The 72089-nt window shown below is 39.6% G+C and overlaps 1 protein-coding gene and 3 long non-coding RNA genes across 4 annotated transcripts; 3 read left to right on the top strand and 1 right to left on the bottom strand.

Moving 5' to 3' along the window:
- Positions 1 to 19812: 19812 nt before the first annotated feature.
- On the top strand, positions 19813 to 25445 carry LOC121655220. Its single transcript, XR_006013103.1, has 4 exons — positions 19813 to 20003; positions 22269 to 22307; positions 23286 to 23324; positions 24892 to 25445. It is a non-coding gene; the product is annotated as an uncharacterized LOC121655220 (long non-coding RNA).
- Positions 25446 to 31533: 6088 nt separating this feature from the next.
- Positions 31534 to 32833, top strand: LOC121654530 (ATP-dependent DNA helicase PIF1-like). The gene is made up of 2 exons (XM_042008724.1): positions 31534 to 32635; positions 32770 to 32833. Exons 1-2 carry the CDS (start codon positions 31868 to 31870, stop codon positions 32809 to 32811), a joined length of 810 nt encoding a protein of 269 aa, XP_041864658.1. The 5' UTR covers positions 31534 to 31867; the 3' UTR covers positions 32812 to 32833.
- Positions 32834 to 33669: 836 nt separating this feature from the next.
- On the top strand, positions 33670 to 35245 carry LOC121655244. The gene is made up of 3 exons (XR_006013112.1): positions 33670 to 34795; positions 34888 to 35017; positions 35113 to 35245. It is a non-coding gene; the product is annotated as an uncharacterized LOC121655244 (long non-coding RNA).
- A 4161-nt stretch (positions 35246 to 39406) lies between these two features.
- On the bottom strand, positions 39407 to 48815 carry LOC121655495. The gene is made up of 3 exons (XR_006013222.1): positions 48622 to 48815; positions 46776 to 46782; positions 39407 to 39445 (listed from the first exon to the last, which is right to left on the bottom strand). It is a non-coding gene; the product is annotated as an uncharacterized LOC121655495 (long non-coding RNA).
- Between the last annotated feature and the right edge of the window lie 23274 nt (positions 48816 to 72089).

Raw genomic sequence — 72089 nt, 5'->3', positions numbered from 1 at the left:
AGAAAACAGAATCAATCCGATTGTAGAGCAGAACCAGAGTGAGCCAGAAAACAGTTTAATCAATGAAGCAATATCTGTCTTCAGATCAAACATAAAGGCAGGCCCCACCTTTGTTTGTTCTTCATGTGAGAAAGCGTCTTTTCCCAACCAAGTCAAACTTTGCAAAAGATCAAATTATAAAAAAAATCCAGATGTAGTCGCACAGTGCCTGACAGGAAAGTACATTCATGTTTGTGATGAATCCTGTATAAATGAGCAGTGCTCTGTGCCCGATGAGAGAAAGAAAGAGTGGGTTTGTCACACATGCCATGAACATCTTAAAAAGGGGAACATGCCAAGACTTTCTGCAGCAAATAACCTTCAACTCCGTAAGATTCCACCTGAACTGTGTGATCTAAACATCTTGGAGAGACATCTGATAGCAAAGTGCATACCGTTTGCTAAGATCATTCCCCTACCTAAAGGCAGACAAAGACTCATACGTGGAAATATGGTGTGTGTTCCATCAGAAGTTAATGAGACAATTAACATGCTGCCTAGACTTCGGTCTGAGTCTCAAGTTTTACGAGTAAAGCTGAAAAGACGTCTGTCTTATAAAGGTCACCAGCTGTTTCAGTCTGTCACCTGGTCCAAACTTGTTCAAGCACTTATCAAACTGAAGCAGGTCCATCCCCAGTATCAGGATATTACTATCCGAGATGAAGCTGAACTCTGTGATCCAACACTTCCTGATGCAGACGATGATGATGATGATGATGATGTAAGCATGGCAGAGGATGACTATGATGAAGCTGATTTAATGGAGATTGACATGATTGAGAAAGATGCACTGTGTGATGCAGAAAATGAGCCTGAACGTGATAAGGACATGCAGAGTGACACTGAACAAGAACACAGAGATGATGCAGAACCAGATGATCTACCAAATGGAGGTTTTGCTATAGAATCATGTCTTCAGCCTGTTGACATATCAGATGAGATTCTCTGTTACACCGATAGCATCTACTGTGTTGCTCCAGCAGAAAGAAATGATCCAGTCAGCTTTTTTAAAACACCAAAGCTTGAAGCCATAGCGTTTCCCTGCCAATTTCCTACTGGTCAGAACACCATAGATGAAGCTCGAGAAAAAATTGTCACACCTAGTGGATATTTCAAGTCCAGACTTTTCCACATTGATGAGCGGTTTGCTAGAGATCCTAATTATCTGTTCTTTGCACAATTTGTCACTGAAATTAACTTGGCCAATTCCAGCATGATGGTACAGTTAAGAAAAGGAAAGACTAAAACCAGAGATGGAAGACAAATAACCTCAGCCATGTTACAGAACAGAACAGAAGTTCAGAAGCTGGTGAGAAATAAAGATGCAGTCAGATTCATGATCCCACTAAGAGGAACTCCTGCATACTGGCAGAAAACCTCCAAAGACCTTTTTGCTATGATCAGACAGTTGGGAACTCCTACGTTCTTTCTGACTTTTTCTGCTGCTGAATTCAGGTGGCCTGAAGTGATAACAGCTATAAAGAGACAGCAAGGTGAACAAGTAGATTTTGAAGCTCTAAACTGGTCAGAAAAAAGTGAAATTCTCAGATCAAACCCTGTCACATCCATGCGTATGTTTGATAAGCGTGTTGAAGCCCTGTTCAGAGACCTGCTTCTCTCTCCTTCACAACCTCTGGGAGAAATTATCGATTTTTTCTACAGACTGGAGTTCCAACACAGAGGAAGTCCACACATACATGGTCTCGTTTGGGTAAAAAATGCTGTAGAACTTGATGTGAATGACGATCAGACTATCTGTGATTTCATTGACAAATACATCTCAGCCCAGTTGCCTGACCCAGACACACAACCTGAACTGTACAGGAAAGTGAGTGAGCTCCAGAAACACAGTAGGAACCACACAAGAACCTGTTTCAAGAGTGTAAACTCTGGTTGTCGGTTTGGTTTTCCAAAGCCGCCCTGCAGAAAAACCATGATTGTGAGACCTGAAGAAGAAGGAGACATTAACGCTGCCAAAGAGAAACTGAAACCTTTCATGGACCTGCTTAATGAACCTGAAATTGCTTCCTTGACTTTACAACAGATCCTGGTTCGTTGCAACCTGACGCTGCAAGAATATGAAGGATGTCTTCATTTGATGAACAAAAAGATTGCCGTCCACCTGAAACGTGATCCCAAAGACTGCTGGATTAATGGTTACAACCCACATCTGCTGAAAGCCTGGGATGCTAACATTGATGTTTCATATATTGTGAATGCTTATTCCTGTGTGGAGTATCTCTGTAAATACATTACAAAACAGGAGACAAATCTTTCAAACTACTTAACAGATATGTTACAGAACGCAGACAGAGATCATGTCAATGAGTGTGATGAGATGCGAGCCGTCATGCAAGCTTACTCAAAGAAAAGAGAAGTCAGTGCTCAGGAGTGTGTGACTCGTGCATGTGGAATAAAAATGAAAAAATCTTCACGAAGCACAATTTTCGTTCCCACGGAAGAAAACTGCTGTAAAATGAGTCGTTCTATAGCATTCTTGGAGGAACTGCCACCAGAATCTTGTGACGTCTGGATGACAAGTTTGAATGACAAGTATAAAGCCAGACCAGAGAGACCAGAGTATGAGGAGATGTGTTTGGCTGATTTTGCTGCTAACTGCAGGTTTGTCAAGAGTGAAAATGCTAAAAAGGACGATGTCTTTCCACTGCTCAATGGACTAGGATATGTTCAACAGCGTAAAAATGATAAACCTGCTATTATCAGATATTACCACTGTTCAAAAGAAAAGCATCCTGAAGAATTTCATGAGAGATTACTGAGACTGTACCTTCCTCACAGATCAGAGCAGGAACTAAAGAGAAACTTTCCTACATATCAGTCTTTCTACTCTTCTGGATGGGTCGTGCTACCCGGATCAAACCATTCTGTCTATGTGAAGAACATTGTCAAACACAACAGAGACAAGTACGAGAAACACAGTGAGGCCATTGAAGAAGCACTGGAGGAGTTTGAGGAGAACAGAAACGTTGTGATCGATGAATGGTGTAATCTTGCTCCAGAATCTGAAGTTGTGAGGTTGGATTGTGATGAGGACCTGCTGGTAAGAGAGCTAATCAATGAAAACGAGCAGGAAAATGTTCCTGACCTTTGTCCTCAGTCTGATGCTGCAACAGAACTCAGTGCAATCAGACAAGCCCCTGCCATTGATCCAACTGTTCTCAGACAAATGTATCAGAACCTGAACCAGAAGCAGGCCTGTGTGTTCTATGCAATCAGAGACTGGTGCATCAAACATGTCTGTTCTGTCAATCAAGAGCCATTTTTCTTCTATGTAAACGGTGGTGCAGGAACAGGAAAGTCACATCTGATTAAATGCATTCACTCAGAAGCATCAAAGATACTGAGCAGACTGCCAAGACATGCAGAGGAAGCCGACATATCGAGCCCTACTGTTTTTCTCACTGCATTTACGGGAACTGCAGCTTTCGGGATTGGTGGAACAACGTTGCATTCTCTCCTCCACTTGCCTCGCAGTTTAAAACCTCCCATTCAAGGACTTGGCAATAAACTGGATGAAGTCAGAGCTGAACTGTACAATGCTGAGATCATTATCATTGATGAGATTTCTATGGTTTCCAAGCAGCTTTTCGCCTATGTGGATGCCAGACTGAAACAGATCAAGGGTAATAACAGACCTTTTGGAGGAATGTCAGTCCTAGCTGTTGGAGATTTTTATCAGCTGCCACCAGTACGACAGTCTAAACCTCTCTGTGTGCACGACCCATCTCAGATTGACCTATGGCAGGAACATTTTCAGATGATCACCCTGACTGAGATCATGCGTCAGAAAGATGATGTTGCCTTTGCAGAAATGCTGAACAGGATTCGAGTGAAGGAGAAAGATGAGGAACTGTCTGACTCTGACAGAGAATTGCTGACACATACCATCACTCAACCAGAACTTTGTTCCACCGATGTTCTGCATATTTTCCCCACAAATAAGTTGGTTGAAGATCACAACTCAGCAACGCTGTCTCGGTTATTTTCTGACATCATCACTATTGATGCAGACGACTTCCAGAAAGATTCTCGATCACAAAGAATGACACGGCAAGACAAACCCAGCAAAGGAGGACGCAATGATTTACCTGACACCTTGAAACTTGCGGAAGGAGCTCGTGTCATGCTCACCAGAAACATTGACATACAGAAAGGATTGGTGAATGGTGCCTTTGGTACTCTGATGAAGGTGATTACTTCTGAGACGGATCAACGCATCACAAAGCTTGGGCTGAGAATGGACAGTCAAACAGCTGGAAGACGTAGTGGACCTGCAGGATCTGACGATCTGGTTTACGTGGAGAGAGCAGAGGATACTGTGAAACAGAAAGGAGTGGTACGTAGACAGTTCCCTGTAAAGCTGGCCTTTTCTTGTACCGTGCATAAAACTCAAGGCTTAACAACACATGCAGCTGTAGTTTCCTTGAAGAAGATCTTTGAAGCAGGCATGGCTTATGTGGCTCTAAGCAGGGTGACTTCTCTCAGCGGACTGTATCTGTTGGACTTGGATGAGAAGAAAATCTACGCCAACCCTGAAGTTACTACAGCCATCCAGACCATGAGACAAGCCAGTGTGGATGACATGATGCCTCTTCTTCCTCTGAGAGAAACCGTAAGCAGGCCTGACACTCTGACCGTCGTCCATCACAACACAGAGGGACTGCCTTCTCACATCGATGACATCAAGAGACATCATGAACTGTGTCTGGCCGATGTACTGTGTCTAACCGAATCTCACCTGCAGGGCTCCTTTGTTGCAGACAGTCTTCAGCTGGATGGATTCACCTTGTACAAGCGTAACAGACACGTGTCGTACACAAATGTTCCTCAGATGGCCAGCAGATGTGGCGGTGGAGTTGCTGTTTATGTGCGATACCACATTCAGGTGCATGAAAAACAGTATTTGCATAATGTTACTGATCTTGAATTTGTAGTTCTGAAGGTTGAGGCTCCAGTCCAGGCACTGATCGCAGCTGTGTACAGACCCCCGAGCTACAGTTTGAGGCGCTTCCTGGAAAACATGGTAAGCCTTCTGGATGCACTGGAGACGATGGACTGTCACCCTGTAATTGTTTGCGGCGACTTTAACGAGAATCAGGTACCCACTTCTCCCAAGCCCATTTTGGAGCTGTTCCAGTCTAAAGGTTATACACAGCTGATCACATCTGCCACCACAGACAAGAACACACTACTAGATCTTGTATTTATATCCCAGCGTCAGCAGTGTCTCCATTCTGGTGTGATGAGGACGTACTGGAGCTACCATAACCCGGTGTTCTGCATCGTTTCCACCAGTGAACCATGAACATGTCTGGTGAGTTTTAAAGAGGACGTTCATTTGAAAAACACTTTACTTTGTATTTTGGTGTACAGATCAGTGAAAAGTGTGCAAAAATTTAATAAATCATGAAGAAATCATGGTACAGAGAAATTATGGGAACAGAAATAATGATACAGAATATTTATGGAAACAGAAATAATGATACAGAAATTTTATGGATAGAGAATTAATGGTACAGAACCTTTATGGATAGAGAATTAATGGTAGAAAATAATTATGGAAATAGATTTTTGGCCTGTGCATTTACCTGGGTGGGTGGGTTTGGGTTGGTAAATGCACAGGCCAAACATGGTAAGCCTTCTGGATGCAGAAGAATTCCCATGAAGTGCAGCGGCTGGTTTTGTACAAACCAGCCGCTGCACGTCATGGTAAGCAGCTGTACTGCAGCAACTGCAGCACAGTTGCTGGTTTTGGACATACCAGCAACTGTTTGCAGCATCCAGAAGGCTTACCATGCAGTACAGCTGCTGGTTTGTATACATCCAGCAGCTGTACTAAAGCTGTTCAAAATAACTACATCAATACACCAGAAAGCATGAGCTTTCTGGTGTATTGATATACCAGCTGATACCCACAGGGTGCAGGGCATGGTGGGTTGGGGGTGGGGTGGGCAGTCAAAGGAACCATCACTGATTTATTCAGCTATTCACAGTTTCATTGCACTATCTGTGTGTACTTAGAGCTGAATGGCCAAATCTTTGACACGAGGATGTTTTTACCGGCAGAAAAGATGTTTTTGTTTAGAAATTCCTTTTTTAGACGTGTGTACTCCAGACAGGACACATGTTCTCCTGTGTCCTCTGTGACAACTTCATCCAGCACAACCATTTGCAGCAGATCTACACCATCACACTTCTACATCATCTTCATGAACTATTGGTGCAAACAAGAGACACCACTGCTGGACCACACAGAGAAGTCTTCTACATGCTGCCATCCCAGTCTTTCTTCAAGTAGGTGATGAAATGTCACCTGTGAAGCTTCACCTGACCGCCTGACTGGGCCTAAGAAAGATTATTGCCATAATGCTGCCATGCTGCACACCAACAACAGAGGAAGCAAGACTTCACGGGACTAAGAGACTCCTCCTCCTCCTGCCAGTGACCTGGGTTCCTCACAGTAGAAGAAAAGGTAATGAAATTATTCATTATTATTGTAATTAATATATATTCATCCATGTTGCAGATTACAGCATCTAAAGAACATTTGCTTTCTGTTTATCAGCTCTTCCTCTGCTGTGAGTCTTTCTTTTCACCATCGATCCTCATCAGAATACTGTCATCAACACTCCCAAAGCATCTGGGTGTGAAACTGCACTGGCCAGGAGAAGACTGGACCCGCAGCACATTTAAGGTATTTCGTTATCATGTGTTATGCAGGCTTTCAGCTGGTGGTCTTAGAAAAATTGAGTTAATAACAAAATGTGTTTATCCATTTCTTTTCCTCAGGACCAGTTCCATGTTCATGCCTGCACGACACCATCAAAGAGTAACCTGTGCTGACTCTTGAGTCAGAGACCAGCCATGTTGCTGCAGGGAAACGTTGCTGAGGACCAGTCAACATTTCTGGACTAACTTCCTCTTATCTGTGTAGCAAAAGGCCTTCTCAGTAAGACTCAACCTTCCTGTGTGCAGCAGAGACTGAACTGGTCCATGGAGGCAGCAGATGATCAGCCTCTGGAAAAGGAAACCATCCCATGGTGATCACACCGTACATCTTCACTGTGACAACATGTTCTCAGACTCTCTGGTCTGCACCAACACACAATAGAACTGAACTCAGCTTACACCATCCATCTTTGTAAAGACTATATTTTATAGTACAGTTTCATATTATTTATAGTTAAATAATTAGTTTTGCAGTGATAACAGTAATGAAAGAATCACAATAACTGACAATTATAATAAAAAAATTATTTGAAAAAACAAATTTTTAATATAAATTATAGGTTCATAATTGCCAAGTGAATTCTATTAAATTAAAAATAGATTATTTCCCTGATAATAAATTATAATGTTGTAAAGGTTTTAGTTTTCTTTGTTCTGTTAGCCTTCTCTTTGGTTCCTTTGACTGCCCACCCACCCGAAGACACTCTGTTTATCTTCAGAGTGTGTTGGGGTGTGAACAATTGTCCATATTCCATATAATCATATGGAATATATAATATGTATATATTTACATGAATGTGTCTGTATGGGTATGTGTATATACATATTTACAGTATTTTGTGTCAGTTGCTATTATTGTATATTATAAGAATAACAGATATGTTTATAATTATCATTAGAAATGATTATTACAGTACAGTAATTATACTGATTATTTATAGACAGCATCCAGCGGGACTCACACATACATATGTTAATCTTTGGATGCTGACTGTGCCTAATATTTAGGCCTTAACAATAATAAATTGCCTAAGTGAAATAGGACATTGCAATGCCATTTCAAAACTTGGCATTTTCCACCATAAAGACTGCAAATGCAGCTAATAGCAGGTCCACAATTCAGTTAACAACCACAGCATCACAGTGTTGAAGCTGAAGAGACGGCCAAGCTAGCAAAGCCTGGAACATGTTTGTGTGAGTCCTGCTCAAGTGTGGGGTATCTGCTGGTATGTAGGTAGAAAACACATATATACACTTAACCTGGACTAATATAGACCCCAGTTAGAGACAAACATCATATAAAGAATATAATGTGACCAAATATATTGACAATGATCCTCAGGGTGTTCAAAGTGCTTCTGAAATGCCCACAACTAATGAGGAGGTCACACAGGCCACATCCAGAGATGTGAGTCTTCCTGTAGTTTTACGTTCAACCTGGGGTAATTCTGGTTATATGTACATAAATTACGCTTTTAATATGATTATCTGGAGTGGGGCTGGGTCTATGAAAGACTGTGTACCCACATCGAAGCACAAAAGAAAAGTCTGATGGGATGTGGCTCCACATATCCATTTAAACTGTGATATGTATTTTTTTAATTACTATTAATGCCCAACAAAGGGTGATGTTTGTTTGAGTGTGTGCTATTAATAGCTTTTTGATTTTCAAATGTATTATTCCATATAACTGCTGGCATTTAATATGATTACGTTTATCAAACAAAGCCAGTGCTTTCTGTAGGGTGGAGAATTCTCTTTTTTTTGTTGTTGTTTTTTTGTTTGTTTGTTTTGTTTAGTTAGATTCTCCTAATATTTTATTTACATTTTTTAATATATCTGTTAAACTGTATTGTACTTGTGAATGTTTCAGTCATAATGTTAATATAAATTATATTTGCTTTGGATATTGCCACATTTTCTTGGAGAAAATGTTTTAAATCTGTGCTGTCATTGCAGATGTTCTGCTTTCTTTGTTAAAATGGCTATTTTTTTCTAATAGTGATATCACTTTTATGTGTCATATTTATTCAATCTGAAATGTTATCAAACTCTGGTTAATCTATTTCTCTAATTTGTTCCATAGTTATAAAATTAATTGCTGCCACATTTATTTTTTAAATTGTCATTCATGTTACTACATTTACAGATTATTAAGTTTCAATGTAATCTATGGCTTCCTAGATTAAAAATGTCTAACTTCTACTTATACAAACACCACAGATCTGCTTTGTAGAAAGAATAATAAAAATGCACATTTTGAATATTGTCAGACTGAGTTTGAGATTATTCTCCTATTGAATTAAACTTAATTACTATTTATGCTAAGACTTCAGCAGAAGGTTTCAAGTTTTGAACTTTAAAGACTAATAGTGTTAACTTCAGCTGCATAAATACTTTGTCAACCAGCAGATTTCACCTGTCTTCAAACCTCTTCAACTATATTAAGCACATTTAAGTTAAACTTTCCATCATTTCATCACATTTTCTCACCAGTGTCAGCTTTTCTTTTGCTTTTTAAAATCATTTATTCCACTTTTCACCACTTCAGACCCTTAAAACTGAGAATCATATAGTTGAAGTATAACTTCATTTGAAATATATCAAAACAATCTTTAACAACCACATTTCAAGCACTCTGTCTGTCCGATCTGTTGTTTCCTTCAGCACCATTGACAGGAAAATTATTAGTCTGTTGTGGGTGTCCACACACCTCCTGACAGCACCACGGACAGCAGCACAGTTTGCACTTCAACCTTTCACCCTTTCAGCACCTTTAAAGTCCAGTTTGAGCTTTACATCCTTCAACTTCTCACTTCAGCTTAATAAATATTTCTTCAACAAAGACATTTCAGCCTTTTTTAACCATCTTCAGCCATTTTTCAGCATTTTATTTCAATCATTCAGCATGACAGCATTCACACATGCTGTTATGCAATAACAGCTTTTTCTAGTTGTGTGAATGCTTTCAAGCATTCACACTATAGTTTTCCTGTTTTTATTTATTATTCTTATTATTCTTCCGCCGTTTTTTCGGCACGTTATAACTTGAGCTAGCTTCAGCCGATTTCAACAATTTTGGTATCAAAACGTTCAGCTCGTTGAGGAGAGGGGTGCTTCTATTCAAATTTTTGATATATGTTCAACTTTTTAAGTTATTGATCATTTATTGATTTTCAGCTCCCATTGAAATGAATGGCATTTCAGCTCTTCAGCCTTCAACTGCTTCAAAACTTTCACCTCTTTCAGCTCTTATAACTTCAGCATACTTTCAGCTAGAAACACCATTCAAACTTTAAACAACTCACAAGGGATTGGGCTATTAAACTTCTATTCAACTTTTTGATATCTTTTAGCGTTATTGATTTATGGCAGTTTAAAAATCAATAACTTTTAGAATGTTCATTCCACTCTCTCCCACTCTAGCCCTCACTCTAACCATTCAGCCTGTTCCACTACTCCAAACAAATTCTCATAACTCCTACAACTTTCGTCGTAGAGACATAAATTATACATCAAAACGGAGGAATTTAAGTTGGCTTCGAAGAGAACCAAGAATGACAGAGCTGGGATTTACAGATCTCGAGCTATGCCTCTCCAAGCGAGGAAAAGTCTATTTTTGCTCCCATAGACTTCCATTCAAATCTGGATTCTAAGAGGAAAATGCATTTCTCATGTGTTTTTAACTTGTCACCATTTAAATTCTGTTCACATTACAGTAAAATAAACCACATCCCTGCGTTCCCCAGACCCTCCTGGCACTCACGGTGAAAAAATTATTTGGATAACTCTTAGAGTTTTCTTTTAATGAACAGTTGTTCGGGAGGTGCACAAAGTGATTGGAACAGTGCAGCTCTGCTCTCTGCTTGTCAGCTAAGTGAGGGGCCGTTGTCATGACGACTCACTGACTGCTCTCAGCTGTGAGCAGCCAGCTGACCTTTCACCTAATTCATTCAGTTTTATTGATCCAGATCATGGACTTCTCACCTGGTTTTGGCCTCCTATTTAGTCCAGGCATGTCCCTCTGTCCTCTTCTCCTGTCTCCTCCTTGTCCTTCACATTACAACAGGCCGCATGTCCTCCTCTATCTCTCCTCCTCTGTCTGTCCTCTCATCATGTCCTTTGCTGCTCACTTACATGATGGACTGTGTTTCAGCTGCCAATTCAACTCTGTTTCAGCTCTTTCTGCCTTTTACAATCATTTCTTCTACATTCAACCAGTTCAGCACCTTTAATATTCAGTTTCAGCTTTAAATACTTTAACTATAGACTTCAGCTTCATGATTACTTCAGCTGAGGCTTCAACAAGCAGACTTCAGCCATTTTCAGCCATGTTGAACTATCTTAAGCACATTTCACTTCAACTTTCCACCATTTGAACTACATTTAAACACCAGTTTGAGCTTTAAATCCTTCCAACTATCTAAGCTTCATATATACTTCTTCAGCAACCACATTTTAGCATTTTTCAACCATCTTCAGCAATCTTAAGCACATTTCAGTTCAACATTTCAGCCTTTCAGCACCTTTTAACTCCAGTTTGAGCTTTAAATCCTTCAACTTTTCATTTCAGCTTAATAAATATTTCTTCAACACAGACATTTCAGCCTTTTTTAACCATCTTCAGCCATTTTTCAGCATTTTATTTCAATCATTCAGCATGACAGCATTCACACATGCTGTTATGCAATAACAGCTTTTTCTAGTTGTGTGAATGCTGTTAAGCATTCACACTATAGTTTTCCTGTTTTTCTTTATTATTATTATTATTATTATTCTTCCGCCGTTTTTGGGCACCTTCCTCCTTCCGCATTTTTTGTGCTATTTCAACAATTTTGGTATCAAAACGTTCAGCTCGTTCAGGACATTCCTGCTCTGACTTTTGGTATTTATAACTTTTATACTTTTTAAAATATTTAACTTTAAACAAAAATATTTTGCCATTGAAATCAATGGAAAACGTTTCAGCTCATTCAAAAACTTCCGCTTCTTTCAACTCCTACTACTTTTACATACTTTCAGCTAGAAACACCATTCAAACTTTAAACAACTCACAATGGATTGGGCTATTTAAAAATGACTTTTTTTGCCGATATGTTTTACGGTTTTGGATTTATGGAAGTTTAAAAATCATCAAAATCTTGATTTTCAACAAAATCTCTTGTCACTCTAGCGCCCTCTAGCTTTTCAGCCTGTTCCGCCACTCAAACAAATTCTCATAACTCCTACAATTTTCATCGTAGAGACATACATTATACATCAAAACGGAGGAATTTAAGTTGGCTTCGAATAGAACCAAGCACGACAGAGCTGGGACTTATAGATTTTGAGTTACGCCTCTCCAAGCGAGAAAAAGTCAACTTTTGCTCCTATACCCTTCCATTCAAATCAGAGGCAGGATTCTGGGTCAAAGTGCATTTCTCCTCTGTTTTTAACTCGCCACCATTTAAATTCTGTTCAAAGTAGGGATGAATAAATTACATCCCTGCCTTCCTCAGACCCTCCTGGCGCTCACGGTGAAAGAATTATTTGGATATCTCCTAAAGTTTTCTGTCAGGAGCGAGGAGTTCGAGAGGTGCGCAGAGTGATTCGGCAGTTCTGCTCTGCTCTTTTCCCAGTCTGTGCCTGTCAGTTAAGTGAGGGGCTGTTGTCATGACAACTCACTGAGTGCTCTCAGCTGTTAGGAGCCAGCTGACCTTTGACCTCATACATTCAGTCTTATTGATCCAGATTATGGATTTCTCACCTGGTTTTGTCCTCCTAATGAGTCCACATATGTCTCTGTCCTCTTCTCCTGTCTCCTCCTTGTCCTTGAGGCCACATGTCCTCCTCTATCTCTCCTCCTCTATCTGTCCTCCCATCATGTCCTTTGCTGCTCACTTATATGATTGACTGTGTTTCAGCTGCCAATTCACCTCTTTTTCAGCTCTTTCTGCCTTTTACAATCATTTGCTCTACATTCAACCAGTTCAGCACCTTTAATATTCACTTTCAGCTGTAAATCCTTTAACTATTGACTTCAGCTTCATGATTACTTCAGCTGGTGCTTCAGCAAGCAGACTTCAGCCATTTTCAGCCATGTTTCACTATCTTAAGCACATTTCAGTTCAACTTTCCACCATTTTAACTACATTTAAACACCAATTTGTGCTTTAAATGGTTGAACTCTTCATTTCAGCTTCATATATACTTCTTCAACAACCATTTTTCAGCCATCTTCAGCAATCTTTCAGCACCTTTTATCTCCACTTTGAGCTTTCAATCCTTCAACTTTTCACTTCAGCTTAATAAATACTTTTTCAAAAGTCACATTTCAGCTATCTTTCACTATCTTCAGCCATCTTTTCAGCATTTCAGTACAATCATTCAACTTTAAATACTTTAACTATTTAGCTTCAGCTTCATGATTACTTCAGCTGAGGCTTCAACACCCAGACTTCAGCCATTTTCAGCCATGTTGAACTATCTTAAGCACATTTCAGTTCAGCTTTCCACCATTTTAACTACATTTAAACACCAGTTTGACTTTAAAATCTTTCTACTATTGACTTAAGCTTCATATATTCTTCATCCACACCACATTTCAGCCCTTTTCAGCCATCTTCAGCAATCTTAAGCACATTTCACTTCAACCTTTCAGCCTTTCACCACCTTTTAACTCCAGTTTGGGCTTTAAAGTCCTTCAACTTTTCACTTCAGCTTAATAAATACTTCTTCAAAAAAGACATTTTAGCCTTTTTTAACCATCTTCAGCCATCTTTTAAGCATTTTATTCCAATCATTCAGCGTGACAGCATTCACACTTGCTGTTATGCTAATAACAGCTTTTTCTAGTTGTGTGAATGCTTTCAAGCATTCACACTATAGTTTTCCTGTTTCTCTTTATTATTATTATTCTTCCGCCGTTTTTCGGCACGTTATAACTTGAGCTAGCTTCAGCCGATTTCAACAATTTTGGTATCAAAATGTTCAGCTCGTTCAGGAGATTCCTGCTTCTATTCAAATTTTTGATATCTGTTCAACTTTTCAAGTTATTGATCATTTATTGATCTTCAGCTCCCATTGAAATGAATGGCACTTCAGCTGTTCAGCCTTCAACTGCTTCAAAACTTTCAGCTCTTTCAGCTCTTATAACTTCAGCATACTTTCAGCTAGAAACACCATTCAAACTTTAAACAACTCACAAGGGATTGGGCTATTAAACTTGTATTCAACTTATTGATATCTTTTAGCGTTATTGATTTATGGCTGTTTAAAAATCAATAACTTTTAGAATGTTCACTCCACTCTCTCCCACTCTAGGTCTCACTCTAACCTTTCAGCCTGTTCCACTACTCCAAACAAATTCTCATAACTCCTACAACTTTTGTCGTAGAGACATAAATTATACATCAAAACGGAGGAATTTAAGTTGGCTTCGAGCAGAACCAAGAATGACAGAGCTGGGATTTACAGATCTCGAGTTATGCTTCTCCAAACGAGGAAAAGTCTACTTTTGCTCCCATAGACTTCCATTCAAATGAGGATTCTAAGAGGAGAGTGCATTTCTCATGTGTTTTTAACTTGTCACCATTTAAATTCTGTTTACATTACAGTAAAATAAACCACATCCCTGCGTTCCCCAGACCCTCCTGGCACTCAGGGTGAAAAAATTATCTGTATAACTCTTATAGTTTTCTTTTAATGAACAGTTGTTCGGGAGGTGCGCAGAGTGATGAGAACAGTGCAGCTCTGCTCTCTGCTTGTCAGTTAAGTGAGGGGCCGTTGTCATGACGACTCACTGACTGCTCTCAGCTGTGAGCAGCCAGCTGACCTTTCACCTAATTCATTCAGTCTTATTGATCCAGATCATGGACTTCTCACTTGGTTTTGGCCTCCTATTGAGTCCAGGCATGTCCCTCTGTCCTCTTCTCCTGTCTCCTCCTTGTCCTTCACATTACAACAGGCCACATGTCCTCCTCTATCTCTCCTCCTCTGTCTGTCCTCTCATCATGTCCTTTGCTGCTCACTTACATGATGGACTGTGTTTCAGCTGCCAATTCAACTCTGTCTCAGCTCTTTCTGCCTTTTACAATCATTTCTTCTACATTCAACCAGTTCAGCACCTTTGACATTCACTTTCAGCTTTAAATCCTTTAACTGTTGACTTCAGCTTCATGATTACTTCAGCTGGTGCTTCAGCAAGCAGACTTCAGCCATTTACAGCTATGTTTGACTATCTTAAGCACATTTCAGTTCAACTTTCCACCATTTTAACTACATTTAAACAGCAATTTGTGCTTTAAATTGTTGAACTCTTCATTTCAACTTCATATATACTGCGTCATCAACCATATCTCAGCTCTTTTCAGCCATCTTCAGCAATCTTAAGCACATTTCACTTTAACCTTTCACCCTTTCAGCACCTTTTAACTCCCCTTTGAGCTTTAAATACTTAAACTTTTCACTTCAGCTTAATAAATACTTCTTCAAAAGTCACATTTCAGCTATCTTTCACTATCTTCAGCCATCTTTTCAGCATTTCAGTACAATCATTCAGCTTTAAATACTTTAACTATTGACTTCAGCTTCATGATTACTTCAACTGAGGCTTCAACACCCAGACTTCAGCCATTTTCAGCCATGTTGAACTGTCTTCAGCACATTTAAGTTCAGCTTTCCACCTTTTTAACTACATTTAAACACCAATTTGTGCTTTATATTGTTGAACTCTTCATTTCACCTTCATATACTTCTTCAACAACCATATTTTAGCCCTTTTCAGCCATCTTCAGCAATCTTAAGTGCATTTCACTTCAACCTTTCACCCTTTCACCACCTTTTACCTCACGTTTGAGCTTTAAATTCAGTCCAATTGATCCAGATTATGGACTTCTCATCCAGTTTTGTCCTCCTAATGATCCCACATATGTCTCTGTCCTCTTCTCCTGTCTTCTCCTTGTCCTTCTCATGACAACAGGCCATATGTCCTCCTCTATCTCTCCTCCTCTGTCTGTCCTCTCATCATGTCCTTTGCTGCTCACTTACATGATGGACTGTGTTTCAGCTGCCAATTCACCTCTGTTTCAGCTCTTTCTGCCTTTTACAATCATTTGTCCTACATTCAACCAGTTCAGCATCTTTAATATTCTGTTTTAACTTTAAATACTTTAACTATTGACTTCAGCTTCATGATTACTTCAGCTGGTGCTTCAACACCCAGACTTCAGCCATTTTCAGCCATGTTGAACTATCTTAAGCACATTTCAGTTCAGCTTTCCACCATTTTAACTACATTTAAACACCTGATTGTGCTTTAAATCCTTCCAACTATTGACTTCAGCTTCATATATACCTCTTCAACAACCATAATTCAGCCCTTTACAGCCATGTTGAACTATCTTAAGCACATTTCAGTTCAGCTTTCCACCTTTTTAAACTACATTTAAACACCTGCTTGTGCTTTAAATCCTTCCAACTATTGACTTCAGCTTCATATATACTGCTTCAACAACCATAATTCAGCCCTTTTCAGCCATGTTGAACTGTCTTAAGCACATTTCAGTTCAACTTTTCACCATTTTAACTACATTTAAACACCTGCTTGAGCTTTAAATCCTTCCAACTATTGACTTAAGCTTCATATATACCTCTTCAACAACCATAATTCAGCCCTTTACAGCCATGTTGAACTATCTTAAGCACATTTCAGTTCAGCTTTCCACCTTTTTAACTACATTTAAACACCTGCTTGTGCTTTAAATCCTTCCAACTATTGACTTAAGCTTCATATTTACTGCTTAAACAACCATAATTCAGCCCTTTTCAGCCATCTTTAGCAATCTTAAGCACATTTCAGTCCAGCTTTCCACCTTTTTAACTACATTTAAACACCTGCTTGTGCTTTAAATCCTTCCAACTATTGACTTAAGCTTCATATTTACTGCTTAAACAACCATAATTCAGCCCTTTTCAGCCATCTTTAGCAATCTTAAGCACATTTCAGTCCAGCTTTCCACCTTTTTAACTACATTTAAACACCTGCTTGTGCTTTAAATCCTTCCAACTATTGACTTAAGCTTCATATATACTTCTTCAACAACCATATTTCAGTCATTTTCAGCAATCTTAAGTACATATAAGTTCAACTTTCCACCATTTTAACTACATTTAAACACCAGTTTGAGCTTTAAATCCTTCCAACTATTGACTTAAGCTTCATACTTCTTCAACAACCATCCTTTTCAGCCATCTTCAGCAATCTTAAGCACATTTCACTTCAACATTTTACCCTTTCAGCACCTTTTAACTCCACGTTCAGCTTTAAATCCTTCAACTTTTCACTTCTGCTTAATAAATACTTTTTCAACAAAGACATTTCAGCCTTCTTCCCCTATCTCCGGCCATCTTTTCAGCATTTCAGTCTAATCATTCAGCCTGACAGTGTGAATGCTGTCAGGCTGAACTGACTTCAGTTTCATGATTACTTCAGCTGATGCTTCAACAAGCAGACTTCAGCCATTTTCAGCCATGTTTAACTATGTAAAGGACATTTAAGTTTTACTTTCCACCTTTTAAACTACATTTAAACACCAATTTGTGCTTTAAATTGTTAAACTCTTCATTTCAGCTTCATATATACTTCTTCAACAACCATATTTCAGCCCTTTTCAGCCATGTTGAACTATGTAAAGTACATTTCTGTTCACCGTTCCACCATTTCAGCAACTTTAAATTCCAGTTTAAGGTTTAAATGCGTCAGCTGTTTATTTATACTTCATAGATACCTCTTCAAGAATAACACTTCAACCATCTTTATCTGTCATTAATGCTTGACATACATCTCCAATCATCATACACCAGTTTGAGCTTCACAACCTTTAACTATATTAAGTTAATTTCAGTTCTGATTTAAACCATTTTACTCACATTAAAGACCAACTGCAACTTCTATTCCTTCAGCTAAACTTTTCAGTTACTTCTCTTCGGCCCTAACACACACATTTCACAAACTATAGACCAAAGTTCATATTCTTCTTCTTAGCTTTCAATAAGCCCATTCAGCACAGTCTCTGACCTAATCACCAATTATCTGTCTACTTTCTTACAGTGATTGATTTATAAAATTAATTTAGAGTGTTTTGGCACCTTCATCAGATTTCACTAGAACTTTAGAATTATTTAAGCCTGTTCTTTTCTTTAAAAAAAAAAGGTTTGGACATCTTACACAGTAATTTAGTTAAATTTAGTCTGATTCATGGAGTTCCTCTTTAGCTGCAAAGCTAAGCAAAGCCAGCTACCACTACCCAGTAGTTAACCAGCCCTCATCTTTCACGGCTTCAACTGATAAAATTAATTCATGGAATTCCTGAAAGGCAAAGCATTATCAGTTGTGATAGAGTTATGGCTGACTTATGTACCACAACAATATCCACACATGAATAATACACAGACGTTTTATGTGCAAAACCATTTAATGATTAACACCACAGTTGAAAAATTCATTATCTTATTCACTAATTCAACTATCAACATGTTTCTCTTCAGTTTTAAAGAGAAGTTCAAGGACTTAACAGTGTTCGAACACCTTACTGTAACTTTATTATCACATTGTAATCATCTGAATTACAGTAGTAATTGTATTAAATCTGTTTATATTTTTAGTTAGTGTTAGAGTTAGTTGTTAGTTAGTTGACTGATATGTTTAAGAACTTCATTTATTCATATTTTACACTGTTTTTAAACCAAGCACTGGAATTTCTGACTCCACCTAAACTAACCACGTCCCTTACTACGAGACCGTTGCATTCCCTCCCGCCCCTCCCCTTCTGCTGGCTTCGGCAAACGGTGAGTACGTGCTATTATTCTCTCCATTATATTATTAATATTTTTACTATAAACAGCTATAAACGTCCTCAAACATGTCCTGAGAGATTGATTAACTGTAAGCGAAGTAAAATCAGTCCAAGAACGACCGAAATTAATTACTATTTTAACAGTTTTAATCGAAACGGACCGGAAGTACATCCATTTTGCTTCGTCACGCTAGCGGAGATTAATATATAATGTCCCTCGGTTAAATGATTCATTTATGAACTATAAACACGTTTAAGCATCTTATAACATGTCCAAAGTTGTTTTTGAATGGTAAACGATGTAAAATCAGCCAAAGAATAAACGAAATTAGCCATATGAACAAGTATATTTTAAGAGTGTGAAGCTAGCTAACCGTTAGCGTCGCTAACGCTAACGGCTCATTTTTAACCATAAAAATGTCTTCAGCTCTTGTTAAACTTCAAACGAATTCAAACAAACCAATGAGCCACCAGTTTTATTTATCCTTTAACCACAGTGACGAAGTTAAATGACCTGGCTAATGGCAGCTAGGGAGAAAGCAAACAAACTCATTATTATCTCACTTATAGAAAGTAGGCTTGTACAGTAAGCTAGCAATTAGCATTATGCTAACTGCTAGCTGTCTGTTAAACCTGAGCTATAGATAATTAGGTGTGTTTTGTCTGAGGGATTCATATACAGCTAACTGCTAATGCTAGCCTGTCCGGATGGACTAATCAGTCAAAAAACTGTCATTCTCAGTTAAAAGGTTTAATATGCACAGCTTAAAAGTTTTTAATGTTGTAGCTGAGTTAACTGTTAAGCTGATAGGGACCAAAAGGAGAGATTAGTTTTTTTTCCCTCTGGTTCCATAGACAGGTATAAGGATTTTTACTGAAACCAGAATAAAGGTGAGACATACATCAGATTGACCTGGTGGAAAATTAATTCCTTGTATTTATCACTGATTTTATGTCCACATGACTTTTAACATACTACTCTACATAGAAATGAAATGACTGCTTGAGTGACTTTTTTTTAATTATTATTATTAATGGTCAGGTTATTATTCTGTAAGAACTTGTTTAAATGAAACTGGTACAGTTAAACTGGACTTTTCATACAGCAGACCTGTTTGAACTGGATAATATATTTAAACTGAACTGGACTGTATCATTAAAAATGTCCTGAGACGACCTGGTCATTATCTGGTGTTTTACAAATTAGCTGCATTGAGGATTTTACCGCAAAATAAAATGGAAATGTGGTATCATCAGTATTCTGTGTGTGTGTGTGTGCTGGAGTTCTGGCAGACTGACTTCTCTCCGCTCAGATAATAAACTGTTTCTCTGTTTTTCTCAGACTAGCGAGAGAAACTTTTGGTGTTAATCGACTGTTTGGTAAGTACAAACTGATTTAAAGCAATGGTTTTCACTGGGTGTTGTCACATGGTTTAGGAAAAAATTAAAATAAATTCAGACTGAGAAATGACTTTATAATCACCAGTAAATTATTTATTAATACATATTGTAATAGCTGCAGCTATAAAACCTTGATCAGAAGAGATTTAGTGTTTCTGAGGTTCCTGACTCTAAAACAACCAGAAGAAACCGCAGCTTTAAACATGTTCATGTCACGTTATCAGGATTTTACAGTCATGTAAAGCAGACAGTTCAGCCTCTTCCAGTTCACAGGTGTAATTTATCAGGACATAATGAGAAGTTATCTGGTCCTCACCAGCTCTGAAAATGAAGTTAATACACCATCAGATAAAAAAAAAAAATACACATCTATAGACATGCTGTTATTTAATGAACAGAAACATGAAATCTGTTGAAGACCAAGTCACATTGATGTTGTCCTGATATGTTAAACTTTCGAAATGAAAGAGTGAACTTTGTTTTATCAGGGCTGTTAAATCCACTAGGTCCTGATGGCCTGAATGGAGTTAAATGTGATGGAAGAAGTGTTCAGTTTCATGGAGTAAAGCTGGATGATGTCTTCAGAGAAAAATATGTTCTGATCAGTCAAACTGTTCATTTTGTATGTTAAGATAATTTTTTACATCCTGGTATCACAAGTAAAACTACAAACCAGTCTAGATGTGGAAAACTCAGGGTGTGTAGTGGTCGGGATGCCGGAAGCTGATCAGGTATTTTATAAAGCCAACCATCTCCAGAGAGCAGAAGATGATCTCACACAGAAAATCTCTTTTTTTATCCACGTATGTTCTCCTGAATTCATCTTTCTTCTGGGAGAAATTCCTGATCCTGGATTTTAATGCCTGTATTTGGTTTGCTGTGAAACAAACCTTCCAAAATCTCAGCCACTAGAAACAGACGTGATGCTGACATCACTACCAGCTCAGAGTAACTAGACCCAGTAACCAGTAATCAGAGTAACTAACACGTGTTGACTTTACAAACTGAGACATGAGTCAGTAAATCCACCATCATGTGATCAGCCAGACTGACTCAGGTCTAAACTGTAGATTCACTTCTAAACTTAAACATGAAGATTTATCCTCTGACTCTCTGAGCTGAGCTTGTCCAGGTGATCTGCTGAAGCCAGACTCTCCTCACCTGGAGGAAACTCTGTCAGTAACACAGACAGAACCACAATGAGACACCTGGATGAGCTTTGACTGACATTTCTGTTTCACAGCAAGCTGAAAACAAGCAGAGACAATCACAGATTACAGGTTTTTACTGAAGAAGGTTCAGTTTTAGGAGGAGAGCAGGATGTTTGTTCAGTCAGTCTGAGCAGGAACGAATCAGACGTGAAGCAGAATATACCTGGATGAAGGTGGAAGAGGAAGATAAATGGTTCAGTTTTACTTTATCATCACATCTGGTGTTTGTTTTAAAAGCTGCTTTAGATTTCTGACATGAGATTTAACTAGTGGTCATCCAGACGTCTTCCTCCTCCGTCCAGGTGATGTTAGAGCAGCAGATTTAAACATTTCTTCTTCTCTGGTTTCTACATGTTAACACACTGTGTGCTTCCTGAACTCAGACCTGATCAGACTGGTCCAGTTCTCTGCTGCTGGCTGGATTTAACAGATATGAGGTCTCCCTCTGAGACTCTTTCAGCCATAAACACTGAATCAAGGAGCTGGATGGAGCTCTACAGTAGAATGTTTCACTGCTTTGTTTACTTACAATCACACAGAAGAAATGTCTGACTTTACTGGACAGTAATGAAAGCATCTCAGGTCTTTTCTAGAAGATTACAAACAATACTGTCCTCATCATGTCCAGTAAATAACGTCTCTGTAATGCTGCTGTATTCTGCTTCAGTGGCTCCTAAAGACACTTTGTTCTCATTTAAAGATGATGAATCCTGTTTTATTTACCAGCAAACGTGATGTTATGGTTCTCAGGGACAAAATATAGAAAACATTCAGGTTAATTTAAGTGTAACTTCAGTTTTCTACTGTTTGTAGAAAAATATGATTATTGATTATTGTCATGGGTTTTTAGTTAAGTCATTGTTTCCCCAACAGTACACAGTATTAAAGCTTTAAACACAAACACACCAGCAGCTACAGACCAGCAAACACAGGTTATCTTAGTAACTGAAAAGCTGTTTTACCTCCACAGCTGGTTACTGACTTTAACCAGAAGAGATGGATCTGGTAACTAACCTGTTGTCTCTTTTCTCAGGCTGAGAGATTGTTTGCTGCATCCTGTGCTTCTGCTGCGGTACGTATGATCATGTATGAAACACGCAATGTTCCTGTATTCTTACAGAACTCGTATCAGACGCCTCAGAGGCCGAGTCTGTAAAGTTTAGATGAGTTCCTGTAAAGTGGAGGATTGAACATCTGTAGTGGAGCTGGACAGTTTTATCATCTTTCAGTGATTGTAGGAACACAGACATGTCGGACACCATCAGCTCATACAGTCTCATGTTTATCTGCTCATGTCTGTTCAGTTCAGTCACATTCATGTTTCTTCTTAAACTACAGGAATGAGCTATAAACATTTATAATTAGTCCAGCAGCTTGTAGAGAACCAAGCAGCTTCCACCACAGATGTTCATGTTTCACATGTAAACAGATGTTTCTCTGAGGATCCTGACATGTTCGTGGAAAGCTTTTAGTTTAGAAGCTGTAGAACATTTACAGCTGTTATTTTACATCTGGACCATAAACACTTGGAGCCTCTGAGATGATGATCAGAGCTCCAGCCTCCAGTAAAACCAGTCAGGTGTCCACACTCAGCCAGTGGGACAGGATTGTGGTTAAGTTGTACTCAGACCTGTTCCTGCTACTTCCTGTTTACCTGTAGTCCATCATTCTTTCAACGTGCAGCTGGTTAACATCCAGACCAGCAGACCTGGTCCTCTCAGACTGGATCCATGAACTGGAACATCCATCATCACACAAGATGTTTCACAGCTGATCTGCTGCTGCTCTGCTTTCCTTCTGACCTCTGATCACTTCTGTATCGATCAGCAGCTGGACTGATGTCACCTTGTAGAAAGAGGACATGATATTTTTATCTTTGATCATGACGCTTCCAGCCTCTGAATTCATCTTCTACCAGCAAGTTAAAGTCCAGAAAAGTCTGGATCAAAGCTCATCCTGTTCAGACCAGAGCAGAAGCAGTCAGCTGTGATATCAGATGATCTTTTGATGGTTTCTGGCAGTGAACTAACTCCTCTGTTTCTCCTCTCAGACTCCGAGAGAACGGGTTTCAGGATTCCTGCTTTGTCTGGTAAGTGTTTATAGTAGATGGAGGTTGAGTCCATCACATGACTCAATGTAGGAAATTTCACATTCAAACCTTTTCATCCTGCTTAAGTTCAGTAAATATTGTTATTGATCAGAGCTGCTGACCAGGTGAGTTCCTACATACGTGTTAATAAAAACACATCTAGAAACGTTAAACTGAAGTCAGACATGAGAGACGAGCTGTTCTACATGTACATGGATCAGACCTGGTCCAGCAGCAGTGGGCGGAGTTCACCAGTATAAAACTGACAGTTTCCAGTTGGAACTTCCTGTTAGGTCCCATTTAATGGATTTAACGACCACAGCCAGAAACCAGCATGTGTTCATGTAATTATGACACGTTATTATGATCCGTGTGTTCCAGCTTCATCCTGGTTCCTACATTTAATAAATGAATCAGACCAATAAGAAGCTGCTGACTCGTCCTCTCAGACCACATCCAGGAGCTGAAACATGGATCATCATGTTACAGAACACCTGCAGCTCTGATGTTTTCTCTCTGCTCATTTATGATGTGTGACGGTCAGTTTAAGCTCTGTCATCAGTAACATGTAAACATGATGTCTCCATCTGAGTTAATCAGCTGTTGGATCAGGAGAGAGCAGGTGAGTCCTGTCAGCCAGAGGTGTGACTAGACCAGAACAGCTGGATTGTTCTGGTCTAGAAACTGCAGTTGCTGTGTGGTGAACTTGTTTTCTGGTCTGCATGACATCAGAGAAAGTCCAGATCTACCTAGACTAGAATCTGCAGTGATCACCTGTGTTTGGTTCTGGACTGATCTGGTTTATGTAGACCAGCACTACACAGTTTGGTCCTGTGAGGGCAGCAGTCCTGCAGGTTTTATCAAGTCTCCCTGCTCCAACACACCTGACTGAGTTGTTGTGTTGGATCCATGTCAGTAGTCTGGTGTGTTGGAGCAGGAAACACTGAAAACCTGCAGGACTGCAGCCCTCGTAGGACTGAACCAGCAGCCCTGATGTAGAACAAGTCAGAGGGTCTGAGTGGGTTCTACGTTTCATGATGCCATTTATTTTCACACAAACCGCTGGAAATAGTGCTGCACAGAGATTTATTAAACTTGGTTTTTCTTTCAGCTTTCTCTTCATTTGAAGATCTTGGATGTAATTTTATATTTTATGTGTAAAGTGGATGATTGAACATCTGCAGCCTTCAGTCATTACAGACCTGTTACTACACCCACAGCTTAATAAACCCTGATGGAGTTAGTTTCATGTGGCCTTTCTCAAACTGAAACAAGGAATGAGAAATATGATTTTTCCAGATAATATATACAGAAAAAAGTGCAAAACATCTTTCAGAACATTTATATAAAGATGTTTGTCAGTGTCCTGATGATAGTGAACCAAAGCTGCCTTTAAAAAACTACCCATCCTGATCTTACTGCAAACGGTTTTAAAGGAAAATGAGTATTTTTAATAAGGAGACTTTGTTTTATATTTAAGATAGTTAAAGGGTCTCCAGATTAGATTGTGTTTCATTGAAGTGATAATATTAAACAATGTCTAATCAATGTTTTCTGTGTCTTCCAGGTGTCCTGGTGTCCTCCACCTCTCTACCCCTCCCCCCCTCTACCTCTATCATTTTTGGACATCTATCTTTCCTGTCACTCTAGTGTATATCTATCTAATTTTTGGACATTCTATCTTGTATCAATCTATCCTCATCTATCTTTAGCACTTAAGGTGGTGCGCCATATTGGGGTTGGACCTTCAGATACCAGAGTTTGGGCAACATTTTGGAAAAAGTTTTCTGGACAAAGTTTTATGGGAACCCGGTTTTGGACAAAGATTTTTGTGTGATCCTGTTAAGATCTACCTGTTCTGATCTGAGAGCGTCTCTGCCCTCGCACTCTGTCTCTCTGCTGTTTTGTCCTATCCTGCAAGTTCCTGGAGTGTGTTAATTTTCAGTAAATCAGCTGTTTCAGCTCCTGTGCTGCTGCCACTGGACTCACTGCAGGTTTGTTTATTAAAGTCTTGCTATAAAAGACCACATCCAGCATTGGAGAAGCAGTCTGCTGTCTGTCCTGAGCTGAACTGACGAGAGGAATCCAGAGACCAGAAACAATCTTCATCCCACTACCGTCACAGTTGCTGCTGCGTTCCAGATTTGCTCAAAAACTCGATATAAAGCAGTTGCACATACAGTTCTGTCTTGGCAAAGCTAAGAGTAGCATAAAACTAAATAAGTATTCTGAGGTAACTGATCACTATATATATTTCTGTGTATTGAATAATTGTAAAATCTAGTTATAAATTGGCTCCTGAGAAATACTGATTTTCAGTATCTGATATTTTCTGTCTCCTGGTAAGCGTTACTGGTTTAGTTTAACAGATTCTAGCTTATTCATCTCATTCAGAATAATTTTTGAAGATATAAGGACAGATATTGGTTAATTTACAGTTTGAACAGTAAATATTTTAGGTGCGTTCTTGCTTAACCACTTGCAGTGATTACATTTCCCTTTAAGAGTTGGTATCAGATTAATTTCACGTGAAAACCTAGTTGATTATTCACACCCATAAACTTTATACCACAACTGTTTTAATAGTTTTGGGTCAACTGATAAAATACTAGCTGACTGTGAAGCCTGAACATTATATTTACTGGTATAATTTTTGAATAAATACTGAGAGAAACCTTTCAGTATATTGCAAGTAGCACAAGTGGTTGAAAATAAAACCTGAATATTTACTTGTCTTAAATTTGTGGATTTAAAGAACATCAACAATGGGAAGACGTAACCAGAAGTCTCAAGCTCTGAAACGCAGATGGAAGGAGCAGAAAGAAGGAAAAGGTGAACAAGCAGGTATCACTTCTCAGAGCACCAACCAGGTAAACGTGTCTGTGCCATCCACTGAGAGAGCTTCACCTGCAGTTCTGGTTTCTGATGGAAATACAGGTATGAACGGATCACAAAGCAATGCTCCCAGTGTATCACACGTCATGGCTACACAGCAGATAAATCAGACACAGCCACAGGTTTCTTATGCTGACATGGTAAAGAGAGGAAATCCCAGAAATAATACGCCTGTTGTAGAGTCTTCTAGTGCTCAGCAAATAAACAGCAGACATCAGGCCAGTTCCTCCATTACACCACCAGCTTCTGATGGTAAAACTGTCACAAATACTCCCCAGACTGATGCTTCTAAACACCAGGTAAACCAGAGTGTACCACCGGTATCTTATGCTGACGTTCTGAAGAGAGGACTTGATGCAGCTGGACCATCTCATCAACGCAGAATAAATGTGGAACATCAACCATCTGTGACACGAGTGTGTGCTCCAAGGAGTCAGGATTCAGTCAGATATGGAGTTAAATCTAGAAACAAACAATGTGTAGCAAACAGTTTGATGTTTCTGTCGTTTCTCCATGAGGATGAAAACGTTACCAGAACAGATCTTCAACGTGTTTTGGATAAAGGTGATGCACTGTACCGACAGATCATACAGAGGTTTCCTGGTAATGCTTATCTTGCTACAGATGAATTACCTGAACAAGTAAAAGCACGAAAGACTAAATACCACGTGGACCTGACTCAGCCATCTTATTATGGGAACTTAGGAGGTGTATGTGGTCTTCAGAGTCTTGAGACAGGACTGAACCATTTGTCTTCCGATATACAGTATGCAGTGCTCATCATGGGCGGGTTATCGATTGCAGTCTTTCGAACTACTGATGGTCGTTTTGGCTTTTTTGACCCACATCGAAGAACCAAACATGGACTGCCAGTACCGCCAGGAATTTATAACATTGGGAGTGCTATAATGCTGATATTTACACGTCTGACTGACCTTATCAACCGGATCAAATTAATCTATAACAGATTTCACATGCCATTACATCGTGAATACGAGCTCAAGCCCCTGTCATTTTATATGGAAAACTCATCCAGCCTGGAAAATGCTGAACCAGACAGAGAAAACAGATCAACAGCTATTGCTACACCAACTCCGGTGCATGAATCAAACACATGTACAGCCACTGATCAGTCTGAGAACATTTATACAAACACTCACACTAAAGCTGTTGAACAACCCGACTCTGATGTGGGATCTTTTCCAACACAAGACTGTCTTTCAAAAGAATCAAACGTGACAGCTCAAGTATTGATCCCTATCACTGAGATTTCTGCTGATGTAGCGAATGGATCCAGTCAACCTGTGACACAATCTCCTGTTGTCAGTGTTGAACCAGAACAGAGTGGCATTACGTTATTTTCAGCTAGTGATACCAGTCATTGTAAAACAAACGTTTCTTCCAAAACCATAAACAGACCTGGTAAAGATTGTTCTGATGCTGCACTGCTACAAATTTCTTGTAAATTGTCAAAATTTTCTAAACAGGAAAGGAGAAAAATGAAAAGGAGACTATTAATGAAAGAAAAACTGAGACAACAAAAAGTTGATAAAAAACAGAAAGAGAGGCAGCTATATTCTTCAAATGAACTGTATAGAGAAAAGAAAAAATATTATTCTACCAAGCGATATCAAAACAAGACTAACATTAGACAGAAGAAAACTCAGTACATCAGAAATCAATACAAACATAATTCTGATTTTAGAGAGAAACAGAGATTATTTATCAGGAATTCTTACAAACATAATGAGGTGTTTCGACACAAACAAAAAGCGTATATCAGAAGTCATTACAGACAAAGTAAAGAATTTCGAGACAGTCAGAAAACCTATATGACCCAACGTTATGAAAATGACAGAGTATTCAGAGTCAGACACAAACAACTAATGAAACAAGTCATGAGGAACAGATATTATAGCAACTGTTCTTTCAGAATGATGCATAACATCAGATGTGCAACAAGCATTAAAAGAAAATACAGACGGATGAACAAACACATTCAGTATTTAGAGACTGAACCAGAGACCAGAATAAATCAGATCGTAGAGCAGAACCAAAGTGAACCAGAAAACAGTTTGATCAATGAAGCAATATCTGTTTTCAGATCAAACATTAAAGCAGGTCCCACCTTTGTTTGTTCTTCATGTGAAAAAGCATCTTTTCCCAACCAAGTTAAACTCTGCAAAAGATCAAATTATAAGAAAAATCCAGATGTAGTTGCACAGTGCCTGACAGGAAAGTATGTACATGTTTGTGATGAATCCTGTATAAATGAGCAGTGCTCTGTGCCCAATGAGAGAAAGAAAGAGTGGGTTTGTCACACATGCCATGAACATCTTAAAAAAGGAAACATGCCAAGACTTTCTGCAGCAAATAACCTTCAACTCCGTAAGATTCCACCTGAACTGTGTGATCTAAACATCTTGGAGAGACATCTGATAGCAAAGTGCATACCGTTTGCCAAGATCATTCCTCTACCTAAAGGCAGACAAAGACTCATACGTGGAAATGTGGTGTGTGTTCCATCAGAAGTTAATGAGACAATTAACATGCTACCTAGACTACGTTCTGAGTCTCAAGTTTTACGAGTAAAGCTGAAAAGACGTCTGTCTTATAAAGGTCACCAGCTGTTTCAGTCTGTCACCTGGTCCAAACTTGTTCAAGCACTTCTCAAGCTGAAGCAGGTCCATCCCCAGTATCAGGATATTACTATCCGAGACGAAGCTGAACTCTGTGATCCAACACTTCCTGATGCAGACGATGATGATGATGATGATGATGTAAGCATGGGAGAGGATGACTATGATGAAGCTGATTTAATGGAGATTGACATGATTGAGAAAGATGCACTGTGTGATGCAGAAAATGAGCCTCAAAGTGATCAGGACATGCAGAGTGACACTGAACAGGAACACAGAGATGATGCAGAACCAGATGATCTACCAAATGGAGGTTTTGCTATAGAATCATGTCTTCAGCCTGTTGACATATCAGATGAGATTCTCGGTTACACCGATAGCATCTACTGTGTTGCTCCAGCAGAAAGAAATGATCCGATCAGCTTTTTCAAAACACCTAAACTTGAAGCCATAGCGTTTCCCTGCCAATTTCCTACGGGTCAGAACACCATAGATGAAGCTCGAGAAACATATGTCACACCTAGTGGATATTTCAAGTCCAGACTTTTCCACATTGATGAGCGGTTTGCTAGAGATCCTAATTATCTGTTCTTTGCACAGTTTGTCACTGAAATTCATTTGGCCAATTCCAGCATGATGGTACAGTTAAGAAAAGGAAAGACAAAAACCAGAGATGGAAGAGAAATAAACTCAGCCATGTTACAGGACAGAACAGAAGTTCAGAAGCTGGTGAGAAATAAAGATGCAGTCAGATTCATGATCCCACTAAGAGGAACTCCTGCATACTGGGAAAGAACCTCCAAAGATCTTTTTGCCATGATCAGACAGTTGGGAACTCCTACGTTCTTTCTGACTTTTTCAGCTGCTGAATTCAGATGGCCTGAAGTGATAACAGCTATAAAGAGACAGCAAGGTGAACACGTAGATTTTGAAGCTCTAAACTGGTCAGAAAAAAGTGAAATTCTCAGATCCAACCCTGTCACGTCCATGCGTATGTTTGATAAGCGCATTGAAGCACTGTTCAGAGACCTGCTTCTCTCTCCTTCACAACCTCTGGGAGAAATTATCGATTTTTTCTACAGACTAGAGTTCCAACACAGAGGAAGTCCACACATACATGGTCTCGTTTGGGTAAAAAATGCTGTAGAACTTGATGTGAATGACGATCAGACTATCTGTGATTTCATTGACAAATACATCTCAGCCCAGTTGCCTGACCCAGACACACAACCTGAACTGTACAGGAAAGTGAGTGAGCTCCAGAAACACAGTAGGAACCACACAAGAACCTGTTTCAAGAGTGTAAACTCTGGTTGTCGGTTTGGTTTTCCAAAGCCGCCCTGCAGAAAAACCATGATTGTGAGACCTGATGAAGAAGGAGACATTAACGCTGCCAAAGAGAAACTGAAACCTCTCATGGACCTGCTTAATGAACCTGAAATTGCTTCCTTGACTTTACAACAGATCCTGGTTCGTTGCAACCTGACGCTGCAAGAATATGAAGGATGTCTTCATTTGATGAACAAAAAGATTGCCGTCCACCTGAAACGTGATCCCAAAGACTGCTGGATTAATGGTTACAACCCACATCTGCTGAAAGCCTGGGACGCTAACATCGATGTTTCATACATTGTCAATGCTTATTCCTGTGTGGAGTATCTCTGTAAATATATTACAAAACAGGAGACAAATCTTTCAAACTACTTGACAGATATGTTACAGAACGCAGACAGAGATCATGTCAATGAGTGTGATGAGATGCGAGCCGTCATGCAAGCTTACTCAAAGAAAAGAGAAGTCAGTGCTCAGGAGTGTGTGACTCGTGCATGTGGAATAAAAATGAAAAAATCTTCACGAAGCACAATTTTTGTTCCCACAGAAGAAAACTGCTGTAAAATGAGTCGTTCCATAGCATTCTTGGAGGAACTGCCACCAGAATCTTGTGACGTCTGGATGACAAGTTTGAATGACAAGTATAAAGCCAGACCAGAGAGACCAGAGTATGAGGAGATGTGTTTGGCTGATTTTGCTGCTAACTGCAGGTTTGTCAAGAGTGAAAATGCTAAAAAGGACGATGTCTTTCCTCTGCTCAATGGACTAGGATATGTTCAACAGCGTAAAAATGATAAACCTGCTATCATCAGATATTACCACTGTTCAAAGGAAAAGCATCCTGAAGAATTTCATGAGAGATTACTGAGACTGTACCTTCCCCACAGATCAGAGCAGGAACTAAAGAGAAACTTTCCTACATATCAGTCTTTTTACTCTTCTGGATGGGTCGTGCTACCCGGATCAAACCATTCTGTCTATGTGAAGAACATTGTCAAACACAACAGAGACAAGTACGAGAAACACAGTGAGGCCATTGAAGAAGCACTGGAGGAGTTTGAGGAGAACAGAAACGTTGTGATTGATGAATGGTGTAATCTTGCTCCAGAATCTGAAGTTGTGAGGTTGGATTGTGATGAGGACCTGCTGGTAAGAGAGCTAATCAATGAAAATGAGCAGGAAAATGTTCCTGACCTTTGTCCTCAGTCAGATGCTGCAACAGAACTCCGTGCAATCAGAGAAGCCCCTGCCATTGATCCAACTGTTCTCCGACAAATGTATCAGAACCTGAACCAGAAGCAGGCCTGTGTGTTCTATGCAATCAGGAACTGGTGCATCAAACGTGTCTGTTCTGTCAATCAAGAGCCATTTTTCTTTTATGTCAACGGTGGTGCAGGAACAGGAAAGTCTCATCTTATCAAATGCATTCACTCAGAAGCATCAAAGATACTGAGCAGACTACGGAGACATGCAGAGGAAGCCGACATATCGAGCCCTACTGTTTTTCTCACTGCATTTACGGGAACTGCAGCTTTCGGGATTGGTGGAACGACATTGCATTCTCTCCTTCGCTTGCCTCGCAGTTTAAAACCTCCCATTCAAGGACTTGGCAATAAACTGGATGAAGTCAGAGCTGAACTGTACAATGCTGAGATCATTATCATTGATGAGATTTCTATGGTTTCCAAGCAGCTTTTTGCTTATGTGGATGCCAGACTGAAACAGATCAAGGGTAATAACAGACCTTTTGGAGGAATGTCGGTCCTAGCTGTTGGAGATTTTTATCAGCTGCCACCAGTACGACAGTCTAAACCTCTCTGTGTGCACGACCCATCTGAGATTGACCTATGGCAGGAACATTTTCAGATGATCACCCTGACTGAGATCATGCGTCAGAAAGATGATGTTGCCTTTGCAGAAATGCTGAACAGAATTCGAGTGAAGGAGAAAGATGAGGAACTGTCTGAGTCTGACAGAGAATTGCTGACACAAGCCATCACTAAACCAGAACTTTGTTCCACCAATGTTCTGCACATTTTCCCCACAAATAAGTTGGTTGAAGATCACAACTCAGCAACGCTGTCTCGGTTATTTTCTGACATCATCACTATTGATGCAGACGACTTCCAGAAAGATTCTCGATCAGAAAGAATGACACGGCAAGACAAACCCAGCAAAGGAGGACGCAATGATTTACCTGACACCCTGAAACTTGCGGAAGGAGCTCGTGTCATGCTCACCAGAAACATCGACATACAGAAAGGATTGGTGAATGGTGCCTTTGGTACTCTGATGAAGGTGATTACTTCTGAGACGGATCAACGCATCACAAAGCTTGGGCTGAGAATGGACAGTCAAACAGCTGGAAGACGTAGTGGACCTGCAGGATCTGACGATCTGGTTTACGTGGAGAGAGCAGAGGATACTGTGAAACAGAAAGGAGTGGTACGTAGACAGTTCCCCGTAAAGCTGGCCTTTTCTTGTACCGTGCATAAAACTCAAGGCTTAACAACACATGCAGCTGTAGTTTCCTTGAAGAAGATCTTTGAAGCAGGCATGGCTTATGTGGCTCTAAGCAGGGTGACTTCTCTCAGCGGACTGTATCTGTTGGACTTGGATGAGAAGAAAATCTACGCCAACCCTGAAGTTACTACAGCCATCCAGACCATGAGACAAGCCAGTGTGGATGACATGATGCCTCTTCTTCCTCTGAGAGAAACAGTTAACAGGCCTGACACTCTGACCGTCGTCCATCACAACACAGAGGGACTGCCATCTCACATCGATGACATCAAGAGACATCATGAACTGTGTCTGGCTGATGTACTGTGTCTAACCGAATCTCACCTGCAGGGCTCCTTTGTTGCAGACAGTCTTCAGCTGGATGGATTCACCTTGTACAAGCGTAACAGACACGTGTCGTACACAAACGTTCCTCAGATGGCCAGCAGATGTGGCGGTGGAGTTGCTGTTTATGTGCGAAACCACATTCAGGTGCATGAAAAACAGTATTTGCATAATGTGACTGATCTTGAGTTTGTAGTTCTGAAGGTTGAGGCTCCAGTCCAGGCACTGATCGCAGCGGTATACAGACCCCCCAGCTACAGTTTGAGGCGCTTCCTGGAAAACATGGTAAGCCTTCTGGATGCACTGGAGACGGTGGACTGTCACCCTGTAATTGTTTGCGGCGACTTCAATGAGAATCAGGTACCCACTTCTCCCAAGCCCATTTTGGAGCTGTTCCAGTCTAAAGGTTATACACAGCTGATCACATCTGCCACCACAGACAAGAACACACTACTAGATCTTGTATTTATATCCCAGCGTCAGCAGTGTCTCCATTCTGGTGTGATGAGGACGTACTGGAGCTACCATAACCCGGTGTTCTGCATCGTTTCCACCAGTGAACCATGAACATGTCTGGTGAGTTTTAAAGAGGACGTTCATTTGAAAACACTTTACTTTGTATTTTGGTGTACAGATCAGTGACAAGTGTGCAAAAATTGAATATATAAATCATGGTACAGAGAAATTATGGGAACAGAAATAATTATACTGAATATTTATAGAAACAGAAATAATGATACAGAATATTTATGGAAACAGAAATAATGATACAGAATTTTTATGGATAGAGAATTAATGGTACAGAACTTTTATGGATAGAGAATTAATGGTAGAAAATAATTATGGAAATAGATTTTTGGCCTGTGCATTTACCTGGGTGGGTTGGGTTTGGGTTGGTAAATGCACAGGCCAAACATGGTAAGCCTTCTGGATGCAGAAGAATTCCCATGCAGTGCAGCGGCCGGTTTTGTACAAACCAGCCGCTGCACCTCATGGTAAGCAGCTGTACTGCAGCAACTGCAGCACAGTTGCTGGTTTTGGACATACCAGCAACTGTTTGCAGCATCCAGAAGGCTTACCATGCAGTACAGCTGCTGGTTTGTATACATCCAGCAGCTGGACTAAAGCTGTTCAAAATAACTACATCAATACACCAGAAAGCATGAGCTTTCTGGTGTATTGATATACCAGCTGATACCCACAGGGTGCAGGGCATGGTGGGTTGGGGGTGGGGTGGGCAGTCAAAGGAACCATCACTGATTTATTCAGCTATTCACAGTTTCACTGCACTATCTGTGTGTACTTTGAGCTGAATGGCCAAATCTTTTACACGAGGATGTTTTTACCGGCAGAAAAGATGTTTTTGTTTAGAAGTTTCTTTTTTAGACGTGTGTACTCCAGACAGGAGACGTGTTCTCCTGTGTCCTCTGTGACAACTTCATCCAGCACAACCATCTGCAGAAGATCTACACCATCACACTTCTACATCATCTTCATGAACTATTGGTGCAAACAAGAGACACCACTGCTGGACCACACAGAGAAGTCTTCTACATGCTGCCATCCCAGTTTTTCTTCAAGTAGGTGATGAAATGTCACCTCTGAAGCTTCACCTGACCACCTGACTGGGCCTGAGAAAGATCATTGACATCATGCTGCCATGCTGCACACCAACAACAGAGGAAGCAAGACTTTACGGAACTACGAGACTCCTCCTCCTCCTGCCAGTGACCTGGGTTCCTCACAGTAGAAGAAAAGGTAATGAAATTATTCATTATTATTGTAATTTATATATATTCATCCATGTTGCAGATTACAGCGTCTAAGACCATTTGCTTTGTGTTTATCAGCTCTTCCTCTGCTGTGAGTCTTTCTCTTCACCATCGATCCTGATCATCAATACTGTCATCAATACTCCCAAAACATCTGGGTGTGAAACTGCACTGGCCAGGACAAGACTGGACCTGCAGCACATTTAAGGTATATATTTATCATGTGCTATGCAGGCTTTCAGCTGGTGGTCTTAGATGAATTGAGTTAATACCAAAATGTGTTTATCCATTTCTTTTCCTCAGGACCAGTTCCATGTTCATGCCTGCATGACACCAGCTCTTAAAAAGAGTAACCTGTGCTGACTCTTGAGTCAGAGACCAGTCATGTTGCTGCAGGGAAACGTTGCTGAGGACCATTCAACGTTTCTGGACTAACTTCCTCTCATTTGTGTAGCAAAAGGCCTTCTCAGTAAGACTCAACCTTCCTTTGTGCAGCAGAGACTGAACTGGTCCATGGAGGCAGCAGATGATCAGCCTCTGGAAAAGGAAACATCACATGGTGAACACACCGTACATCTCCACTGTGACAACATGTTCTCAGACTGTCTAGTCTGCACCACCACACTGGACCACCACCAAAACAAAACTGAACTCAGCTCACACCATCCATCTTTGTAAAGATTATATTTTATAGTATAGTTCCATATTATTTATAGTTAAAGAATTAGTTTTGCAGTAATAATAGTAATGAAAGAATCACAATAACTGCCAATTATAATAAAATAATTATTTAATAAAGCATATTTATAACATGGTGATCACACCGTACATCTCCACTGTGACAACATGTTCTCAGACTGTCTAGTCTGCACCAACACACTGGACAACCACCAATGTAAAAACAGAACTGAACTCAGCTTACACCACCAGTCTTTGTAAAGACTAAATGTTATAGTATAGTTTCATATTATTTATAGTAGTAATAATAGTAATGAAAGAATCACAATAACTGCCAATTATAATCAAATAATTATTTAATAAAGCATATTTATAACATAAATTAAAAGTTAATATTTGCCAAGTGAATTCTATTAAATTAAAAACAGATTATTCCCCTGATAATAAATTATAATGTTGTAAAGGTTTTAGTTTTCTTTGTTCTGTTAGCCTTCTCTTTGGTTCCTTTGACTGCCCACCCACCCGAAGACACTCTGTTTATCTTCAGAGTGTGTTGGGGTGTGAACAATTGTCCATATTCCATATAATCATATGGAATATATAAGATGTATATATTTACATATATATGTGTCTGTATGTGTATGTGTATATACATATTTACAGTATTTTATGTCAGTTGCTATTATTGTATATTATAAGAATAATAGATATGTTTATAATTATCATTACAAATGATTATTACAGTACAGTAATTATACTGATTATTTGTAGAAAGCATCCAGCGGGACTCACACATACATATGTTAATCTTTGGATGCTGTCTGTGCCTAATATTTAGGCCTTAACAATAATAAATTGCCTAAATGAAATAGGACATTGCAATGCCATTTCAAAACTTGGCATTTTCCACCATAAAGACTGCAAATGCAGCTAACAGCAGGTCCACAATTCAGTTAACCACCACAGCATCACAGTGTTGAAGCTGAAGAGACGGCCAAGCTAGCAAAGCCTGGAACATGTTTGTGTGAGTCCTGCTCAAGTGTGGGGTATCTGCTGGTATGTAGGTAGAAAACACATATATACACTTAACCTGGACTAATATAGACCCCAGTTAGAGACAAACATCATATAAAGAATATAATGTGACCAAATATATTGACAATGATCCTCAGGGTGTTCAAAGTACTTCTGAAATGCCCACAACTACTGAGGAGGTCACACAGGCCACATCCAGAGATGTGAGTCGTCTTGTAGTTTTACGTTCAACCTGGGGTAACTCAGGTTATGTGTTCATAGATTTCACTAATAATATCATTATCTGCACTGGGGCTGGGTCTATGAAAGACTGTGTGTACCCACATCGAAGCACAAAAGAAAAGTCTGATGGGATGTGGCTCCACATATCCATTTAAACTGTGATATGTATTTTTTTTATTACTATTAATGCCCGACAAAGGGTGATGTTTGTTTGAGTGTGTGCTATTAATAGCTTTTTGATTTTCCAATGTTTTATTCCATATAATTGCTGGCATTTAATATGATTACGTTTATCAAACAAAGCCAGTGCTTTCTTTAGGGTGGAGAATTCTCCTTTTTCTTTTTGTTTGTTTGTTTTGTTTAGTTAGATTCTCCTACTATTTTATTTACATTTTTTAATATATCTGTTAAACTGTATTGTACTTGTGAATGTTTCAGTCATGATGTTAATATAAAGTATATTTGCTTTGGATATTGCCACATTTTCTTGGAGAAAATGTTTAAAATCTGTGCTGTAATTGCAGATGTTCTGCTTTCTTTGTTAAAATGGCTATTTTTTTTCTAATAGTGATATTACTTTGATGTGTTATATTTATTCAATCTGAAATGTTATCAAACTCTGGTTAATCTAAAAAGTCTAATTTGTTCCATTGTTATAAAATTAATTTCTGCCACATTTATTTTTCAAATTGTCATTCATGTTACTACATTTACATGTTATTGAGTTTCAATGTAATCTCTGGCTTCCTTGATTAAAAGTGTCTAACTTCTACTTATAAAAACTCCACTGATCTGCTTTGTAGAAAGAATAATAAAAATGCACATTTTGAATATTGTCAGACTGAGTTTGAGATTATTCTCCTATTGAATTAAACTTAATTACTACTTGTGCTAAGACTTCAGCAGAAGGTTTCAGGTTTTGAGCTTTAAAGACTAATAGTGTTAACTTCAGCTGCATAAATACTTTGTCAACTAGCAGATTGCACTTGTCTTCAAACCTCTTCAACTATATTAAGCACATTTAAGTTAAACTTTTCATCGTTTCATCATATTTTCTCACCAGTGTCAGCTTTTCTTTTGCTTTTTACAATGATTTATTCCACTTTTCACCACTTCAGACCCTTAAAACTGAGAATCATATAGTTCAAGTATAACTTCATTTGAAATATATCCAAACAATCTTTAACAACCACATTTCAGCACTCGGTCTGTCCGATATGTTCTGTTTCCTTCAGCACCATGGACAGCAGCACTGTTTGTCTGTTGTGAGCGTTCACACACCTCCTGACAGCACCATGGACAGCGGCAGTTTTTGCACTTCAACCTTTCAACCTTTCAGCACTTTTAAATTCCAGTTTGAGCTATAAATACTTAAACAATTAATTTCAGCTTAATAAATACTTTTCAAAAGTCACATTTCAGCTATCTTTCACTATCTTCAGCCATCTTTTCAGCATTTTATTCCAATCATTCAGCATGACAGCATTCACACATGCTGTTATGCAATAACAGCTTTTTCTAGTGATAGAATTGTTTTTCCCTCTTCTCTGGGGTGTGAACATCGGTCGTCCGCCTACTCCTCTCGCAGCGTTCGGCCCACAGACTCCGTTCATACATCAAATCGATCGGCTCGGCCTGTAGATGTCTGCTATGACTCCTGTTGTCTGTATCTATTAAACTTTTTAAGATATCGAGGGTTGTTCGACCCACCATTTCTCCATAGGAATGAATGGGGAATCTTGGCAAAGCCTCCTAAAACATGGTCTCCTTTGAAACCTTTCTTCTCCCGCATACTTTTGGCTAGAGACTCCATTCAAAGTTTAAATCGATCACAAGGGACTGGGCTATAAATCTTCTATTCAGAATTTTGATATCTTTTCTGGTTTATGAGATATGCCAGGTTAAAAATCACTAAAACTTGGATATCTGTTTCACACTCTGATTTTTCAGCTTTTTTCACTCCTCAAACAAACTCTCATAACTCCTACACCGTTTATCGTACAGACACAAATTATATATCAAAACGGAGGAAATCTTCTTGGCTACAAATGAACCCTGGATGATAATGGAGCTGGGAGCTACGGATTTGGAGCTACGCTGCTCTAAAGTCGACCTACGCCCTCCATTGAACTCCATTCTAAAGGCCTTCTGGACTCTGGGCCCAAAGTGCATTTCTCCTGTGTTTTTAACCCATCACCATTTAAATTCTGTTCGCATTACAGTAAAATAAATTACATCCCTGCGTTCCCCAGACCCTCCTGGCGCTCACGGTGAAAAAATTATCTGGATAACTCTTATAGTTTTCTTTTAATGAACAGTTGTTCGGGAGGTGCGCAGAGTGATGAGAACAGTGCAGCTCTGGTCTCTTCTCTGTGTGCCTATCAGCTGAGGTGGGGGCCGTCGTCATGACAACTCACTGACTGCTCTCAGCTGTTAGGAGCCAGCTGACCTTTGCCCTAATCCATTCAGTTTTATTGATCCAGATCATGGACTTCTCACCTGGTTTTGGCCTCCTATTGAGTCCAGGCATGTCCCTCTGTCCTCTTCTCCTGTCTCCTCCTTGTCCATCTCATTACAACAGGCCACATGTCCTCCTCCATTTCTCCTCCTCTGTCTGTCCTCTCATCATGTCTTTTGGTGCTCACTTACATGATGGACTGTGTTTCAGCTGCCAATTCACCTCTTTTTCAGCTCTTTCTGCCTTTTACAATCATTACTTCTACATTCAACCAGTTCAGCACCTTTAATATTCACTTTCAGCTGTAAATCCTTTAACTATTTACTTCAGCTTCATGATTACTGCAGCTGGTGCTTAAGGAAGCAGACTTCAGCCATTTTCAGCCATGTTGAACTGTCTTAAGCACATTTAAGTTAAACTTTCCACCATTTTAACTACATTTAAACACCAGTTTGAGCTTTAAATCCTTCCAACTACTGACTTAAGCTTCATATATACTTCTTCAACAACCATATTTCAGCCCTTTTCAGCCATATTCAGCGATCTTAAGCACATTTCAGTTCAGCTTTCCACCATTTTAACTACATTTAAACACCTGCTTGTGCTTTAAATCCTTCCAACTATTGACTTAAGCTTCATATATACTTCTTCAACAACCATATTTCAGCCCTTTTCAGCCATCTTCAGTAATCTTAAGCACATTTCAGTTCAACTTTCCACCATTTTAACTACATTTAAACAGCAATTTCTGCTTTAAATTGTTGAACTCTTCATTTCACCTTCATATATACTTCTTCAACAACCATATTTCAGCCCTTTTCAGCCATATTCAGCGATCTTAAGCACATTTCAGTTCAGCTTTCCACCTTTTTAACTACATTTAAACACCTGCTTGTGCTTTAAATCCTTCCAACTATTGACTTAAGCTTCATATATACTTCTTCAACAACCATATTTCAGCCCTTTTCAGCCATCTTCAGTAATCTTAAGCACATTTCAGTTCAACTTTCCACCATTTTAACTACATTTAAACAGCAATTTCTGCTTTAAATTGTTGAACTCTTCATTTCACCTTCATATATACTTCTTCAACAACCATGTTTCAGCTCTTTTCAACCATCTTCAGCAATCTTAAGCACATTTCAGTTCAACCTTTCAGACTTTCAGCACCCTTTAACTCCACTTTGAGCTTTAAATCCTTCAACTTTTCACTTCAGCTTAATAAATACTTATTCAACAAAGACATTTCAGCCTTTTTTAACCATCTTCAGCCACTTTTCAGCATTTTATTTCAATCATTCAGCATGACAGCATTCACACTTGCTGTTATGCAATAACAGCTTTTTCTAGTGATAGAATTGTTTTTCCCTCTTCTCTGGGGTGTGAACATCGGTCGTCCGCCTACTCCTCTCGCAGCGTTTGGGCCACAGACTCCGTTCATACATCAAATCGATCACCTCGGCCTCTAGATGTCTGCTATGACTCCTGTTGTCTGTATCTATTAAACTTTTTAAGATATCGAGGGTTGTTCGACCCACCATTTCTCCATAGGAATGAATGGGGAATCTTGGCAGAGCCTCCAAAAACATGGTCTCCTTTGAAACCTTTCTTCTCCTGCATACTTTGGGCTAGAGACTCCATTCAAAGTTTAAATCGATCACAAGGGACTGGGCTATAAATCTTCTATTCAGAATTTTGATATCTTTTATGGTTTATGAGATATGCCAGGTTAAAAATCACTAAAACTTGGATATCTGTTTCACACTCTGATTTTTCTGCTTTTTTCACTCCTCAAACAAACTCTCATAACTCCTACACCGTTTATCGTACAGACACAAATTATATATCAAAACGGAGGAAATCTTCGTGGCTACAAATGAACCCTGGATGATAATGGAGCTGGGAGCTACGGATTTTGAGCTACGCTGCTCTAAAGTCTACCTACGCCCTCCATTGAACTCCATTCTAAAGGCCTTCTGGACTCTGGGCCCAAAGTGCATTTCTCCTGTGTTTTCAACCCGCCACCATTTAAATTCTGTTCGCATTACAGTAAAATAAATTACATCCCTGCGTTCCCCAGACCCTCCTGGCGCTCACGGTGAAAAAATTATCTGGATAACTCTTATAGTTTTCTTTTAATGAACAGTTGTTCGGGAGGTGCGCAGAGTGATGACAACAGTGCAGCTCTGGCCTCTTCTCTGTGTGCCTATCAGCTGAGGTGGGGGCCGTCGTCATGACAACTCACTGACTGCTCTCAGCTGTTAGGAGCCAGCTGACCTTTGCCCTAATCCATTCAGTTTTATTGATCCAGATCATGGACTTCTCACCTGGTTTTGGCCTCCTATTGAGTCCAGGCATGTCCCTCTGTCCTCTTCTCCTGTCTCCTCCTTGTCCATCTCATTACAACAGGCCACATGTCCTCCTCTATCTCTCCTCCTCTGTCTGTCCTCTCATCATGTCTTTTGCTGCTCATTTACATGATGGACTGTGTTTAAGCTGCCAATTCACCTCTTTTTCAGCTCTTTCTGCCTTTTACAATCATTACTTCTACATTCAACCAGTTCAGCACCTTTAATATTCACTTTCAGCTGTAAATCCTTTAACTATTTACTTCAGCTTCATGATTACTGCAGCTGGTGCTTAAGGAAGCAGACTTCGGCCATTTTCAGCCATGTTGAACTATCTTAAGCACATTTAAGTTAAACTTTCCACCATTTTAACTACATTTAAACACCAGTTTGAGCTTTAAATCCTTCCAACTACTGACTTAAGCTTCATATATACTTCTTCAACAACCATATTTCAGCCCTTTTCAGCCATCTTCAGCGATCTTAAGCACATTTCAGTTCAGCTTTCCACCTTTTTAACTACATTTAAACACCTGCTTGTGCTTTAAATCCTTCCAACTATTGACTTAAGCTTCATATATACTTCTTCAACAACCATATTTCAGCCCTTTTCAGCCATCTTCAGTAATCTTAAGCACATTTCAGTTCAACTTTCCACCATTTTAACTACATTTAAACAGCAATTTGTGCTTTAAATTGTTGAACTCTTCATTTCACCTTCATATATATACTTCTTCAACAACCATGTTTCAGCTCTTTTCAACCATCTTCAGCAATCTTAAGCACATTTCAGTTCAACCTTTCAGACTTTCAGCACCCTTTAACTCCACTTTGAGCTTTAAATCCTTCAACTTTTCACTTCAGCTTAATAAATACTTATTCAACAAAGACATTGCAGCCTTTTTTAACCATCTTCAGCCACTTTTCAGCATTTTATTTCAATCATTCAGCATGACAGCATTCACACTTGCTGTTATGCAATAACAGCTTTTTCTAGTTGTGTGAATGCTGTTAAGCATTCACACTATAGTTTTCCTGTTTTTCTTTATTATTCTTATTATTGTGTGAATGCTGTTAAGCATTCACACTATAGTTTTCCTGTTTTTCTTTATTATTAGGGTCCGAGCCATACAAAGTATGGCGGGGCCCTATTGTTTCTGCTATGTTTATTATTCTCGTTCTCCTAAGCGCTTTGACCCCAAATTTGACCCCCTAAACAACCATGAAAAGTTGTGAAACTTGGCACAGACGTCACGTCCGGCGTAACTCGGATATTATAAGGTCCGCATACACTTCAATGCAAAATTGGCTCAACAGCGCCACCTAGAGTCACCAAAAATCACCACATGAATGGGGCCCAGGAAGTCTACTTCAACGTAGGAAGACGAAACTTGGCACACACGTGTACCACCCCGTGTTGACCAAAAAACTCAATGTAACACCTGTCGCCATGGCAACGGGGTGCCCGCCATCTTGGCGTGTGCGGCCATTTTTTTGCCATTTTTTCCACTTTACACACATCGTATTTGAACGAACTAGTCTGAGGGGATTCGTGCGACTGACTCAAAACTTAGAGGGAAGCTTCCTGACAAGTTGGGGACCAAACGCTATTCAAATCTTTCTAATAGCAGAAAACGTGTTACCATGGCAACCGATGGAAAAACGCCTTCTCGCCATGAAACACGGTTTGCTTATATCTCCATAGGAATACGTGGGATCTGCACCAAACTTGCCAGGATTCATACTTGTGACAACCCAAGTCCAGTATTGATGTCAATAGAACACCTGTTGCCATGGCAACGCACTGCCCGCCATCTTGGATTTCACTGCCATTTGAACGAACTAGTCTGAGGGGATTCGTGCCACTGACTCCAAACTTGCTGGGAACCTTCCTGACAAGTTGGGGACCAAACGCTATTCAAATCTTTCTAATAGCAAAAAGCGTGTTACCGTGGCAACCCACGGAAAAACACCTTCTCGCCATGAAACACGGTTTGCTCATATCTCCACAGGAATAAATGGGAACTGCACCAAACTTGACAGGATTCATACTTGTTGGGTCCTTAACGCATTACACCACCTGTTGTCATGGCGACATCGGGTGGCGGGGTCCAGGCAGCTCGGACCCGATGGATGCCGCTTGCGGCTTTCATTAGGGTCCGAGCCATACAAAGTATGGCGGGGCCCTATTGTTTCTGCTATGTTTATTAGGGTCCGAGCCATACAAAGTATGGCGGGGCCCTATTGTTTCTGCTATGTTTATTATTCTCGTTCTCCTAAGCGCTTTGACCCCAAATTTGACCCCCTAAACACCCATGAAAAGTTGTGAAACTTGGCACAGACGTCACGTCCGGCGTAACTCGGATATTACAAGGTCCGCATACACTTCAATGCAAAATTGGCTCAACAGCGCCACCTAGAGTCACCAAAAATCACCACATGAATGGGGCCCCGGAAGTCTACTTCAACGTAGGAAGACGAAACTCGGCACACACGTGCACCACCCCGAGTTGACCAAAAAACTCAAAGTAACACCGGTCGCCATGGCAACAGGGCGCCCGCCATCTTGGCGTGTTCGGCCATTTTTTTGCCATTTTTTGCACTTTACACACATCGTATTTGAACGAACTAGTCTGAGGGGATTCGTGCGACTGACTCCAAACTTGGTGGGAAGCTTCCTGACAAGTTGGGGACCAAAAATTGTTCAAATCTTTCTAATAGCAGAAAGCGTGTTACCGTGGCAACCGACGGAAAACCGCCTTCTCGCCATGAAACACGGTTTGCTCATATCTCCATAGAAATACGTGGGATCTGCACCAAACTTGATAGGATTCATTCTTGTGACACCCCAAGTCCAGCAAAGAAGTCAATCGAACAGCTGGTGCCATGACAACGGCGTGCCCGCCATCTTGGATTTCACTGCCATTTGAACGAACTAGTCTGAGGAGATTCGTGCGACTGACTCCAAACTTGGTGGGAACCTTCCTGACAAGTTGGGGAACAAACGCTATTCAAATCTTTCTAATAGGAAAAAGCCTGTAACCGTGGCAACAGACCGAAAAAGCCTCCTCGCCATGAAACACGGTTGGCTCATATCTCCATAGAAATACACGGGATCTTCACCAAACTTCACAGCATTCATACGTGTCCCACCCCAAGTGCAGCAAAGAAGTCAATCGAACACCTGTTGCCATGGCAACGGTGTACCTGCCATCTTGGATTTCACTGCCATTTGAACGAACTAGTCTGAGGGGATTCGGGCGACCGACTCCAAACTTGGTGGGAACGTTCATGACAAGTTGGGGACCAAACGCTATTCAAATCTTTCTAATAGGAGAAAGCGTGTAACCGTGGCAACCGACGGAAAAAGCCTTCTCGCCATGAAACACGGTTTGCTCATATTTCCACAGAAATAGATGGGATCTGCACCAAACTTGACAGGATTCATACTTGTTGGGTCCCTAACGCATTACAACACCTGTTGTCATGGCAACATAGCATGTTAGCTAGCAGAATTAGCATGCAAGCAAAAAATGCTAACTAAGTATATCAACATTTCAGATTTTCAGCTGGGTGTTTTACCATGTTAAATATGATGTGACCAGGTTACCTACCATGCTAGGAAAAGGTGTATGAGATGGGTGGCGGGGTCCAGGCCACTCGGACCCGATGGATGCCGCTTGCGGCTTTAATTCTTATTATTATTATTATTATTATTATTATTATTCTTCCGCTGTTTTTAGTTGTTCCACATCTTGAGCTAGCTTCAGCCGATTTCAACAATTTTGGTATCAAAACGTTCAGCTCGTTCAGGAGATTCCTGCTTCTATTCAACTTTTTGATATCTGTTCAACTTTTCAAGTTATTGATCATTTATTGATTTTCAGCTCCCATTGAAATCAATAGGATTTCAGCACTTCAGCCTTCAACTCCTTCAAAACTTACAGCTCTTTCAGCTCTTAGAACTTCAGCATACTTTCAGCTAGAAACACCATTCAAACTTTAAACAACTCACAAGGGATTGGGCTATAAAACTTCTATTCAACTTTTTGATATCTTTTAGCATTATTGATTTATGGCAGTTTCAAAATCAATAACTTTTAGAATGTTCATTCCACTCTCTCCCACTCTAGCCCTCACTCTAACCTTTCAGCCTGTTCCACTACTCCAAACAAATTCTCATAACTCCTACAACTTTCATCATAGAGACATAAATTATACATCAAAACGGAGGAATTTTAGTTGGCTTCGAAGAGAACCAAGAATGACAGAGCTGGGATTTACAGATCTCGAGCTATGCCTCTCCAAGCGAGGAAAAGTCTACTTGTGCTCCCATAGACTTCCATTAAAATCTGGATTCTAAGAGGAAAATGCATTTCTCATGTGTTTTTAACTCGTCACCATTTAAATTCTGTCCACATTACAGTAAAATAAACCACAACCCTGCGTTCCCCAGACCCTCCTGGCGCTCACAGTGAAAAAATTATTCGGATAACGCTCATAGTTTTCTCTTAAACAAAAGTTGTTCGGGAGGTGTGCAAAGTGATCGGAACAGTGCAGCTCTGCTCTCTGCTTGTCAGTTAAGTGAGGGGCCGTTGTCATGACGACTCACTGACTGCTCTCAGCTGTGAGCAGGCAGCTGACCTTTCACCTAATTCATTCAGTCCTATTGATCCAGATGATGGACTTTTCACCTGGATTGGTCATCCTAATAAGTCCAGGTATGTCTCTCTGTCCCCCTCTCCTGTCTCCTCCTTCTCCTTCTCATGACAACAGGCCACATGTCCTCCTCTGTCTCTCCTCCTCTGTCTGTACTCTCATTCAGGCCTTTGCTGCTCACTTACATGGACTGTGGTTATGCTGCCAATTCAGCTCTGTTTCAGCTCTTTCTGCCTTTTACAATCATTTGTTCTATATTCAACCAGTTCAGCACCTTTAATATTCACTTTCAGCTGTAAATCCTTTAACTATTGACTTCAGCTTCATGATTACTTCAGCTGGTGCTTAAGGAAGCAGACTTTAGCCATTTTCAGCCATGTTGAACTGTCTTAAGCACATTTCAGTTCAGCTTTCCACCCTTTTAACTAAATTTAAACACCTGCTTGTGCTTTAAATTGTTCAACTCTTCATTTCAGCTTCATATATACTTCTTCAACAACCATATTTCAGCCCTTTTCAGCCATCTTCAGCAATCTTAAGCTCATTTCAGTTCAACCTTTCAGCACCTTTTAACTCAAGTTTGACCTTTAAATCCTTCAACTTTTCACTTCAGCTTAATAAATACTTATTCAACAAAGACATTTCAGCCTTTTTTAACCATCTTCAGCCACTTTTCAGCCATATTTTCAGCATTTCAGCACATTTCAGTTCAACTTTCCACCATTTTAACTACATTTAAACACCTGCTTGTGCTTTTAATTGTTGAACTCTTCATTTCAGCTTCATATATACTTCTTCAACAACCATATTTCAGCCTTTTTTAACCATCTTCAGCCACTTTTCAGCCACTTTTCAGCATTTTATTTCAATCATTCAGCATGACAGCATTCACACATGCTGTTATGCAATAACAGCTTTTTCTAGTTGTGTGAATGCCATGAGGCATTCACACTATAGTTTTCCTGTTTCTCTTTATTATTATTATTATTATTATTATTATTATTCCACCGTTTTTCGGCACTTTTCACAGGCCACATGTTTTGGCCAATTTCAACAATTTTGGTATCAAAATGTCCAGCTCGTTCAGGAGATGTGTGCTATGACTTTTGGCATGTGGCAATGTTATACTGTATTTTATATGAATTTTTGAAATATGACATTTTGCCATACACATGAATGGGAAATCACTTCAGCTCATTCCAAAAACTTCACCTTCTTTCAACCTCTACTACTTCCACATACTTTCAGCTAGAAACACCATTCAAACTTTAAACAACTCACAAAGGATTGGGCTATCCTCCAATGACTGCTTTTGCCGATATGTTTTACGGTTTTGGAGTTATGGAAGTTTAAAAAACCATAACTTTTACAATCTTCACCAAAGTCACTCACGCTCTGTTACACTGTAACTTTTCAGCCTGTTCCACTACTCCAAACAAATTCTCATAACTCCTACAATTTTCATCGTAGAGACATAAATTATACATCAAAACGGAGGAATTTAAGTTGGCTTCGAGCTGAACCAAGAATGACAGAGCTGGGACTTATAGATTTGGAGCTATGCCTCTCCAAGTGAGCAAAAGTCTACTTTTCCCCCCATAGACTCCCATTCAAATCAGAGGCTGGATTCTGGTTGAAAGCGCTTTTTTCATGTGTTTTTAAATCGCCACCATTTAAATTCTGTTCCACGTAGGGACAAATAAATTACATCCCTGTGTTCCTCAGACCCTCCTGCCGCTCACGGTGAAAGAATTATTTTCATAACTGTTATGGTTTTAGGTCAGGACCGAGGAGTTCGGGAGGTGCGCAGAGTGATTCGGCAGTTCTGCTCTGCTCTTTTCTCAGTCTGTGTGCCTGACAGTTAAGTCAGGGGCCGTCGTCATGACAACTCACAGCTGTGAGCAGCTTTCAGCAGGCTGATGACCTTTTACCTAATTCATTCAGTCCTATTGATACACATTATGGACTTTTCACCTGGATTTTGCAGTAATAATAGTAATTACAGGATAAACATGATGGACACTTATAATAAATAATTACTTAATAATACATAATTATAAAATAAATTAATATTTGATAATTGCTAAGTCAATTCAATTTAATTAAAAACGGATTCTTCCCCAGATAATAAATTATAATGTTGTAAAGGTTTTAGCTTTCTAGGTAAGTAAAATCCTGGAGAGCAAGCAGTACCAGAACCACACTGCCCAACAGGTTTATGGTTTCTATGGTTTCTTTACTTCAACTTTACACCATTTTAACTACATTTAAACACCAGCTTGCCAGTTTTATTGAAAGTCTCCATGTAAACATTTTTGCCCATTAAGCAGGATTAGACCGCCATCTAGTGGCCATTCTGCACATTTTCCAATCATGTTGAGAATTGCTGAAACTCTGTTTCTGCTCTTTTACAGTGATTTGGGCTACATTCAACCTGTTCAGCGCCTTTAATATTCAGTTTAAGCTTTAAATACTTTAACTATTGACATCAGCTTCATGATTACTTCAGTTGATGCCTCAGCAAGCACACTTCACCCATATTCAGCCATGTTGAACCATCTTAAGCACATTTTACTTCAACTTTACACCATTTTAACTACATTTAAACACCACTTTCAGCTTTAAATCCTTCCAACTATTGACTTGGGCTTCATATATGCTTCTTCAACAACCATGTTTCAGCCCTTTTCAGCCATCTTTAGCAATCTTAAGCACAATTCAGTTCCCCTTTTCAGCCTTTCAGCAGGTTTTAACTCCAGTTTCAGCTTTAAATCCTTCAACTTTTCACTTCAGCTTAATAAATGCTTCTTCAAAAAAGACATTTCAGCCTTTTTCAACCATCTTCAGCCATCTTTCAGCATTATAGTAGAATCTTTCAGCATGAAAGGCATTCACACTTGCTGTTATGCTAATAACAGCATTTTCTAGTTGTGTGAATGCTGTTAAGCATTCACACAATAGTTTTCCTGTTTTTCTTTATTATTATTATTATTATTATTATTATTATTATTATACCGCATTTTTCGGCACCTTTCTCCTTCCGCAATTTTTGTGCTATTTCAACAATTTTGGTATCAAAACGTTCAGCTCGTTCAGGACATTCCTGCTATGACTTTTGGTATTTATAACTTTTATACTTTTTAAAATATTTAACTTTAAACAAAAATATTTTGCCATTGAAATGAATGGAGAAAGTTTCAGCTCATTCAAAAACTTCCGCTTCTTTCAACTCCTACTACTTTTACATACTTTCAGCTAGAAACACCATTCAAACTTTAAACAACTCACAACGGATTGGGCTATTTAAAAATGACTTTTTTTGCCGATATGTTTTACGGTTTTGGATTTATGGAAGTTTAAAAATCATCAAAATCTTGATTTTCAACAAAATCTCTTGTCACTCTAGCGCCCTCTAGCTTTTCAGCCTGTTCCGCCACTCAAACAAATTCTCATAACTCCTACAATTTTCATCGTAGAGACATACATTATACATCAAAACGGAGGAATTTAAGTTGGCTTCGAATAGAACCAAGCACGACAGAGCTGGGACTTATAGATTTTGAGTTACGCCTCTCCAAGCGAGCAAAAGTCAACTTTTGCTCCTATACCCGTCCATTCATTTCAGAACCAGGATTCTGGGTCAAAGTGCATTTCTCCTGTGTTTTTAACTCGCCACCATTTAAATTCTGTTTGAAGTAGGGATGAATAAATTACATCCCTGCGTTCCTCAGACCCTCCTGGCGCTCATGGTGAAAGATTTATTAGGATAACTCTTATGGTTTTCTGTCAGGACCAAGGAGTTCGGGAGGTGCGCAGAGTGATTCGGCAGTTCTGCTCTGCTCTTTTCTCAGTCTGTGCCTGTCAGTTGTCATGGGCTGTTGTCATGACAACTCACTGAGTGCTCTCAGCTGTTAGCAGCCAGCTGACCTTTGACCTAATTCATTCAGTCCTATTGATCCAGATTGTGGACTTCTCACCTGGTTTTGTCCTCCTATAATGAGTCCACATATGTCTCTGTCCTCTTCTCCTGTCTCCTCCTTGTCCTTCTCATTACAACAGGCCACATGTCCTCCTCTATCTCTCCTCCTCTGTCTCTCCTCCCATCATGTCCTCTGCTGCTCACCTACATGATTGACTGTGTTTCAGCTGCCAATTCAACTCTGTTTCAGCTCTTTCTGCCTTTTACAATCATTTCTTCTACATTCAACCAGTTCAGCACCTTTAAAATTCAGTTTCAGCTTTAAATACTTTAACTATTGACTTCAGCTTCATGATTACTTCAGCTGATGCTTCAACACCCAGACTTCAGCCATTTTCAGCCATGTTTGACTATCTTACGCACTTTTCAGTTCAGCTTTCCACCATTTTAACTACATTTAAACACCAGTTTGAGCTTTAAATCCTTCCAATTATTCCATATATACTTCTTCAACAACCATATTTCAGCCCTTTTCAGCCATCTTCAGCAATCTTAAACACATTTCACTACAACCTTTCACCCTTTCAGCATCTTTTTACTCCAGTTAGAGCTTTAAATACTCAAACAATTAACTTCAGCTTGATAAGTACTTTTTCAACAAAGACATTTCAGCCAACTTCAGCCCTTTTCAACCATTTTCAACCAATTTAACAATCATTTCCATTCAACGTTCTATCTTTTCAGCACCTTGTAATTCCAGTTTCAACTTTAAATCAAAAAACTTTTCAGTTCAGCTTCATGAATACTTCTTTATAGTATTTTATTACTATTATATACTATTTTATTTTGACACTTGTGTGTTAGTGATGTTACTTTTTTCCTGAGTGTACGCACTGTACTGAGACAGTGTGTGTACAAAATCTAAAGTAAGGTCTAATGTGTTGTTATTCTAACACTACATAGTTGAGCTGTTTACAGGTTGAAGTTGTAACAAGGAGACATCGGATGGCCTAGGGTTGTAGTGGTGAGACACTATCAACACAATCTCCTTCATACGTGTTTTTTCTCGACATTTATATAAAGGCAAGTAGGAGAGTTTTTTTGTTGGTTTTGATTGTTTAAGTAATGGTAATTAATCTCCTTTATTTGGCTTTCTAAAGTTGCTGTATTCACATTAGCTAACTTTGCTTGTAAACTACAGGCAAAGAGAGGGAATAGAAATGGGTTAATCTATTTGTGTTTGATCAGTGTTTATTTTAATTAATCATGTATCAAAATTTCACAGAGTAAATTATTTTAAAGATACACGTAAATACCAAGCGTGGTCTGTGAGATCTGATGGGATGGTTTACTGGTTGGTAAAGTGGTTAAGATTGTGAAATTTAATGGAAACATTCAATATTAACTTGTTTTTTTTTATAACACCAAACGTGTAATTGCAGGTCAACCAGCTTATAAAATGATGGAGGCTGGCTCAAATATCAGTATCATTCATGTTAATTCTATGGTGTTTCTTTAATTTATTAAAAGATGTGTAATATTAATAGCTTTATCTGTCACCTGTGATGGAGTTATGGCTGACTCATGTACCATAGCAATATCCACAAATGAATAATATACAGTTTTCTTTGCAAAACCATTTAATGATTAAAATGATGGTTGAAAAATTCATTATCTTATCTACTAATTAATGCAACTATCAACATGTGAAATGTTTAGTTTTGAAGGGAAGTTCAAAGACTGAACAGTGTTCGGACACTTTACTGTAACTTTTTATCACATTGTAATCATCCACATTACAGTAGTAATTGTATTAAATTTGTTTATATTATTCAGTTAGTGTTACTGTTAGTTGTTAGTTAGTGGACTGATATGTTTAAGAACTTTATTTATTTATATTTTACACTGTTTTTAACCAAGCACTAGAATTTCTGACTTCACCTAAACTAAACACTAAACTACGAGATCGTTGCGCCCGCTCCCGCCCCTCCCCTTCTGCTGACTTCGGCAAACGGTGAGTACGCGCCATTCTTTCTCTCGTGAAATTATTAATATTTTAACTATAAACGGCTGTAAACGTCCCCAGACATGTCCCGAGATGTTGATGAACTGTATGCGAAGTAAAATCAGTCCAAGAACGACCGAAATTAATTAATATTTTAACCGTTTTAGTCGAAGCGGACCGGAAGTCCATCCATTTTGCTTCGTCACGCTAGCGGAGATTAATATCTAATGTCCCTCGGTTAAATGATTCATTTATGAACTATAAACACGTTTAAGCATCTTCTAACATGTCCAGAGATGTTGTTTAATGGTAAACGATGTAAAATCAGCCAAAGAATAATCGAAATTAACCATATGAACAAGTATATTTTAACAGTCTGAAGCTAGCTAACCGTTCGCATGGCTAACGGCTAATTTTAACATCATAAATATGCCTTCAGCTCATGTTAAACTTCAAACGAATTCAAACAAACCAATGAGCCACCAGATTTATTTATCCTTTAACCACAGTGACGAAGTTAAGTGACCTGGCAACCTATTCATTACTATCCTACTCATAGTAACTGGTTTTGTACAGTAAGCTAGCGATTAGCATTATGCTAGTTGTATGTTAAACCTGAGCAGAAGATAATTAGATGTGTTTTGTCTGAGGGATTCATATACAGTTAACTGCTAATGCTATCCTGTCTGAAGGGACTAATCAGTCAAAAAACTCTCATTCTCAGTTAAAAGGTTTAATATGTACAGCTGTATATTTAATAATGTTATAACTGAGTTAACTGTTAAGCTGACAGGAACCAAAACAAGCAGAGATGAGATGTTTTCTCTGGTGGCACAGACGGGTATGAGGATTTTTACTGAAACCAGAATAAACATAGATAACTTAAGGACTCTACAGTCTGACTGCAGTTGTGTCTTACGGCTGTTTGCTGTCTGTAAAGGTGAGACACACATCCAATTGACCAGATGGAAAATTAATTACTTGTATTTATTACAGATTTTATGTCCACATGACTTTTAACATACTACTCTACATAGAAATGAAATGAATGCTTCTGTGATTTTATTTATTTATTTTTTTTCATGGCCAGGTTATTACTCTGTAAGAACTTGTTTAAATGAAACTGGTACAGTTAAACTGGACTCCTCATACAGCAGACCTGTTTGAACTGGATAATATATTTAAACTGAACTGGACTGTATCATTAAAAATGTCCTGAGAGGACCTGCTTAGTATCTGGTGTTTTATAAATTAGCTGCATTGAAGATTTTACCGTAAAATAACATGGAAATGTGGTATCATCAGTATTATGTGTGTGTGTATGTGTGTGTGTGTGTGTGCTGGGGTTCCAGCAGACTGACTTCTCTCCGCTCAGATAATAAACTGTTTATCTGTTTTTCTCAGACTAGAGAGAGAAACTCCTTGTGGTTTATCGACTGTTTGGTAAGTACAGACTGATTTAAAGCAGTGGTTCTCACTGGGTGTTGTCACATGGTTTAGAAAAAAGTAAACTAAAATTAATTTGGAATGAGAAATTAATTGATAATTGTCATTGTCATCAGAAGAGATTCAGTGTTCCTGAGGTTCCTGACTCTAAAACAACCAGAAGAAACCTTTAAACATGTTCATGTCATGTTATCAGGATTTTACAGTCATGTGAAGCAGACAGTCCATCTTCTTCCAGTTCACAGGTGTAATTTATCAGGACATAATGAGAAGTTATCTGGTCCTCACCAGCTCTGAAAATGAAGTTAACACACCATCAGATAAAAAATACACATCTCTAACCATGCTGTTATTTAATGAACAGAAACATTAAATCTGATGAAAAACAAGTCACATTGATCTTGTCCTGATATGTTAAACCTTAGAAATGAAAGAGTGGACTTTGTTTTACCAGGACTGTTAAATCCAGTGGATCCTGATGGACTAGATGGAGTTTAATATGATGGAAGAAATGTTCATTTTAATGGATGATGTCTTAAAAAAATATGTTCTGATCAGTCAGCCTGTTCATTTTAGATGTTAAGATAATTTTTCACATCCTGGTATCACAAGTAAAACTACAAACCAGTCTAGATGTGGAAAACTCAGGGTGTGTGGTGGTCGGGAAGCTGGAAGCTGATCAGGTATTTTATAAAGCCAACCGTCTCCAGAGAGCAGAAGATGATCTCACACTGAAAGTCTGTTTTTATCCACGTATGTTCTCCTGTATTCAGCTTTCTTCTGGGAGAAAATCCTGATCCTGGATTTTTTATGACTGTTTTTGGTTTGCTGTGAAACACATTTAACATCTCAGCCAATAGAAACAGACGTGATGCTGACATCACTACCAGCTCAGAGTAACCAGACCCAGTAATCAGTAATCAGAGTAACTAACACGTGTTGACTTTACAAAGTGAGACATGAGTCAGTAAATCCACCATCATGTGATCAGCCAGACTGACTCAGGTCTAAACTGTAGATTCACTTCTAAACTTAAACATGAAGATTTATCCTCTGACTCTCTGAGCTGAGCTTGTCCAGGTGATCTGCTGAAGCCAGACTCTCCTCACCTGGAGGAAACTCTGTCAGGTAACACAGACAGACCCACAATGAGACACCTGGATGAGCTTTGACTGACATTTCTGTTTCACAGCAAGCTGAAAACAAGCAGAGACAATCACAGATTACAGGTTTTTACTGAAGAAGGTTCAGTTTTAGGAGGAGAGCAGGATGTTTGTTCAGTCAGTCTGAGCAGGAACAGATCAGACGTGAAGCAGAATATACCTGGATGAAGGTGGAAGAGGAAGATAAATGATTCAGTTTTACTTTATCATCACGTCTGTGTTTGTTTTAAAAGCTGCTTTAGATTTCTGACATAAGATTTAACTAGCGGTCATCCAGACGTCTTCCTCCTCCGTCCAGGTGATGTTAGAGCAGCAGATTTAAACATTTCTTCTTCTCAGGTTTCTACATGTTAACACACTGTGTGTTTCCTGAACTCAGACCTGATCAGACTGGTCCAGTTCTCTGCTGCTGGCTGGATTTAACAGATATGAGGTCTCCCTCTGAGACTCTTTCAGCCATAAACACTGAATCAAGGAGCTGGATGGAGCTCTACAGTAGATCATTTCACTGCTTTGTTTACTTAAAATCACACAGAAGAAATGTCTGACTTTACTGGACAGTAATGAAAGCATCTCAGGTCTTTTCTAGAAGATTACAGACACGACTGTCCTCATCATCTCCAGTAAATAACGTCTCTGTAATGCTGCTGCATTCTGCTTCAGTGGCTCCTAAAGACACTTTGTTCTCATTTAAAGATGATGAATCCTGTTTTATTTACCAGCCAACATGACTTATGGTTCTCAGGGATGGAAGAGATGAGACATCAAGATGGAAAATATAGAAAATATTCAGGTTAATTTAAGTGGAACTTCAGTTTTCTGCTGTTTGTAGAAAAATATGATTATTGATTGTCATGGGTTTTTAGTTTGTCATTATTTCCCTAACAGTACACAGTATTAAAGCTTTAAACACAAACACACCAGCAGCTACAGTCCAGCAAACACAGGTTATCTTAGTAACTGAAAAGCTGTTTTACCTCCACAGCTGGTTACTGACTTTAACCAGAAGAGATGGATCTGGTAACTAACCTGTCGTCTCTTTTCTCAGGCTGAGAGATTGTTGGCTGCTTCCTGTGCTTCTGCTGCGGTACGTATGATCATGTAGGAAACATGCAGCGTTCCTGTATTCTTACAGAACTCGTATCAGACGCCTCAGAGGAGAGTCAGTAAAGTTTAGATGACTTCCTGTAAAGTGGAGGATTGAACATCTGTAGTGGAGCTGCTTTAAGTGATTGTAGGAACACAGACATGTCGGCCACCATCAGCTCACACAGTCTCTGATTAATCTGCTCATATCTGTGCAGTTCAGTCACATTCATGTTTCTTCTTAAACTACAGGAATGACCTATAAACATTTATAATTAGTCCAGCAGCTTGTAGAGAACCAAGCAGCTTCCACCACAGATGTTCATGTTTCACATGTAAACAGATGTTTCTCTGAGGATCCTGACATATTCCTGGAAAGCTTTTAGTTCAGAAGATGTAGAACATCTACAGCTGTTATTTTACATCTGGACCATAAACACTTGGAGCCTCTGAGATGATGATCAGACCTCCAGCCTCCAGTAAAACCAGTCAGGTGTCCACACTCAGCCAGTGGGACAGGATTGTGGTAAAGTTGTACTCAGACCTGTTCCTGCTACTTCCTGTTTACCTGCTGTCAATCATCCTGTCAGCGTGCAGCTGGTTAACATCCAGACCAGCAGACCTGGTCCTCTCAGACTGGATCCATGAACTGGAACATCCGTCATCACGCAAGATGTTTCACAGCTGATCTGCTGCTGCTCTGCTTTCCTTCTGACCTCTGATCACTTCTGTATCGATCAGCAGCTGGACTGATGTCACCTTGTAGAAAGAGGACATGATATTTTTATCTTTGATCATGAAGCTTCCAGCCTCTGAATTCATCTTCTACCAGCAAGTTAAAGTCCAGAAAAGTCTGGATCAAAGCTCATCCTGTTCAGACCAGAGCAGAAGCAGTCAGCTGTGAGATCAGATGATCTGATGGTTTCTGGCAGTGAACTAACTCCTCTGTTTCTCCTCTCAGACTCCGAGAGAACGGGTTTCAGGATTCCTGCTTTGTCTGGTAAGTGTTTATAGTAGATGGAGGTTGAGTCCATCACATGACTGAATGTATGAGGGTTTCACATTTAAACCTTTTCATCCTGCTTAAGTTAAATATTGTTATTGATCAGTCCTGCTGACCAGGTGAGTTCCTACATACGTGTTAATAAAAACACATCTAGAAACATGAAGCTGAAGTCAGACATGAGAGACGAGCTGTTCTACCTGTAAATGGATCAGACCTGGTCCAGCAGCAGTGGGCTGAGTCCACCAGTATAAAGCTGACAGTTTCCAGCTGGAACTTCCTGTTAGGTCCAGTTTAATGGATTTAATGACCACAGCCAGAAAGCAGCATGTGTTCATGTAATTATGACACTTTATTATGATCCGTGTGTTCCAGCTTCATCCTGGTTCCTACATTTAATAAATGAATCAGACCAATAAGCAGCTGCTGACTCTTCCTCTCAGACCACATCCAGGAGCTGAAACATGGATCATCATGTTACAGAACACCTGCAGCTCTGATGTTTTCTCTCTGCTCATTCATGATGTGTGATGGTCAGTTTAAGCTCTGTCATCAGTAACATGTAAACATGAAGTCTCCATCTGAGTTAATCAGCTGTTGGATCAGGAGAGAGCAGGTGAGTCCTGTCAGCCAGAGGTGGGACTGGACCAGAACAGCTGGATTCTTCTGGTCTACAAAATGCAGCTGCTGTGTGTTGAACTTGTTTCCTGGTCTGCATGACATCAGAGAAAGTCCAGATCTACCTAGACTAGAATCTGCAGTGATCACCTGTGTTTGGTTCTGGACTGATCTGGTTCATGTAGACCAGGACTACACAGTTTGGTCCTATGAGGGCAGCAGTCCTGCAGGTTTTAAAGTCTCCCTGCTCCAACACACCTGACTGAGTTGTTGTGTTGGATCCATGTCAGTAGTCTGGTGTGTTGGAGCAGGACACATTGAAAACCTGCAGGACTGCAGCCCTTGTAGGCCTGAACCAGCACCCCTGATGTAGAACAAGTCAGAGGGTCTGAGTGGGTTCTACGTTTCATGATGCCATTTATTTTCACACAAACCGCTGGAAGTAGTGCTGCACAGAGATTTATTAAACTTGGTTTTTCTTTCAGCTTTCTCTTCATTTGAAGATCTTGGATGTAATTTTATATTTTTATGTGTAACGTGGATGATTGAACATCTGCAGCCTTCAGTCATTACAGACCTGTTACTAAACCCACAGCTTAATAAACCTACACATGGAGTTAGTTTCATGTGGCCTTTCTGAAACTGAAACAAATAATGAGAAATATGATTTTGCCAGATAATATATACAGAAAAAAGTGCAGAACATTTACATAGAATTCTGATGCTAGTGAACCAAAGCTGCCTTTAAAAAACTGCCCATCCTGATCTTACTGAAAACAGTTTTAAAGGAAAACGAGTATTTTTAATAAGGACTTTGTTTTATATTTAAGATAGTTAAAGGGTCTCCAGATTAGATTGTGTTTCATTGAGTTGAGTTAAACAATGTCTAATCAATGTTTTCTGTGTCTTGCAGGTGTCCTGTGTGCTCCACCTCTCTTCCCCTCCCCATCTACCTCTATCATTATTGGACGCTCTATCTTTCCTGTCACTCTAGTGCATATCTATCTAATTATTGGACTCTATCTTGTATCCCATCTATCCCTGCTCTATCTAGGGCAACAAGGCCCACCCTCTGTCTTGTATCCCATCTATCCCTGCTCTATCTAGGGCAACAAGGCCCACCCTCTATCTTGTATCCCATCTATCCCTGCTCTATCTAGGGCAACAAGGCCCACCCTCTATCTTGTATCCCATCTATCCCTGCTCTATCTAGGGCAACAAGGCCCACCCTCTATCTTGTATCCCATCTATCCCTGCTCTATCTAGGGCAACAAGGCCCACCCTCTATCTTGTATCCCATCTATCCCTGATCTGTCTAGGGCAACAAGGCCCACCACACATGAAACCTGTTTTTGAACCTTTTTACAAGAATTGATTGTTTGGAGATTGATTACAAGAAACTTGATATCTTATCTTCTGTCTTATTGGACTCTATTTTTGGACTTTCTGATATTTGCATATAAACTCTCAGCAGTGTAGAATTCCTGGTGAGATCTATCTGTTCTAATCCTGAGAGCATCTCCGCCCTCACGCTCTATCTCTCCGCTGTTCTGTCCTATCCTGCACCCTTGCACTTACAATTGGAAACAACTAATTTAACTAGAAAGCATTGCTATACATCATATACATTCAGATCTGACAAACATTTAACATTCAGTGGACCAAAGAAAAAGAACATTATTTTAAATATAATTCTGTACATTTGGAAAAACAAATTTGCTACATACACAGACAATTTGGATTGACTTCAGAGATCTTCCATACTTTATCATTTTGTTCATTTGATAGAGATCAGCTGTATTTATTGATCTCCAAGTAACACATCTTTAATACAGCACTTAATACAGTAATTTATAGTTCACTGTTTAGATAAATCTACAAAAATCCTAATTGGATTATAATAAAATCCAGAGCACTGTCATTTATCTCAGTTTGTTCCTGCTCCTCATTCTGGACTAACTGAAGGTTTGTGAGCTGTAAGTATTTCTGCAGCACTCAGTTACAGTTTGTTATTTGTGTTAAAATATATTATATATATAAAAGTAAAAGATAACCGCTAGAAGTTCCTGGAGTGTGTTTATTTCCAGTGAATCAGCTGTTTCCACTCCTTTGCTGCTACCACTGGACTCACTGCAGGTTTGTTAAAGTCTTGCTATAAAGGACCACATCCAGCATTGGAGAAGCAGTCTGCTGTCTGTCCTGAGCTGAGCTGAAAGGAGGAATCCAGACAACAGAAGCCATCTTCATCCCACCACCTTCGCTGCTGCTGCTGTGTTCCAGATTTGCACATAAAAGTCGATATAAAACAGTCACAGATGTGAATAGAGCTTAGTGTCATATCTAAAAAATTATTAGATTCATACAGTTCTATCTATTGGAAAAGCTAAAGAGTAGCATAAAACAAAATAAGTAATCTGGTGTAACATCTGACGTAAGTGATCTCTATATATTTCTGGGTATTGAATACTTGTAAAAACTAGTTATAAATTGACTCCTGAGAAATACTGAAAATCCGTATCTGATATTTTCTGTGTGCTAACAAAAGTTACTAGTTTAGTTTAACAGATTGTAGCTAATTCATCTGGTTCTGTCAGATTCATATTTGAAGATTTGAGGATTTCATAGATATTTTAAAGAATTTGGTTAATTGAAGATTTGAACATTAAATATTTTTAACCACTTGCAGTGACATTACATAACTTTTCCCTTTAAGAGTTAGTGCATATCAGATTAACAAGTGTAAACCGAGTTGATTATTTACGTCTATAAACTTCGTACCAAAACAGTTTTAATAGTTTGGGGGTCAACTGATAGATACTAGCTGATTGTATAGCCTAAATATATTTTCTGGTATAATTACTTCTGAATAGTCTGTACAACAGTTTAAATAACTAATCTGTATAATTTCAGATAACAATATATATCAATTCTTGTGAATATTTGGAATAAAGTATCCAAGAACCACTGAACACACAAGAGTAATTTGTACTAAAGTGTGTGGTAATTAAATACTGCTTCGATTCAGTATAAGTTGTACTGAGGTTTTTGGTCGTGTGAAATCTTGAGAAATTATTTTTCTTTAGTGTTTATTAAACTTGAGTTTGTGTTTGAGAAGACATAAAACCTGTTAACTGAGTAAAACTCAAATCTGTTAGTGTTATCAGTACAAATAAAGTAAGGTTTGAGGTTTTGAAGGAGCAAAAATGCCGAGAGCAAAACGTGGGTCTCAGTCTCAGAAGCGCAGATGGGAGAAGGCAAGACAAGCTCGTGAACAAGCACAAGGTACCAGTTCTCAGAGCAGCAACCAGGTGTCCCAGACGGTGTCTTATGCTGATGCTGTAAAGAGAGGATCACACAGTGATGATGTTGGACAGACTTCTGATGGTCCCCAGGTAAACCAGAGTGTACCACAGCTGTCCCATGCTGAAATGCAGATTGCCAACAGAGGCCAGAGCAGTTCTAGCGAACCACCAGTTCCTAATGAGAACACTGTCATAGATACTGTCCAGAATGATCCCTCTAAAGGACAACAGGTAAACCAGAGTGTACCACATGTGTCTTATGCTGACATTGTAAAGAGAGGACATGATGCAACCGGACCATCTCATTTACACACCATGACCGAGGAACCTGAACCATCTGTGACACGACTCTCTGCTTCATACAGTCAGGCTTCATTCAAATATGGAAAAATGTCAAGGAATAAGCAATGTGTGGCAAACAGTTTGGTGTTTCTATCATATTTGTATGAGGATGAAAACATTACCAAACAAGATCTTAACCATGTTTTGGATAAAGGTGATGCACTGTACAGAGAGGTCCGCAAAAGGTTTAAAAACAGTACTTTCCTGGCAACTGACGAACTCCCAGATGAGGTGACAGCTCGAAAGGCTAAATGTCATGTAGACTTAACTCAGGAGTCTCATTATGGAACATATGGAGGTGGAGAGACTGTTCTAAGCCTTGAAGAAGGACTGAGTTGTTTGTTGTCTGATGTACAGTACGCACTGTTGCTAATAACAGGATTATGTGTTGCAGTTTTCCGGACCGAATCTGGAGAATATGGAATTTTTGACCCACATCGTCGAGATAAAGATGGACTGCCAGTGCCATTAGACACACATACGTTTGCAAGTGCTGTAATGCTGAAATTCTCACGTCTGAGTGATATGATTGACAGGATCATATTGTCCTACTCTGCGTTTATGCTAGCACCATCTACTCAGTATGAACTCAAGCCTGTGTCATTTTACACTGCAAACCCATCCACCTCGAGAAATGTTGTATCACAGACAGACTGCAGAACGCCAGCTGTTAATACACCAACTCTGTCACATGACGCTGTTGATAAATCACACAGATGTATACGCCATGATCGCTCTGAGAACATTTCACCAGAAATAACAGCTAACTGTAATGTGGTCGAACAACAGGAGAATAAAACTGCATCATTCCAAAGACAGGATTCTCCAGTATGTCAATCAAACATGACAGCTCACGTGATGAGCACTGCAAGTGATCTTTCACCTAACATAATGCAAAGTTTGTCTACTGATTCCAGTATGCCATTACCTATGAGAGAGGATGAGGTTTCATTCTGTAATAATAATGTTGCACCAGAAACAACAAGTGAATTCTCTTCATTTATTGCACATGATGATACTGTCTGTGATGCTGTTAGTGATTTCTCTGATACTGTGCTACTGGAAATCTCCCGGAAACTAACAAAGTTGAGTAAAGCTGAAAGGAGAAAAATGAAAAGGAGACTAATGATGACAGAAAAACACAGACAAAATCATGATAAAAAACAGAAAGAGAGGCAAGAGAGATATCCAAACAAGCTTGATTTTAGACAGAAGAAAAGTCTGTATATTAGAAATCAGTACAAGCACAATCCTGAATTTAGAGACAGACAAAGGTCATACGTCAGAAATTCCTATAGAGACAATGCTGAATTTAGAGAAAGACAAAGATCATATGTCAGAAATTCCTATAGAGACAATGCTGAATTTAGAGAAAGACAAAGATCATACATAAGAAATTCCTATAGAGACAATGCTGAATTTAGAGACAGACAAAGATCATACATAAGAAATTCCTATAGAGACAATGCTGAATTTAGAGACAGACAAAGATCATACATCAGAAATTCCTATAGAGACAATGCTAAATTTAGAGACAGACAAAGATCACACATCAGAAATTCCTATAGAGACAATGCTGAATTTAGAGACAGACAAAGATCATACATCAGAAATTCCTATAGAGACAATGCTGAATTTAGACAGAGACAGAAAGACTACATAAAGCATTGTTACAAACAAAAGGAGGTGTTTCGACAAAAACAAAAGACCCACATCAGAAAGAATTATACACAAAGTGAAGCATTTCGAGAGAGACAAAAAACCTATGTCACCCAACGTTACACAAATGACAGAGAATTCAGACTCAGACACAGACAGCTTATGAAAAAACGAATGAGAGACAGATACAATAACAACTGTTCTTTCAGGATGATGCATAAGATCAAATGTGCAACAAGCATTAAAAGAAAATACAGACAAATGAACAGACAAACTCACATTGTAGAACAGAACCAGAGTGAGCCAGAAAACAATTTAATCAATGAATCAATATCTGTCTTCAGATCAAACATTAAGGCAGGTCCCACCTTTGTTTGTTCTTCATGCGAAAAAGCATCTTTTCCCAACCAAGTCAAAGTTTGCAAAAGATCAAATTATAAGAAAAATCCTGATGTAGTTGCACAGTGCCTGACAGGAAAGTACGTTCATGTTTGTGATGAATCCTGTATAAATGAGCAGTGCTCTGTGCCCGATGAGAGAAAGAAAGAGTGGATTTGTAACACATGCCATGAACATCTTAAAAAAGGAAACATGCCAAGACTTTCTGCAGCAAATAACCTTCAACTCCATGAGATTCCACCTGAACTGTGTGATCTAAACATCTTGGAGAGACATCTGATAGCAAAGTGCATACCGTTTGCCAAGATCATTCCTCTTCCTAAAGGCAGACAAAGACTCATACGTGGAAATGTGGTGTGTGTTCCCTCAGAGGTCAATGAGACAATTAACATGTTACCTAGACTACGGTCTGAGTCTCAAGTTTTACGAGTAAAGCTGAAAAGACGTCTGTCTTATAAAGGCCACCAGCTGTTTCAGTCTGTCACCTGGTCCAAACTTGTTCAAGCACTTCTCAAGCTGAAGCAGGTCCATCCCCAGTATCAGGATATTACTATCCGAGACGAAGCTGAACTCTGTGATCCAACACTTCCTGATGCAGACGATGATGATGATGATGATGATGTAAGCATGGGAGAGGATGACTATGATGAAGCTGATTTAATGGAGATTGACATGATTGAGAAAGATGCACTGTGTGATGCAGAAAATGAGCCTGAACGTGATCAGGACATGCAGAGTGACACTGAACAGGAACAAAGAGATGATGCAGAACCAGATGATCTACCAAATGGAGGTTTTGCTATAGAATCGTGTCTTCAGCCTGTTGACATATCAGATGAGATTCTCTGTTACACCGATAGCATCTACTGTGTTGCTCCAGCAGAAAGAAATGATCCGATCAGCTTTTTTAAAACACCAAAACTCGAAGCCATAGCGTTTCCCTGCCAATTTCCTACGGGTCAGAACACCATAGATGAAGCTCGAGAAACACATGTCACACCTAGTGGATATTTCAAGTCCAGACTTTTCCACATTGATGAGCGGTTTGCTAGAGATCCTAATTATCTGTTCTTTGCACAATTTGTCACTGAAATTCACTTGGCTAATGCCAGCATGATGGTACAGTTGAGAAAAGGAAAGACTAAAACCAGAGATGGAAGAGAAATAACCTCAGCCATGTTACAGGACAGAACAGAAGTTCAGAAGCTGGTGAGAAATAAAGATGCAGTCAGATTCATGACAGCACTAAGAGGAACTCCTGCGTACTGGGAAAGAACCTCCAAAGACCTTTTTGCTATGATCAGACAGTTGGGAACTCCTACGTTCTTTCTGACTTTTTCAGCTGCTGAATTCAGATGGCCTGAAGTGATAACAGCTATAAAGAGACAGCAAGGTGAACACGTAGATTTTGAAGCTCTAAACTGGTCAGAAAAGAGTGAAATTCTCAGATCCAACCCTGTCACATCCATGCGTATGTTTGATAAACGCATTGAAGCACTGTTCAGAGACCTGCTTCTCTCTCCTTCACAACCTCTGGGAGAAATTATCGATTTTTTCTACAGACTAGAGTTCCAACACAGAGGAAGTCCACACATACATGGTCTCGTCTGGGTAAAGGATGCTGTAGAGCTTGATGTGAATGACGATCAGACTATCTGTGATTTCATTGACAAATACATCTCAGCCCAGTTGCCTAACCCAGACACACAACCTGAACTGTACAGGAAAGTGAGTGAGCTCCAGAAACACAGTAGGAACCACACAAGAACCTGTTTCAAGAGTGTAAACTCTGGTTGTCGGTTTGGTTTTCCAAAGCCACCATGCAGAAAAACCATGATTGTGAGACCTGATGAAGAAGGTGACATTAACGCTGCCAAAGAGAAACTGAAACCTCTCATGGACCTGCTTAATGAACCTGAAATTGCTTCCTTGACTTTACGACAGATCCTGGTTCGTTGCAACCTGACGCTGCAAGAATATGAAGGATGTCTTCATTTGATGAACAAAAAGATTGCCATCCACCTGAAACGTGATCCAAAAGACTGCTGGATTAATGGCTACAACCCACATCTCCTGAAGGCCTGGGATGCTAACATTGATGTTTCATACATTGTGAATGCTTATTCCTGTGTGGAGTATCTCTGTAAATATATTACAAAACAGGAGACAAATCTTTCAAACTACTTGACAGATATGTTACAGAACGCAGACAGAGACAATGTCAATGAGTGTGATGAGATGCGAGCCGTCATGCAAGCTTATTCAAAGAAAAGAGAAGTCAGTGCTCAGGAGTGTGTTACTCGTGCATGTGGAATAAAAATGAAAAAATCTTCACGAAGCACAATTTTCGTTCCCACGGAAGAAAACTGCTGTAAAATGAGTCGTTCTATAGCATTCTTGGAGGAACTGCCACCAGAATCTTGTGACGTCTGGATGACAAGTTTGAATGACAAGTATAAAGCCAGACCTGAGAGACCAGAGTATGAGGAGATGTGTTTGGCTGATTTTGCTGCTAACTGCAGGTTTGTCAAGAGTGAAAATGCTAAAAAGGACGATGTCTTTCCACTGCTCAATGGACTAGGATATGTTCAACAGCGTAAAAATGATAAACCTGCTATCATCAGATATTACCACTGTTCAAAGGAAAAGCATCCTGAAGAATTTCATGAGAGATTACTGAGACTGTACCTTCCTCACAGATCAGAGCAGGAACTAAAGAGAAACTTTCCTACATATCAGTCTTTTTACTCTTCTGGATGGGTCGTGCTACCCGGATCAAACCATTCTGTCTATGTGAAGAACATTGTCAAACACAACAAAGACAAGTACGAGAAACACAGTGAGGCCATTGAAGAAGCACTGGAGGAGTTTGAGGAGAACAGAAACGTTGTGATCGATGAATGGTGTAATCTTGCTCCAGAATCTGAAGTTGTGAGGTTGGATTGTGATGAGGACCTGCTGGTAAGAGAGCTAATCAATGAAAATGAGCAGGAAAATGTTCCTGACCTTTGTCCTCAGTCTGATGCTGCAACAGAACTCAGTGCAATCAGAGAAGCTCCTGCCATTGATCCAACTGTTCTCAGACAAATGTATCAGAACCTGAACCAGAAGCAGGCCTGTGTGTTCTATGCAATCAGAGACTGGTGCATCAAACGTGTCTGTTCTGTCAATCAAGAGCCATTTTTCTTTTATGTCAACGGTGGTGCAGGAACAGGAAAGTCTCATCTGATCAAATGTATTCACTCAGAAGCATCAAAGATACTGAGCAGACTGCCGAGACATGCAGAGGAAGCCGACATATCGAGCCCTACTGTTTTTCTCACTGCATTTACGGGAACTGCAGCTTTCGGGATTGGTGGAACAACGTTGCATTCTCTCCTTCACTTGCCTCGCAGTTTAAAACCTCCCATTCAAGGACTTGGTAATAAACTGGATGAAGTCAGAGCTGAACTTTACAATGCTGAGATCATTATTATTGATGAGATTTCTATGGTTTCCAAGCAGCTTTTTGCTTATGTGGATGCCAGACTGAAACAGATCAAGGGTAATAACAGACCTTTTGGAGGAATGTCAGTCCTAGCTGTTGGAGATTTTTATCAGCTGCCACCAGTACGACAGTCTAAACCTCTCTGTGTGCACGACCCATCTCAGATTGACCTATGGCAGGAACATTTTCAGATGATCACCCTGACTGAGATCATGCGTCAGAAAGATGATGTTGCCTTTGCAGAAATGCTGAACAGGATTCGAGTGAAGGAGAAAGATGAGGAACTGTCTGACTCTGACAGAGAATTGCTGACACAAGCCATCACTAAACCAGAACTTTGTTCCACCGATGTTCTGCACATTTTCCCCACAAATAAGTTGGTTGAAGATCACAACTCAGCAACGCTGTCTCGGTTATTTTCTGACATCATCACTATTGATGCAGACGACTTCCAGAAAGATTCTCGATCACAAAGAATGACACGGCAAGACAAACCCAGCAAAGGAGGACGCAATGATTTACCTGACACCTTGAAACTTGCGGAAGGAGCTCGTGTCATGCTCACCAGAAACATTGACATACAGAAAGGATTGGTGAATGGTGCCTTTGGTACTCTGATGAAGGTGATTACTTCTGAGACGGATCAACGCATCACAAAGCTTGGGCTGAGAATGGACAGTCAAACAGCTGGAAGACGTAGTGGACCTGCAGGATCTGACGATCTGGTTTACGTGGAGAGAGCAGAGGATACTGTGAAACAGAAAGGAGTGGTACGTAGACAGTTCCCCGTAAAGCTGGCCTTTTCTTGTACCGTGCATAAAACTCAAGGCTTAACAACACATGCAGCTGTAGTTTCCTTGAAGAAGATCTTTGAAGCAGGTATGGCTTATGTGGCTCTAAGCAGGGTGACTTCTCTCAGCGGACTGTATCTGTTGGACTTGGATGAGAAGAAAATCTACGCCAACCCTGAAGTTACTACAGCCATCCAGACCATGAGACAAGCCAGTGTGGATGACATGATGCCTCTTCTTCTTCTGAGAGAAACCGTAAGCAGGCCTGACACTCTGACCGTCGTCCATCACAACACAGAGGGACTGCCATCTCACATCGATGACATCAAGAGACATCATGAACTGTGTCTGGCCGATGTACTGTGTCTAACCGAATCTCACCTGCAGGGCTCCTTTGTTGCAGACAGTCTTCAGCTGGATGGATTCACCTTGTACAAGCGTAACAGACACGTGTCGTACACAAATGTTCCTCAGATGGCCAGCAGATGTGGCGGTGGAGTTGCTGTTTATGTGCGAAACCACATTCAGGTGCATGAAAAACAGTATTTGCATAATGTGACTGATCTTGAGTTTGTAGTTCTGAAGGTTGAGGCTCCAGTCCAGGCACTGATCGCAGCGGTGTACAGACCCCCCAGCTACAGTTTGAGACGCTTCCTGGAAAACATGGTAAGCCTTCTGGATGCACTGGAGATGATGGACTGTCACCCTGTAATTGTTTGCGGCGACTTCAATGAGAATCAGGTACCCACTTCTCCCAAGCCCATTTTGGAGCTGTTCCAGTCTAAAGGTTATACACAGCTGATCACATCTGCCACCACAGACAAGAACACACTACTTGATCTTGTTTTCATTTCCCAGCCACAGCAGTGTCTCCATTCTGGTGTCATGAGGACGTACTGGAGCTACCATAACCCCGTGTTCTGCATCGTTTCCACCAGTGAACCATGAACAAGTCTGGTGAGTTTTAAAGAGGACGTTCATTTGAAAAACACTTTACTTTGAATTTTGGTGTACAGATCAGTGAAAAGTGTGCAAAAATTTAATAAATCGTGAATACAGAGAAATCACGGGAACAGAAATAATGATACAGAATATTTATGGAAACAGAATTAATGGTACAGAATTTTTATGGAAACAGAATTAATGGTACATAATTTTTATGTAAATAGAAATAATGATACAGAATTTTTATGGAAAGAGAAATAATGATACAGAATTTTTATGGAAACAGAATTAATGGTACATAATTTTTATGGAAACAGAATTAATGGTACAGAATTTTGATGGATAGAGAATTAATGTTAGAATCATGAATTATGGAAATAGATTTTTGGCCTGTGCATTTACCTGGGTGGGTTTGGGTCTGGGTTGGTAAATGCACAGGCCAAACATGGTAAGCCTTCTGGATGCAGAAGACATCCCATGCAGTGCAGCAGCTGGTTTTGTACAAACCAGCCGCTGCACTGCATGGTAAGCAGCTGTACTGCAGCAACTGCAGCACAGTTGCTGGTTTTGGACATACCAGCAACTGTTTGCAGCATCCAGAAGGCTTACCATGCAGTACAGCTGCTGGTTTGTATAAATCCAGCAGCTGTACTAAAGATGTTCAAAATAATACCAGCTGATACCCACAGGGTGCAGGGCATGGTGAGTTGGGGGTGGGGTGGGCAGTCAAAGGAACCATCACTGATTTATTCAGCTATTCAGTTTCACTGCACTATCTGTGTGTACTTGGAGCTGAATGGCCAAATCTTTGACACGAGGATGTTTTTACCGGCAGAAAAGATGTTTTTGTTTAGAAGTTTCTTTTTTAGACGTGTGTACTCCAGACAGGAGACATGTTCTCCTGTGTCCTCTGTGACAACTTCATCCAGCACAACCATCTGCAGAAGATCTACACCATCACACTTCTACATTATCTTCATGAACTGTTGGTGCAAACAAGAGACACCACTGCTGGACCACACAGAGAAGTCTTCTACATGCTGCCATCCCAGTCTTTCTTCAAGTAGGTGATGAAATGTCACCTGTGAAGCTTCACCTGACCACCTCGCTGGACCTGAGAAAGATCATTGACATCATGCTGCCATGCTGCACACCAACAACAGAGGAAGCAAGACTTCATGGGACTAAGAGACTCCTCCTCCTCCTGCCAGTGACCTGGGTTCCTCACAGTAGAAGAAAAGGTAATGAAATTATTCATTATTAATATTGTAATTAATATATATTCATCCATGTTGCAGATTACAGCATCTAAAGACCATTTGCTTTGTGTTTATCAGCTCTTCCTCTGCTGTGCGTCTTTCACTTCACCATCGATCCTGATCAGAATACTGTCATCAATACTCCCAAAACATCTGGGTGTGAAACTGCACTGGCCAGGAGAAGACTGGACCAGCAGCACATTTAAGGTATTTCATTATCATGTGTTATGCAGGCTTTCAGCTGGTGGTCTTAGAAAAATTGAGTTAATAACAAAATGTGTTTATCCATTTCTTTTCCTCAGGACCAGGTCCATGTTCATGCCTGCACGACACCATCTGAGCTCTTAAAAAGAGTAACCTGTGCTGACTCTTGAGTCAGAGACCAGGCATGTTGCTGCAGGGAAACGTTGCTGAGGACCAGTCATCGTTTCTGGAATAATTTGCTCTCATCTGTGTAACAAAAGGTCTTCTCAGTAAGACTCATCATTCCTGTGTGCAGCAGAGACTGAACTGGTCCATGGAGGCAGCAGATGATCAGCCTCTGGAAAAGGAAACCATCACATGGTGATCACACCGTACATCTTCACTGTGACGCATGTTCTCAGACTCTCTGGTCTGCACCAACACACTGGACCACCACCCATGTAAAAACAGAACTGAACTTAGCTTAGACCATCCATCTTTTTAAAGATGATATTTTATAGTATAGTTTCATATTATTTATAGTTAAAGAATTAGTTTTGCTGTAATAGTAATAATGAAAGAATCACATTAACATCCACTTATAATAAATAATTCATTAAAAATACATAATTATAAAATAAATTAATAGTTAATATTTGCTAAGTGAATTCAATTTAATTAAAAACTGATTATTCCCCTGATACTAAATTATAATGTTGTAAAGGTTTTAGTTTTCTTTTTTCTGTTAGCTTTCTCTTTGGTTCCTTTGACTGCCCACCCACCTGAAGACACTCTGTTTCTCTTCAGAGTGTGTTGGGGTGTGAGCAATTGCCCATATTCAGGAATATATAAGATGTATATATATTTACTTATATATGTGTGTGTCTCTACACATATTTACAGTATTGTGTGTCAGTTGCTGTTATTTTATACTATAAGAATAATAGATGCTATGTTTATAATTATCATTACAAATGATCATTACACTATAGTAATTATGATTATTTATAGAAAGCATTCAGCAGGACTCACACATACATATGTGAACTTTAGATGCTGTCTGTGCCTAATATTTAGGCCTTAACCATAATAAATTGCCTAAATGAAATAGGACATTGCAATACCATTTCAAAACTTGGCATTTTCCACCATAAAGACTGCAAATGCAGCTAGCAGCAGGTCCACAATTCAGTAAACAACACAGAATCACAGTGTTGAAGCTGAAGAGACGGCCAAGCTAGCAAAGCCTGGAACATGTTTGTGTGAGTCCTGCTCAAGTGTGGGGTATCTGCTGGTATGTAGGTAGAAAAACACACGTCTTCACTTAACCTGGGCTAATACAGACCCCAGTTAGAAGACAGACATCGTACAGAGCAGAGGTACCTAACCCTGGTTCTCAAGGCCCACTATCCTGCAGGTCTAAGATGTGGCCCTGCTGCAACACACCTGATTCAAGTTTAACAGCTCTATGACAAGCTCTGCACAAGCCTACTAATGATCCATTCATTTGAATCAGGTATGTTGCAGCAGGGAGACATCTAAGACCTTCAGGATAGTGGGGCTTGAGGACTACAGTTGGGGACCTCTGATATAGACTATCTAATGTGACCAAATCAATTGATATTGATCCTCGAGGTGTTCAAAATGGTTCTGAAATGCCCACACCTAATGAGGAGGTCACACAGGCCACATCCAGAGATGTGAGTCTTCCTGTAGTTTTACGTTCAACCTGGGGTAACTCAGGTTCATAGATTACACTTTTAATATGATTTCCTGGAGTGGAGCTGGGTCTGTGAAAGACTGTGTACACGCATCTATGTAACCATACAAAACCAGTTAAGATGTGATGTGTATATATATATATATATATATATATATATATATATATACTTTATCAATGTCCAACAAAGGGTTATGTTTGTTTTACTGTGTGTGCTATTAATAGCTTTTTGGTTTTTTTAACTTTGTTTTTCTGTATAACTGCTGGCATTTAACATGATAACATTATGAAACAAAGCCAGTGCTTTAACTGAATTCATCTTTTTATTTATTTTTTTATATTTTTAAAGTCCCCTAAGATTTGATTTTGTTTGTAAAACTTTAATGTACTTGTGAATGTTTCCTCCATGTTAATATAAAGTATATTTGCTTTGGTTATTGCCACATTTTCTTGAAGAAAAACTTATGTTTGAAATCTGTGCTGTCTTTGCAGATGTTCTGCTTTATTTGTTAAAATGGCTAATGTTTTTTCCCCAATCAAAATATGTTTTTCT

This window comes from Melanotaenia boesemani, chromosome 2, assembly GCF_017639745.1.
Source record: "Melanotaenia boesemani isolate fMelBoe1 chromosome 2, fMelBoe1.pri, whole genome shotgun sequence".
Lineage (NCBI taxonomy): Eukaryota > Metazoa > Chordata > Actinopteri > Atheriniformes > Melanotaeniidae > Melanotaenia > Melanotaenia boesemani.
The sequence above is the reverse complement of the archived record's forward strand: the minus strand, read 5'-3'. Positions and strand labels throughout refer to the sequence as shown.

Excerpts from the sequence above, each read along its gene's own strand:
- LOC121654530 (XM_042008724.1), top strand. The coding sequence starts at position 31,868 with ATGGTTTCCAAGCAGCTTTTTGCTTATGTGGATGCCAGACTGAAACAG. Across the intron at positions 32,636-32,769 it reads CTGTGAAACAGAAAGGAGTG|GGTGACTTCTCTCAGCGGAC; the intron begins GTACGTAGACAG and ends GGCTCTAAGCAG.